The sequence below is a fragment of the Musca autumnalis genome, unplaced genomic scaffold (assembly GCF_047663935.1).
Source record: "Musca autumnalis isolate F117 unplaced genomic scaffold, ASM4766393v1 scaffold_2, whole genome shotgun sequence".
Lineage (NCBI taxonomy): Eukaryota > Metazoa > Arthropoda > Insecta > Diptera > Muscidae > Musca > Musca autumnalis.
In genome coordinates, this window is record NW_027411755.1 from 162,384,095 (window position 1) to 162,456,183 (window position 72,089).

Below are 72,089 nucleotides of genomic sequence, written 5' to 3' on the forward strand. Positions count from 1 at the left end.
TGAGGATTTACGTATATTTTTTGATCGAAATAGCTACATTTTGTCATTTGAAGTTCCCAGCGTCCATAAAATATATCCACAAACAAGTAAGCCAAGGCTATAGTCGGACGGGGCCGACCATGGGATACCCTACACCTTTACCATTGGGAAGTAGCTTTTCACAAATCAAAATTTCTTTTTGATAATAATATAATAATTGTTTCACAAACATCTCAGAAAGGGCAAGGGAGACTTCTCTCATATCAATGAGTGAGTGTACCCCGATTCATATTTGCTCAATGATATAGGACCCACAGCTTATCTCCGAGTCCGAACGGCGTGCCCTAAGACACCACTTGTAGAGAAGTTTTATATGGCTGAAATAATCAGAAAATGTGGCAAACCTTACTAAAGGATATTTTGCCACCGTTGAAAATTTGACTTTGCCTGGCTGCAATGTATGTATAAAAATCCATTTGGACAATTAAAACCTTAGGGCACCATGTAATTTGCAATAATGCAAAAACTGAGAATTGGAAAATGTGATTCTCTACACAAAACACATTACATATTAAGCAGTAGGCCCGTTATCTAGCAGACACGTGATTGCAATTTGCATCAGGGGGAAGATCAGTAGTAGTAAATATAGACCAAACATATTTTTTTGTATTTTTCATATAAAAGTAATGGTTCATTTCACCCGCTAAATAGTATCATCTTATCCTACCTAAACTTTTACCACACAAAAGTTGTGGTATATTTAACCCTCTAAATATTATCTGACCGCCAAATAAAATTGTAAGCTTCTTCTCTGTCATATACTCTTACCTTATTTAAAATTTCGAGGCGATCGGGCTATTATTGCGACATACAGAGCAGCTACAAACTCGCATAAAAACTATGTTTTTGGTCCATTTCACCCTCTAAATATTTCACGATCATCACCAATTAAAATAGCGATCTATTCTGATGTGAAACCGACCTCCGTACCAAATTTCGTGACGATCGGTCCATAATTGCGGCCTGGAGTTTGATTACAATTTATAGTGGACAGACGGACACACGGACGGACGGACACACATCTCAAAATCGCTTTATCTCGCCGAGATATGTACAGTATCGGCCAAAACTAAAGCACCCCCTCAGTAATTTTTTTTGAAATGATAATTTTTTTATGAAAACTAAATTATAAATTTATATTTTATTTTTCTTTTTATTTATTTATATCTTTATAATTGGAAAATACAAAAACAAGGAATTCAGAATTTAATAAATAAAAGTTAAAATTCAAAAAATATTTTAGGTCGCAAATATAAGCGGACAAAACTAAAGCACCCCCCAATTTGAGGTACAACAAAAATTATTGAAATCAATATTTCGTTGCCTATCCTCTATTCTGGATGACACAATCACATCTTTTAGGCATAAAGGATACTAAATTATTAATTACTGTAGGCGAAATAATTGATTTTCGGAAAATTTAGCTTAAATCCTCAAAATACTGAAAATCGGAAGGTACCGTTATATGGAGGCTATACCCAAACGTGGACCCAGGTCCACGATTTTCGGTGGATATGTTTTGTGACCACTAAGAACCCTAAATACCAAATTACAGCTAATTTAGTAGGAAAATGTGGCTTAAATATCCGAAATACCGAAGATCGGAAGGTACTGCTATAAGGGGGCTATACCAAAACATTAGCCGATATTGTGCATATTCATCCAAAAATGACGCTACAGCATCCACTATTCAAATACAATACGCTAACGTTTAAAAATTAGCAAAAGAACGAATTGCAGAAGAACGATAGACGCCGGCTTATTCAGTCGACGACCAGCAAAAAAAAAACCTTTCATATCGACTAAAAATGAAGGAGCCAGACTGGCATTCGCCAAGACCCAGTTGAACTGTTTTCCGATGAATCTATGTTTAATTTAAAGTATTCAGATGGTAAAAGGCTTGGACCAAATGGACAACCGTTAAATCCTAAATATTGCAAAGACGCTGTAAAACATGGAGGCGGAAGGTTTTTTGCTGGTCGTCGACTGAATAAGCCGGCGTCTACCGTTCTTTTGCAATTCGTTCTTTTGCTAATTTTTAAACCTAATGTATTTAGTATTTTACCAGAGAATGCTGTAGCATCATTTTTGGATGAATATGAACAATATCGGCTAATGTTTTGGTATAGCCCCCTTATAGCGGTACCTTCCGATCTTCGGTATTTCGGATATTTAAGCCACATTTTCCTACTAAATTAGCTGTAATTTGGTACTTAGGGTTTTTAGTGGTCACAAAACATATCAACCAAAAATCGTGGACCTGGGTCCACGTTTGGGTATAGCCTCCATATAACGGTACCTTCCGATTTTCAGTATTTTGAGGATTTAAGATAAATTTTCCGAAAACCGATTGTTTCGCCTGCAATAATTAATAATTTAATATCCTTTATGCCTAAAAGATGTGATTGTGTCATCCAGAATAGAGGATAAGCAACGAAATATTGATTTCAATAGTTTTTGCTGTACCTCAAATGGGGGGTGCTTTAGTTTTGTCCGCTTATATTTGCGACCTAAAATATTTTTTGAATTTTAACTTTTGTTTATTAAATTCTGAATTCCTTATTTTTGTATTTTCCAATTATAAAGATATAAATAAATAAAAAGAAAAATAAAATATAAATTTATTATTTAGTTTTCATAAAAAATTATCATTTCAAAAAAATTTAATGAGGGGGTGCTTTAGTTTTGGCCGATACTGTAGATTGGTGTACCACATTGGGGGTCTCCGACGAATATTTCGCGGTGTTACATGAATTTTTACCAAAACAAACTTATAATACCCTTTCCACATAGTGGTGTAGGGTATAAAAATGTCAACATATCAATCTTTGATATAGCCCCCATATAAAAGTGCCTCCCGATTGAAGACATTTTTAGATACATTTTCTGACTTATTTAGGTTTTTTGGTATCTTTAGTCATAAAATATCCCCATCTAAAATTGTGGACATGAAAGAAAACTGATTATTCCATTTAACTTCAAAACATTTTATATCTTAACTTTACGATTTTTACAGTGTTTTATTTAACTTGCTTTGGTGTGTGTTTAGTTCAAATCGGGTAACTCATTTTTAACACAGTTGCAGTTTACCAATCAAACTAAAACTTAGCACACTTTTCAGATGTGAATGACAATACATGAATATGAAATCAAAACCAATATTGGTCCATTTTTACACTGTTTTACAGTGTTTTATCTAATTTGCTTTTCAAATCGGGTAACTCATTTTTCACATAGTTGCAGTTGACCAATCGAACTTGAAATTTGCACACTTTTTAGATTTGGATGACAATACAGGAATATGAAATCAAAACTAATATTGGTCCATTCTTACAGAGTTTTTACGGTGTCTAACTTGACCCCCTTTTAAAATCTGGTAACTGATTTTTAGCACGGTTGCAGTTGACCAATCGAACTAAAACTTTGCACATTTTTCAGATTTAGATGACAATACATGAATATGAAACCAAAACCAATATGAGTCCATTTTTTGCTATAGCCCCCATATAACGGTACCACACGACTTCTGGTATTTTGAGGATTTTGTCTTCATTTCTAGCCCGAATTTGCTGTAACTTGGCATTTGGAGTTCTCAATAGTCCAGGAACTTCCCCACTAAAAATTGTCAAGGTTTAATATAGCCTCCATATAACGGTACCACCCAATTTCAAGCATTTTAATCTACATTTTCTGCTCAAATGGACTGTAATTCGGCATTTGGGGTTCTCAGTGGTTTATTTTATTTATTTACTAAAAAGTTAAAAATAAAAAATAATTAAAAAAAATTAAGTTTCAGTGTTTTATTTAGAAATGCACTTAAAACTAAAAAATAATTTGTCGCTTAGCCTCAATAAATATATTCTTTCTCATGATAGAATCTCTCAAATAAAACGCTTGCCGTTTAATTGTGCCACCATTCATAATTTTAATGCAAGCGTTTTATTTGAGAGATTCTATCATGAGAAAGAATATGTTTATTGAGGCTAAGCGACAAATTATTTTTTTTACTTTTAAGTGCATTTCTAAATAAAACACTGAAACTTAATTTTTTTTAAATTATTTTTTTTTATTTGGTTAAAATAGAACAGACTTGTTAGTTCCGAAAAGCACAACTTTTTATACCCTACACCATGCATTATCCGCCATGTCAAGGCTTCGACGTAAGAGAAGTAGAATATACATATTAGGGGTTATTGTGAATGAAACACTCCAGTTTTGTCTTTCGGCCCTTTTCAAGAGAGTGTGAGAAAACTCACGGGGAGTTTACTTAACATGCACCTACCCAGCAAACAAAAAACGGAAGAAACATCAGAGATCGGAAAGAATTCGGTCCGAAAGTCGGATAAAACGTCCGAGTTCGGATCCGAATTCGGTCCGAACTCTGACCGAAAGTCATATGGCGTGGTTGACGTGTTCTCTGACCGAAATTCGGATGAAAATCGAATGTTTTAGCCGACTTTCGGACCGAATTCGGTCCGAAGTCAGATGAACTATCGTATGAACTTCTGATTTATTTACCAGCATACGACCAGAATTTGTTTTTATTATTAAAATATGTTGAAAATACACAGTTAGTTCATGAAATATCCAAATTCTATAAAAGTCTACCTACTATAAACATATTAAAGGTTTTAATATCATATTATGCTGTGTTAAATGCACGACTTGGTGGAAAAATGAAATATGTGAAATATGTAAAACAATTGTTATTAATATATGAAAAAATACATGTCTTCACATGCAAAAAATTTTGATACACATAAAAGTGTTAAGAAACTGAACTTTGGCCATATACAAATACAAAAGATATGACTTTCCACGGACTAGTGTTGTAGTTTGACGAAGAAAATCTTTACTCTCATTAACTTCATAAAAATGAAGAAATATGTATCAAACCGATCGCTATGAATAACATTTAAACACTATCAGCATCAACGCATAACAAAACCAAATTTGTTCTCCAATACAGAAATTAAAACCCGAGCACTCAATTTTTACAATGTGCGAGCGAAACATGTACAATTCTTTTCTCTCTGCTTATTTATACTTAATTTTGCCAAAGCAGCACAAGAGAAAATAGAAAAATTCCCTTCAGAGAGGGAGAGAGAGGACGGGAAAAAGTTCATCAGACTAGTCGGACAGAGTTCGGACCGAAGTCGGTTAGACGCGTCGGAAAAAACTTCCGACTTTGAACAGACGTCCGACATTGTGTTTGCTGGATATATATGTATAACGATCATTCTCTGCCGGAATAGTTTATACCCCCACCTAATATTTTATACCAAATTTCAACTGTGTACTTCGGTTAGATAAATTTAAACTTCTCAAAATCGGAAGGTACCGTTCAATGGGGCTATAAGAAAACGTGTTGCTATAACGACCATTATCTGCAGGAATGTCTCCGATTAATATTTCAAACAAAGATAATGACATCCAATCCACACCTACCACAATCTTTTCAGATCCTGCAGTTATATTTACAAATAATATCTTAATAGCAGCCATACAAGAAACCGATCTCACTCCAGACTTAACATAACGGAGTAACGGTAGCTTTGGCATTGCCAGGAAGGACAGAGAAGAGAAATCACGATGGTCGGGATCTAAGTTACAGATCATTGAAACAATTGCCGTTCTGGCTGGGGGCTCAAAACTAGATATCAATGCTTATATATTGCCCGTAAACAGCCTTTGACCTGGCTATTAACCTTCAAAAGCACATCTTTTGGAATGTGAAATTCCACCGCCTCCAGACAATATAGAAATCGTAATGTATGCGAATGATTGTACGATCTTGCCGTCGTGTCCTATCGTCGATGACATATGTGATAGGTTAAATGTCTATCCGCCGCAAAATCCACTGCCATACTGCGCAAACCACTGCTATTTGTGACTAGATCAGAAATAGGAACATGGATCGCTGGCCGGCAACACTTGCGGTTATGTGGTAAACTATGCGGCGCACAATGGTTCAGAAATCGATTTTACTGCCCAAAAACGCCCATTTTTTGCAGTCACCGATTGTTAATTTCTGTATGGGATTCGATAGTAATCATATTGAAAAGGAAAACAAAAAATTAGGTCAAAATATTGAAAGTGTGGGCGTGGCAAGCTCCTATAGACGGCAATTTTCCCCAATTTTGGAAAATACGTAATTTTTGCAAATTATTGTTGAAATAAATTGATACCCAGCAAAAATTTGGATCCGGTAGTCATTACGTAACCCTTTACAAAGTAATGTAAACAAGCTTCTTTTCGCATTACAAGTAATCTGAAAAGTAATGGGATACTTCTTAAAAAAATTACAAGGCAAACCTACTTACTTTGCTCCTCACTAAGTAATGAGGACGGTGGCACAGTGAGTGTGTGTCCGACTATAAATCCTAGGGTTGTGTGTTCAACGCTCACCGTCGGCACGCGAGTTTTTTTTTAATTAAAAAATAACAGTTGCCTTCAAGAAACGTTTTAACAAATTACCGTAGCGTTTACACGTAATCGACTATTTTATTTTTTTAGGTACTAAATTTTCGTGAAATTCAAAATTTAGTGGAGTAGAATTTTTAGGGGACAATATTGAACAAGGTTTGGTATAGCCCATATATACTTTTGTACCCCACCAAGTTTTGTCCGTTAAACGCCTTTTTAAATTTATTGAAATTACAATGGTAAAAATGTGTGTTTTTCATACCGTTTCCCATATTAATTAGAGCTTTTTTACACAAATTAATAATTTTTGGAGTTTATGAGTTTTTATATGAGTTTTATGAAAATTTAAATTTTTTGAAAAATTATTTTCAAGAAATTTTGTTGTGGTCTGTTTCTCTGAGACGATTCGAATCCAAATTCGTTCGAATTACTACCAAATACCTGTTTTTGTAGAAAACGTTTGTTTGCTTGTAAATAAAAACAACTCAAATATTAAAAAAAACAGAAGTTTGGTAGTTTATCGAACGAATTTGTATTCGAGTCGTCTTAGTGAAACAGGGCATTAGTTTCTTTGTTGTATATGGTAACATGGGGCGCCTTCACCACGTTTTTGTTCAAAATGTTCTCATATCGACACCGTTAAAGTTTTTTCAAATATTATTTTTGGTAAAAATGTTAGCATATCTTGACTAAATGTTCTGATATATGAATGGTATTAATTTTGTTTTTAAAATATTATTTTTGAGAATTTACCAAATGTCTAAAAAGTGGCGAAGCCTCCCCAACCACGGGGCAGCTTCGCCATCATTATTTGACATTCACCAACGGGCTCTAAAACTACAAATACCATACTTCTTCCTTAAATATCAACATTATGCGAAAAAGGAACATGTTTTCTATTGAATAATCAAAAATAATTTTATAATTCACAAAAAGAACCAGAGTCAGTACTTAATTCAAGTAGGTACCTTGAATTTAGGTAAAAAATCATAATATTACTACAACAAGATACGTTTAGGATAATAATTGATTTTAACTTCACATTATATGTGGTATATCTATAGCATAAAGAATTTAAGTTAAACATTACAAATTTCTAACATTAATCCACCACACCCCTATCATGGCGTAGGCGCCCCACCCCTTACATATTTCATAATATTACTATATTGACATTTGTAATTGATTTTTTCATGCGAATTATTTGGATTTATAATCTTCAGTAGTTGTCTTTTAACGGCATAAAATATGTTTTTGATATCACAAAAGGTAAAGAAGATATCACATAACATACCTACCATAATTATTTTTCCCAATACCCTGAAAACAAAACCGCGTGCGTCCGCTAACATACCTATGACACAACTGCCAACTTTTGGGAGATGGTGGACCTACATTAAACTCACAAATTTTCCTTTAACGGATTTTATCTATCGTTTGTAGTTTGCGAGAAAATCGGCGATGGCGTAGCCGCCCCAGTGGCGAAGGCGCCCCATGTTACCATATCGACGCCTCCAAACAATAGTATGCTAAGTCGACTTAGCATGTTTTCAAGTTCTTTACATTTTTATGTTTAACGTCCTTTAAATTAAATTCTGTCAAATTTTGGTAATGATCGGACAATCCGAACAGAAGTTATAAACAAATATTTACTTAGCATAGTACTGAAGGTCAAAGAAATTTCCAAACTTTTAGAGATTGTCCTGCAAAACTCGCTTTTCAGAATTAGCAAACTTTTATTTGGAGGTGTCGAACGTCCTTTACCTTAAATTCTGTCTAATTTTGGTAATGATCGGTCAATCCGAACAGAAGTTATAAACAAATATTGACTTAGCATAGTACAGAAGTTCAAAAAAATTTTCAAACTTTGAGAACTTCTCCTGCAAAACTCACTTTTTAGACTTAGCATACTATTATTTGGAGGTGTCGATATATACCCTCAGCATTTATGCTAACGAGGGTATATACACTAGGGTTATGACTTTTTTACAACCTCATATCCCTGTATCATGGCGTGATGAGTTTTGCTATAAGATTACATAAAATCTTAATTATAAGGTGATTCGGTGAAAAAACCTCACGCACAAAATGATTTTAAAATTTGAATTTATCAAAATTATGGACAATTTTTTGAAGTCACTGAAAACAGATATATAATTGAAAATAAGTTTTAGATCTACATGAGATAATTAAAATGACATAAAATTTATTTCTCACTATTTTTCTTTAATTCTGAGGATCGTAAAAATGTCGTAAACGCTTTTATTCAAAAATATAATTTTTTAACAAAAAACGAAAAATTTTAAATTTTTTCAAAGTGACTTTTTTCGCGACTTTTTTAATATTTGAATGAAATAAACGTTATTATAGTTATTAGTAGGCTTATATTTATTCATTCGTGCAACAAAAAATAATTTTTTGAAAAAAAAATTTTTTTCATTTCATATATTTTTTCAAAAAATTATTTTTTTAAAATCGATTTGTGCGTGAACTTTTTTTATATTTCAATGGAATAAACGATAACGTAGTGATTAATAGGCAAAAGTTCATTCATCCCTGCTACAGGAAATCATTTTTTAGGAAAAATGTCAAAAAGTCATAACCCTAATATACACTTTCATACGTGCAAAATGTGCCTCATCGAAATAATGGTTTTAGACCACAAGTATGTTTGGACGAACTCCGTTTCAGACAATTTGAAGTTGATTTAGCCATGTCCGTCCGTCTGTCTGGATGGCTGGAGCGCACGATAACTCTCGAATGGATGAACCGATTCGGTCCAAAATTTGATGGAAGCAACCGATTTGGTCCATGCTTTGCACATCGTTAAATTTCTACCAGTCTTCGATGAGGTTCCAATATGGACTCAATCGGTCCACTCTTTCGGGTACCTCCACCACAAAATATCGGAGAAGTTCAGGGCCTGTTCTCGAATCGCTATGATTTCTGTAACAACTTGTATTTACTCTATCCGCTCAAAAACACAGAATTTTTACCAGGATAAACGAGTCTGAACCACTGTACGGCGCCAGTGTGGTATGCAAATACCAGCCAGAATGCCACCCTGAGGGCTGCAACAAAGTGTCTCCCCATAACAACAATGAATCATCTTTATGAGAAGACGAATATTTTACCGGTACGTCATCACAACAATATGTTTCCGATGCAGTATTTGTTTGGGTGTTATCGCAGTGGAGAGAAAGGTCCAAAAGTATAAACGATAACCTCTAGATGAACGAGCCTATCAGATAGGCTTGAATAGCATTCATACTGAAGCAGTTGCGCAGGCAGTACAGCACAGTGTGAATGCCGTACGCCTACTGCCAAGGCAAACACGAGTGGTTTTAGCACAGTTAAGATCCGGACGATGCAGCCGCCTCAATGCATATTCGTGGCACGGTACCAACAAATGATTTACAAAATGAATTCTCATATAAAGCGTCGAGGATATAGGCCCATTATGCAGGCAAGGACCATATGACACAGCACAATTATTTTCATGTTCGGCTAATCCCACAGACATGCTAACCATTGATCTGTACCAATCTACTTCACCTCAAATTTTCGACAAAATCGTCATATTTTATAGCAAAATGCATTCGATGGCTATTGGCTGGCCCCATTAAAGACTTAAACGATTTTATATGAATACTCGGAATCGCGATATATGAATGTCTTTTTTTTCAATTGAAATCACTTTTACTCCATAAGATATGAAGAGGATGTACAGAACATATGTTTTTATTATAGCAACAAACGGTTAAAAGCCTCATAAAACAGACTATTTCAGCTCGAAATCGGCTGTCGTTAGCCATAAAGCATTGCAAATCCTTACATGTGTATGAATAAAAAATTGAAAAATCATTGTTGATTTGCATATGTATGTGTAGCCTGATACTTGTACGAATTGGGATATTGCATTCGCAATGACTCCGTTATTCACAGCAATGTCCGGTCAAATAACAAAACAGGCTTAAGTCATGGATATTTTAATTAATGTGGGTTAAAATGGATTAGTCGAGAATTTAATTTGAAATAATATCCTGCGCACACGATAACTATTTCGATATAAATTTTATGGCAGCATAAAGCTTATTTGCATAAAAAAAAACTATACAATGATTTTTCCTTTACTTTTAGCTTATAAAATGCTACATAGGATGTATTGTAATTTAGCTGAATACACAAACAAAATACATTTACATGTGGTTAGTTATGAACGCGACACATATGAAATCTGTCGAGGGTGATTCAGTCTATAAATCACCATCATCCGTAGTACCATTTGTAATACTTGGAATTGCACTAACACTTGATCACTTGGTGACACAAAGACACAAACATATACACGCATCCTTTACTTACTGTGAACAAATTGTTTGTACATACGTTTAAAAAATCAATGTTTCACGATAAAATATACGATGCACGTTGCTACAATATTGTTCGGTTTAAGAAGTACAGAACAGGTGCAGACAGTAAAAAGAAAATAGCTTTTGTCTGACTGGCCTTCTGAGACTTTAATGCACATCATGAGTTATGGCAGTCGGTCGTAGGTAATGACCAAAAGGGATATAGCGCTGGCAGATCAGATTGATAGCTCTATGTTTTACACGGTCATACCCCTACCAGAATTAGCAAAGAGCAGAATATTTCACCAGACATAACCATCATGTCACCTGGTCTGACTAATTACGTTACCTGGCAACCCGTCGCACAGTGGTCCCACTTGTATGGGAAGGCACTACAAAATTATTTCTTATCGTTGGATAGATCTGATTTTTTTCGTAAATGCTTAAAATGAGTGAAAAATAAATTAGCCAAGAAATCATCAATATGGTTCCAGATTTTCCTACAGCCCCCATATAACGGTACCACAGGATTTCATGTATTTTGAAGCTTTTATCTATATTTTTGGCACGAATTGGCTGTAATTTGTTACTTAGGGTTCCCAGAACTCAGAAATCTTCTGCACCAAAAATTTTGGACATAGGTCCAAGTTTTGGTATAGTCCCCATATAACGGTACCTCCCGATTTCAGTTATTTTGAAGCTTCTATCTATATTTTCGGCCCGAATTGACTGTAATTTGGTATTTAGGGCTCCCAGTAGTCAGAAACCTTGTGCACCAAAAATTGTGGACATAGGTATAGATTTTGGTATAGCCTCCATATAACGGTATCTCGCGATTTTAGGTGTTTTGAAGTTTTTATCTACATTTTCAGCCCGAATTGGCTGCAATTTGGTATTTCTACTTCTCATTGATCGGAAATCTTTCCCACCAAAAAGTGTGGACATAGGTCCAGGTTTTGGTATAGCCTCCATATAACGGTACCGTCATATTTCAAGTTCTTTGAAGTTTTTATCTACATTTTCAGCCTAAATTAGCAGTAATTTTGATATGGGGTTATCAGTGGACAGAAAACGTCTCCGCCTGAAATGGAAGAAATTAATCTATTTCAGGTCAGTATCGACCTATCTTTAAAATTTTTGGTAGAAAAGTTTTATAACTGCATGGAAACTCAAAAGTCAAATTACGGGTAGTTTCAGCAAACAATGTATTTAAGACTCTAAAATACCGAAAATAGGACCTATGTTGAAGATTTTTGGTTATGAAGTTTCGTAGCCAAATTACAGATAGTTCGGTTAGAACTTTGTAGCTAAAATCCTCAAAATACCGAACATCGGGACGTACCGTTATATGGGGGCTATAACAAAACATGGACCTATGTTGACGATTTTTGGTGGAGTTTCGTGGCAATAAGAACTCTTAATATCAAATTACAGCTAGTTCGGTTAAAAATGTTAGCTAAAATACTCAAAATACCGAAAATTGGGGGGTACTATTGACCTATGTTGACGATTTTAAGAGAAGAATTTTCGTGGCTACTGAGAACCACAAATGTCAAATTATAGCTAGTTCGGTTAAAAATTGTAGCTAAAATTCTCAAAATATAGAAAATTGGGAGGTACCTGTATATGGGGATATACAAAAGCAAGTAAGCAAAGGCTATAGTCGGACGGGGCCGACCAGGTGATACCATAAAACACAACCTCTAGGAATTAGCTATGTGCAACCGCCTTGCACGCTGAATGTCCTGGTTCGATTCCCAGGCCTGGTCACATCAAATTTTCAACGGTGGCAAAATACCCCTTAGTAATGTTGGCGATACTTCCCGAGTGTTTCAGCCAAGAAAAACGTGTCTACAAGTGGCAACTTAGGACACGCCGTTCGGACTCGGCGATAAAAACTAGGTCTCATATCAATAATTTAATATGAATCCATTTATATAAGAGAAGCCTCCCTTGTGCCTACAGGGATATTTGTGGAACAATTATATAAATTATACGTTTCTAAAGATATTCGAAAATTGGAAAATTCACATTGATTAGCCCCTCCTGCTACATCTTCAAATTGTCTTTGAATATCAGGTTCCTTTTTAGAATAACCTAAAATTAATAAATATATATATATATATATACAATGCAATTTGCTATATCTCTGATTTTTGATATTTCGGAAAATTATGAGTTTGTTGAAGATTTATCGTCCAGAAATTGTGCACTTGTACCTCACATATGCTTGATTAAGAACGTAGTTTTGTGCTTTTCAAGTTATTTCGAAAATAGTTCAATGTGGGTATATATTGTGATATCAAAAATATATTTGATGCCGGTAGAAATAACTAATAATTTGCATTCAAACTAATTTATAAATCCCAAACTTATTCATATTCAAATACACACCAAAGAAGATAGTATAAATCAGCTGCGCTAACGGCTATACCAAAGCAATTTTAGTAAGCTAACTTCTGAGTTTTGAAAAAGTTTCAAAATTATTTTTCGGATTTGTAATTTTAGTTGGAGCCGGCAGGGGTTTTTGGAACTCTTGGACCATTATCACAGGAAGTATGGACGGACCAAAAAAATTTTACCGTTGCAGTAGGGACTGTGAAAAACTTCTTAAAAAATTCAAATAGATCCGATACGAGTCCTCAAACTACACTTTTCCAAAATTTTGTGTGCGAGGTACTGGAAGGACGAGACCAATATAGTCCATATTCCAACCTGATACATGACTGAATGAAATAATACGATGTGCAAAGTTTGGACCAATCAGAAAATCCGCTTTAGAGTTATCTTGCGGATTTGGCATTTTATTTAGGTTTCTAAATTATTTTTCAGGGTTTCTTGGAGCTTTTCGGCCATAATCTCAGGAAGAAGGGGACCGCAAGGACCATCTGCAGAAAAAAATCGAAACGATTTGAGAGGACTCTTAAATTTCACTGTTCCGAATTTTGTGTGGGAAGTACCCGACAATGTGGACTTATATAGTCTTACCCGATCTGTCGATCGATTGCTCACTTCGCAAGTTATCGTTCGCACAATTTTTCGAAAACATTTTGAACTTTTGTGGGGGAGGTGTGGACCTATATAGCCAATATTCGAAATTAAACTAAGTTTGGGCAAAATATTACGAAGTATAAAATTTGGTTCGAATCGGTAGATCCGTAAGAGAGACAGATGAACGACCAGGGCTAAATCGACTCCAAATTGTCTGAAACGAATTTCGTCCAAACATACTTGGGGTCTAAAATCACACACATCTTTGGTCGTATTTTATATGTATCCCCATTACTGTAAATCCTGAGGTATAAAATAGATGGGGAGGCGAACCCATGCTGCAATATTTATATAAAACAAGTAAAAAAGTATCAGTCGGCTTTGCCGACAGAGATATACCCTCAGCCTGTGTACATTGAAACAATTATTTCCCAAAATACGTATGTATTTAGGTGGTTTTAAAACTTTTGGGCGTTTGAACCGACAAAAATGTTGATTAGGATGAAAGATCAAAAGTTTTGCGGAGGATATACTAAAAGGAATGGATCGACATTGACCGTTATGGAAGTGGATCTTCAGCCACAACATATGGTGTCACAGGGTGTTGTTTGCTCAAGAAGTATGGACATGCCCCTAAAAAAACTTTAACCATCGTAATTGAGGCAGCGAATGCAAGTTGCTTCAACAAAAATCAAAGTGATTCGAGAGCAGGTCTTAAAGTGAACTTATCAGAAATTTTGTGTGGGAGGTATCGGATGGAGTTGACAAATATAGTCCATATTTGAACCTGATCTATATCTGGTATATATATTAGGATGTGTAAAGTGTAGACCAATTCGGCCACTCCTTTCAAGAGCTACCGTATGAACAATTTTTCCGAACATTTTTGAACTTTTGTGGGGGAGGTACCTGAAGGAGTGGACCGATATGGCTTATCTTCAAACTTAAACTATGTTTGGACAAAATATTACTAAGGATATATTTTGGACCGAATCGGCAGATCCGTTCAAGAGTTATCTTGCGCTCCAACCACCTCACACGGTGTCATAGGGTTTTTTTTGCAACTTTCGTGCTATTTTCTCAGAAAGTACGGACTTGCCCTTGATGAAACTTGTACCGTCGTATAGAGGGCAGTGAATACAAGTTGTTAAAACAAAAATCAAATCGATTCGAGAGATGGTCCTAAACTGAACTTCTCCGAAATTTTGTGTGGCAGGTACCCGACGGAGTGGACCTATTGAGACCATATTGGAACCTCATATTACTCTGATAGAAAGTTTACGCTATACAAAGTATGGACCAAATCGGTCACTCCATTCAAGAGTAATCGTGCGCACAAACTTTCCGAACATTTTCGAACTTTTGTGGGGGAGGTACCGGAAGGAGTGGACCGATGTAGCTCATCTTCGAACTTAAACTAAGTATGGGCAAAATATTACGAAAGCCAAAATTTGAACCGAATCGGTTCATCCGTTCGAGAGTTATCGTGCGCTCCAGCCAGCAGGACAGACAGACAGACAGACAGACGGACGGACATGGCTAGATCGACTCTAAATTGTCTGAAACACATTTCGTCCAAACATACTTGGGGTCTAAAACCATTATTTCGATGAGGCACATTTTCGTCGTATCAAAGTGTATATACCCTCCTTAGCCTAAAGGCTGAGGGTATAATTATTGTGTTGCAAATTATTGTATATTGGAGAACTGAACTGAAAATTTCTCTGTCATGATAGGAAATTTGTAGCATGATAGGAAATTGTGGTTCTCTACACAAAACCCATTATATATGTATTAGGCAGTAGGCCCGTTATCTAGCAGACACATTAATGCAATTTGCATCAAGGGAAAGGTCAGTAGTTATTTGTCCATATGTTGGCTACTTTGGCGCTATATGCCTCCAGAAATTAAAATATGGACCAAAAATAAAATTTGTATATTTTTCATACAAAAGTAATAGTCTATGTCACGCGCTAAATAATGTCAGATCATCGAGCTAAATTATAGGCATGTTCTTCAACCTAAACTCTTATATCGTGCAAAATTTCGTGACGATTGAGGTATAATTGCGACCTCTAGCGTGTTTATGATTACACTACAAACAAAAAACTGGATATATTAGGATGCAACTCTGTTATCTGATCATGGGAAGAACGTGTCTTTAAGGAACAAAGATATAAGCTGTATATTAAATTTTTTAAAATTTTCACACAAAAGTTGTGGTCCATTTAACCCTCTAAATAATATCTTATAGCCATCCAAATTGCAAGTTTCTTCTTTGTCATATACTCTTACCTTATATAAAATTTCATATTGATCGGACTATTATTGCGACCTACAGAGCCGCTACAAAATTTGATAAATATTATGTTTTTGGTCCATTTCACCCGCTAAATATTTCACGATCATCACCATTTAAAATAGCGATCTATTCTGATGTGAAACCGACCTCCATACCAAAATTTGTGACGATTGGTCCATAATTGCGGCCTGGAGTTTGATTACAATTTATAATGGACAGACGGACACACGGACGGACGGACAGACACACATCTCAAAATCGTTTTATCTCTACGACGAATATTTCGCGGTGTTACATGAATTTTTACCAAAACAAACTTATAGTACCCTTTTCACATAGTGGTGTAGGGTATAACAAAAGGAAAAACAAACTTACTATACCCTCCATACTATGGTGGAGTTTATAAAAACATTGTTGGAATATTAAAATATGTTATGTTTAGAGACAATTTGCTGAATTGTCATTGAAATTTGTTGATATCAAGTTTTCTATTTTTGTTGCAGGTTGGGACCACAGTGCGTCGTTTTTCTTATATGTTGTCCCTATCAACAGACCGCCCGACTTCATTACTGTTCTACGCTGCACTTTCATCAACATCATCATTATCGACAATTTGTAGTTTGTTTGTAGGTCTTTTTTCTGCTCAATCTGGCTCAAGTCTATCCCCAGTTCTAGGAATGTGTCTGTTTCCATAGGATGTAACCACAGATCTACTGGAATTAATGAAGTAGGTTTGGCAAAGCATTTGAAAAGGTGCAGTATGTCGTGCGGGCCTGCGCCGTATACTGGGCAGATGTTATTGATCCATGCCTTACAGTAATTCAGACAGTTGCACCATCCCGAGCGTACTGGGGCCAAAATTACTCTGGTTTGTCGTGGCTGCATAGCCTCCTCAGCTTCAGTGAACAGGGGATGTTCTCCGAGGACCGCATTCACACGATAGTAGTGAATGACGCATACGTGTAAATGATATTTAAACCTGATTGATAGGATTGTTGATCTAGGGGTTCTCTCTTTTAAAATTAGACCTCTCTTTCTACAACATGAAGATCCCACCTGACATGCCTGGGTGGACGGTCCAATCCACCATATGGTCATTAGGATGGTTCTCATGGCAACATCTAGAATCTTTATCTCCTCATGTAGATGGTCCACTTAAGTCATGAGGAGGCACCCTGATAGATTTCTCAGGGCAGCATTCTGACAGCTTTGAATATGTTTCCATCGCGTTGCATTTATATTCGCGGACCACACTTACCACAGACCGATCTAACGTTTCCACTTCTTGTTCTTGAAATCCACGTACGACTGGCGTACATGGAACTCATGTTGATATTTCTGACGATGGGGAAGACTAAAGCCACAAGGGACTTTGCTACGGGCGACAAAACCGAAATCGGTCTGTATGATTCACCTATGTTGGCATCCTTGCCTGACATCAGTAACGGGACCACCTGCCCCATTTTGCAGACTTTAAAAACGATGTGGGTGGCTAGCGACAGGTTGAGAAATTCAGAGAAATTTTAACTCCCGACTCCCGGCACATGCAGCTGTATCAGCATTAACATGAAGATTCCATCAGGGCCCAACGCTTTTCTTTGATTTAGCGTTTATGGTGACATTCGCAACATCCTTCATTCGGCAGGAAGTGGTACTCTCCTCTGCCCTGCCACTCCCGGGGTGCTTGACAAACTGTCAATTAAAATAACTTGAACACCTCTTCGGATCAGCAACCTAACGTCGCCAAACGTGACTGAGGTCCCATCGACCCGCAGGTATATGGCGAGCGGCTGCAGCAGTAATGATGCCTTGAACGTCCTTTCAGCTACCCGAACTTCAGAAAGATTGGGCAGATCTCTAAAATTTTTATTAGTTAAATCTCTGAAATTCGACCAATTAGCTTTTCCATGATTGATGAAAATGCGACGTTCAGAGGTGATGACATTGGGCGGTCTGCTGATAAAGTGCTTATGGGGAGATGGTGTTATCTGAAACGACGGGTTGCCAGTTGACACCATGGTTATGTCTGCCGAACTTTGACACTCCTGCTAATTCTGGTAGCGGAGTCCGCATTGACCGTGCAAAACGAAGAGCTATCGTTCTGCGCAGCTAGCACTATACCCCTCTGGTCGTTTCCGAGGACCGAATGCCACAGCTAATGATGAGCATTAAAGTCTCTCAAAACTAAAGTTGGCTAATATTGGGCCTATAACCGGAAATACAGCTATTTATCAGAGGGATTTATATGTTCAGCAACCCTACCTCGACAGTTCCACATCTAACTACTACCCCAATACGTTCCATGTACGGGTTATTAGAGTCAGGCATAAGAAAAGCTAAAAAAGCTCCACTTTTGGTGCCAACCTTCCTCAGTATCTTGCAACCATCACAACACTGTATGCTGCAGTTGTTGTAGTAGTCGCTGGCCAAAACACTATGGTTTCGGGCCAATCCGGTATAAAAGAACCCACTGCTGTGAGCATGGTTTCCTGCACCGCCGCGACCGTGATATTCTTGCGACTCATGAAATCCTCTGTTTCCTCAATCTTACTTCGGAGTCCATTGGAATTAAATATCAAAAGGATAAATTTTCAGGGGAAATGCGGAGGAGTCGCGTATTCTGATGAAGACGACTCACTGGGCATTGTGTTGTTGTATAGAAACCTACGTGCAAGGATAAGTTTGATGCTGGGTTGACAGCCGCTGGCCGAAACACTATGATTTCGTGTCAATCCGGTACGAAATAACCCGTGTATTGTGTCATAGGGGCTCTGTCCACAAAGCATGCAACTACATAGTCCCTGTGGTAGTTCCACGCATGAACGAGGTCAGAACAACACGACGAAAATTTGTCGATCACCCCGGACTGACAAAGCAAAAAGAAGAGTATTTCGAGGTATTAGACCTGTTGCCGTCGGGAAGGAACAACCGTAATGCAAATGACATCAGGAACGATCAATCATCCAAAGCGTTAAGCTTTGGCGGTATCTCCATGTTAATGCTGAAACAGCTGGATGAACCGGAATTTAAGTATCTCACCAATCTTCTCAGTCTGTTGCTAGCTAATGCCCGTATTTTGGAAAACGATCAGGCTAGCCCCGCTTTTGAAGTTTGACAAGTATGCCAAAACAGGTGAATCGTATAGGCAGTGGCATGATCTCGTTGCAGTACTTGCTCGGGTGTTACAGTAGAAGTCATCCTAATCACCGATGGGGGTCAAATTTATAGGACTTCTGCGGATAGTACATCCTTCTGGGTAGTGTTGGGCATTGTGTAAAGTGTGACATTACATATACGCAGTTTGTTCATACAAACGATCTTCTGGGGACGACTTTTTCCAGAATTTCTGGAGTAAGACGGCATTTTAAATGTATTCTATTATTGTTTTGTCATCCTCTGGACAGAATAAATTCTGCAGATCTACTCGACATAGAACATGTTTGCCAGGACTTCTATTGAAAAAATTTTCTACAGATTTCCTCTGGATGGAAAACCTTCTGAAGCCCAACTCTGGTGGGAATGCTTTCAATATGTCGTTTATTCATATGAATAACTAGAAGATTTTAGAAGATATTTTTGTTGATAATAATTTGTACATAGAAGATACGTTAGAATATTCTTTATCCATTAAATCCTATCGATATAATGGCTTCAATTCATAGGTCTTCTATCTTTGAATTATATGTTTTTATCTGTGGATATAGAAAGTATTTTCTACGACCTCATCCATAAGACATCTATAAAGTGTTACATGTTTCCCTAGAATTTAATAAAAACAACTTCGAATAACATCCCTCTCATGTGGCCGCTTAAACGAATCACAAAAATCTACCAACGGCCAACATGCACATTCATAATAATTTTGCATTTGAGTTTTGTGTCTCAGCCCTGAAGTTACAACTCATAAATTCTTGTTTTGCAACACCAAAGGCTACCGAAAAATTGAATTTTTATTACATCCCGCAGTGAATGTGAAGTATACACTTGACTTGCTCCCGCTGTTAAGCTTGAATTTGGTTTGGTTGAGCATATCATTTTTTTCTATTGTAGATTGCGATGACCAACAGAAAGATTTATTTACGCCATCCATGTTCGTAGTAAATTATGAAAGAACGAACAACAAGTAGAGCAACAAAGAGAAAATATTATTGCTTTACATGTCACCATTACGGAGATGTACTTGGAATGACAAGTGTTATTATACCCTCAGCCTTTAGGCTAAGGAGGGTATATACACTTTGATACGATGAAAATGTGCCTCATCGAAATAATGGTTTTAGACCCCAAGTATGTTTGGACGAAATGTGTTTCAGACAATTTGGAGTCGATCTAGCCATGTCCGTCCGTCTGTCTGTCTGTCTGTCTGTCTGTCCTGCTGGCTGGAGCGCACGATAACTCTCGAACGGATGAACCGATTCGGTTCAAATTTTGGCTTTCGTAATATTTTGCCCAAACTTAGTTTAAGTTCGAAGATGAGCTACATCGGTCCACCCCTTCTGGTACCTCCCCCACAAAAGTTCGAAAATGTTCGGAAAGTTTGTGCGCACGATAACTCTTGAAGGGAGTGACAGATTTGGTCCATACTTTGTATAGCGTAAACTTTCTACCAGAGTAATATGAGGTTCCAATATGGTCTCAATAGGTCCACTCCTTCGGGTATCTCCCACACAAAATTTCGGAAAAGTTCAGTTTAGGGCCATCTCTCGAATCGCTTATTTTTGTTTTAGCAACTTATATTCACTGCCCTCCATACGACGGTACAAGTTTCATCAGGGGCAAGTCCACACTTCCTCAGAAAATAGCCTGAAAGTTGCAAAAAACCCCTATGACACCGTGTGGAGTGCAAGATAACTCTGGAACGGATCTGCCGATTCGGTCCAAAATTTGGCCTTAGTAATATTTTGTTCAAACATAGTTTATGTTTGAAGATAAGCCATATCGGTCCACTCCTTCAGGTACCTCCCCCACAAAAGTTCACAAATGTTCGGAAAAATTGTTCGTACTGTAACTCTTGACGGGAGTGGCCGAATTGGTCTATACTTTACACATCCTAATATATCTACCAGATATAGATCAGGTTCAAATATGGAGTATATTTGTCCACTCCATCCAGTACCTCCCATACAAAATTTCGGATAAGTTCACTTTAAGACCTACAATGAAATCACTACAATGAAATCACACTTTGATTTTTGTTGAAGCAGCTTGCATTCGCTGCCTCAATTACGATGGTAAAATTTTCTTCAGGGGCAAGTCCATACTTTTTGAACGAACAGCCATATGTAGTGGCTGGAGATCCACTTCCATAATGGTCATTGTCGATCCATTCCTTTAAGTATCTCCTTCGCAAAACTTTTGATATTTAATCCTAATCAACATTTTTGTCGGTTCATACATCCAAAATTTTTAAAACCCTCATACGTTTTTTGGGAAAAATTTTTTTCAATATACACAGGCTGAGGGTATATCTCTGTCAGCAAAGTTGACTGATACATTTTTACTTGTTTTCTGTTTCTTTAGACAAAACAATCAGAGTCTTATGTAAAAGGAGACGAATTAATGACGAAGTGTCTATTGGACACACACATGGATTTTACGGCTTTACGTGAAGTGAGCTTTGATTAGCTTTGATGTAACAATGACTTGTATAATTGAATAGAGTAGAAACAGCAGTACATCCATTAAAGCTTTATTACTAGACGTTAAAGCATATTCAGTCAAAAATAACAGATCCAGATGATTAATTATATGCAACTTCAGATCACCATTAGTGAAAAGACAATCGAATAATCGAGCTCCACTCTACAGGAGACTTTCAGCTCAGCATCACATGAACTTCCAACAGTAGAAAATATATTCTCATCAAAGATGAACTATGTATATCGATCCACTCCTTCATCTACCTTTTCTTATCTATATAAAGACAAGTAAAACACGTTAAGTTCGGCGAGGCCGACCTTTTATAGCCTCTACCATGAAATACCAACTTACATCCAATTTTGCCGAAAATTTACTGAAAACTTAAAACAAACATATAAATATCAATCGACTTTGCCGACAGTGACATTACCGATTTGTAAAATGCTACATATGGTCAGTACTATTATACTCGGCAGAAACATGGACACCAAAAGCAGCAGATGAGAGAAGACTGCACTCGTTTGAGATTTGGATTACCGACGGATCTTAAAGACGAGAAAAACTGCTTATTTGGGACACATTATCCGAAGAAAGACGAGAAATAACATGGATGAAAAACATTCAGGAATGGACAGGACACCAACATGAAATAAGCCTTTTAAGCGCCGCAAGAAACAGAGAACTAGCTATAATTGAGTGAAATGTTTTAACTTTATAATATGTAATTAAATAACTCTGTAATAATTAACACTGTATGATCGCTAATATCCGAATACGGATTTGCAAATAAAGTAGAAGAAGACATTACCCCAGCCTGTGTGAACTGAAGCTTTCATCTGTTGGCCCTTTTTGGACATATGAACTTGTCTACAAAAATATACAAATTTGGATTAAAGTTCAAAAGTGCTGAGGAGGAGGTACCAGAATGAATAGATCGACTTAGTCCATTTTGGAAGTGGACTCTATTTTGGTTGTCATTTCTTTTCGATAGATATCGCGCCCACCCGTCGTTTCAGTTGGTCACCGTATAACGTAGAGCTTTTGGACACCGAAAAGCACATCGCTGTAAACGGGAACACAAGGAGAAGCAAAAGTACAAAAAACAAGGGAACTGATGAGATTCTGTGGCGAGAATCGAAACTATAGTATTCCCTGCCTTACCCCTTGGCGAACAATGCCAAATCGTTTCCACTAATAAACTAGTTGTTTTAAAATATTAAAACAACAACAATGGGATAAAGCCAGACTGTCTTGTAAAAAAAATTGCAAACGCTATCCCAAAAAAATACGCCACAATGTTTCTAACTTAAGACACTGGCACGACGTGTGTTGTTTTTGCTGTAAAGCAGACCAACCAAATTTTGATGTGTGCATTCGTCGAAATTCGACGACACATACTAGTTTAAAAGGTTTGAATTGTTTTCGCAGACATTTTCGTCGGAGTTGTGTGAGGTTGCCAAGGAAAAACTTCTCATTGAACTTTTTTCTTTGCTTACCTTTTTACTTCGAGCTGACGATTGATGTTTGGGTATAACAAGTTTTTTGTTGAAGAAGTTATTGAAAAATAACTTCGGTGGAGAATATCCACAAACAAAAAACAAGGGAACTGATGAGATTCTGTGGCGAGAATCGATACTATAGTATTCCCTGCCTTACCCCTTGGCGAACAATGCCAAATTGTTTCCACTAATAAACTAGTTGTTTTAAAATATTAAAACAACAACAATGGGATAAAGCCAGACTATTTTGTAAACACAAAATTGCAAACGCTATCCCAAAAAAATGCGCCACAATGTTTCTAACTGAAGACACTGGCACGACCGTGTTGTTTTTGCTGTAAAGCAGACCAACCAAATTTTGGTGTGTGCATTCGTCGAAATTCGACGACACATACTAGTGGAAAAGGTTTGAATTGTTTTCGCAGACACTTTCGTCGGAGTTGTGTGAGGTTTGTAGGGACACGATTTATATTTTGTAGAAACGTATTTATTTAAATAATAAGTTTTTATCGAATGACATAAAATTAATAATGAACAAATATGGAAAATTCAATATAATTATTCAAAAGCTAACTTGATGAAAATACATTAACGATTTCAAAGTAGATATTTATAAAAAAGTACAAAAACATGTATTATCTCCCTACAGGAGAATCTATGTTTAATAATTTAAATGTTACCCGTTTACGTTCTCTTTTATTCGAGCCCGTTTTCTCAGAATCAGACGCTTCCACGAATGCAGGTTTGAGCCGATCTATTGAAATAGTTCTAGCTTCTCCGTTTTTTTCAATTACGAAATATTTCTTATTCTTTTCAACAATCCTATACGGGCCTTCGTATGGGGATTGCAATGATCTTTTTTGTTCCACACGAACCAATACGTACTTGCAGCTTTTTAAATTTTTGGGAATATAAACACTATCACCTACATTCGTATGATGTGACAAATTTGAATGTGTTTCCTTAAATCTCTCTTTTAATTTAGCCATACAATCAGAAGATACTTCCTGCGAGCTCTGCACCACCATTTCACCTGGCAACCGTAAATTTTGCCCATAAACCATTTCTGCCGGAGTAGCTTTCAAATTCTCCTTAAAAGTGGACCGCAGACCAAGCAATACAATCGGTAATGTTTCGTACCAATTTTTAGAATTTTCTCTTGCCATTATGGATGCATTCAACTGTCTATGGAACCTTTCTACCATACCATTAGCTTGTGGATGGTACGCCGTAGTTTGTATTCTATGACTTCCTAATAAATGCATAAATTCTGAGAAAAGTTTAGAAGTGAATTGTGCTCCCTGATCACTAGTTATTCTTACTGGTACTCCAAAACGGCTTATATAGTTATTAAAAAATGTCTTCGCAACCGTTGCGGACATTATGTCCCTTAAAGGATAGGCTTCTGGCCAACGTGTTTACCTGTCAATAACTGTTAGTATATACTGATGCCCGTTAGATGGTGGCAAGGGACCAACAATGTCAATATGGATATGTTCAAACCTGCCTTTAGGAATTTCTATTTGTTCAATAGGTGATTTAGTATGCCGAGTAATCTTTGCCTTTTGGCAACCTAAACAAGTCTTAGCCCAAGTGTTAATTTCTTTGTTCATGTTTGGCCAAAAATACCTACTCGATATCAATTTCCTTTGTAGCTCTTATTCCAGGATGTGACAAACCGTGCATTTGATCAAAAACTTCTTTACGCATGTTAGCAAGAACATATGGCCTGGGAGTTCGCATCGAAGTTTCACACCACAAATGTATATTCAAAAAATCTATTTCGATGGGTTTCAGATTGAGATGCTTATTCCTATCAAGCAAAATGTCGTTGAGTTCGTTGTCCTATTCCTGCTCCGCATATAACCTTTTAAAATTTAAATCGCTATTTGCAATTGCTTCAACTTCAAAGAACCTGGAAAGCGTATCCGCAACCAAATTTGACTCTCCTTTCACGTATCGAATGTCACTGGTAAATTGTGATATAAACTCAAGATGTCTAGTCTGTCTTGGACTTCTTTCAGTTTTCGAATTCAGTGCAGAAACCAGCGGTTTATGATCCGTAAAGACTGTGAACTGCCTACCCTCTAACATATGTCGAAAATGTTTTATATTCATATATATTGCTAACAGCTCGCGATCAAACGCACTCTACTTGCACTCGGATGGACTCAGTTTTTTCGAAAAGAAAGCTAAAGGTTCTACTCTGTTTCCTCTAACCTGCTGTAGTACTCCACTTATTGCTACACCAGATGCATCCACTGTGAGGGTCAGCTTTGCATCTTTGTCAAAATGATGTAAAAGTACCTTTGTCGCGAAACTTTCCTTCAGTAGTCCAAAAGCCAGTGTAGCTTCTTCATTCTATTTATAGGAGAGACCATCTCAGCTAATTTTGGTATATATCTATGGTAATAATTCACCATTCCCATAAATTTATTAATTTGCTTTAATGTAGTTGGTCGCTCAAAGTCGCGAATTGCTGAAACTTTTGATTCTGATGGCTTAATTCCCGTTGCTGATATGTTGTGGCCAAGAAAATCTACATTTGAAACTCCAAACGCACATTTCCCTGGTTTAATATTCAGGCCATATTCAACTAATCTTTTGAAAACTTTATCCAAATGTATTAAATGCTCCTTCTCCGTTTCGCTAGCAATGAGTACATCGTCAATGTATACAAAACCGAAATCGAAATCACCAAGTACTTCATTTATGAATCTTTGGAAGGTTTGTGCTGAATTCCGAAGGCCAAATGGCATTCGTGTAAATTCGTACATTCCGAAAGGAGTGGTGATAGCTGTTTTATGAATATCTTCGTCTGCCATCGGAATCTGGTGGTAAGCGCGCACCAGGTCAATTTTTGAAAATACACTTTTTCCTTTCATATTCATGTTGAAGTCTTGAATATGTGGCAAGGGATACCTATCAGGTTCTGTTACACAATTCAACCGTCTGAAATCTCCACAAGGACGCCAATCATCTCCGTCTTTCTTAGGGACTAAATGTAAAGGCGAACAAACACTTGAATTTGATGGCCTGCATACGCCTGTTTTAACCATATACTCGAACTCTTTTCGCGCTAGTTTGAATTTAACTGGATCTAATCGTCTGGGTTTCGAAAATGGCAGTGGTCCATTAGTTATTAACCTATGCACAGTAGAATGCTTAACTGGATTTGAATAGTCTGGTTCAGTTATGAGTGATGGATACTTCCTTAACAGTTCTGTGTAACGATTTTCGACAGCAAATATTTTAGGTAAAGCTACATCGCATAACTGGCCGCTCGCTTTTGTCGAAGCATTCGTTAAAGGGTCAAGTAATGCCCGATTCTTAACATCTATAAGTAGGCCGTATTTGTGTAAGAAATCGGCTCCAATTATAGGTTTCTCTATATTAGCTATTGTAAAAACGAATGGAAATTCACGCCGTAATCCTATATCAACATTTAGTAGATTTTTACCGTATGTTGGAATCGAAGTACCATTTGCTGCGGTTAATTACTAAATCGACACTAAATTGTCTTACACGGATTTCGTCCAAACATTCTTGGGGTCTAAAATCATTATTTCGATGAGACACATTTTGCTCGAATAAAAGAGTATATGGGAATTTCTGGGAGAAATCGGACACTTTTTCAAAATTAAGTTGTTGATTTCCTTTATTATACTCGTGTACCAGACTGTGGTAAGGGGTATTATGTCTTCGTGCATTTGTATGTTACATGCATAAGGAAACGAGATAGATTCATAGTTCCATTTGGGAATATGTATATGTACATATAATCATTTTCTGAGTCGATTTATGCACGTCCGTCCGTTCGCAACGCACAGGTCGCATCTATTCTCCGACTCAGCTGAAAATTGGGGAATATCATTTTTTCCGTCATAGGAAGAACGCTGTTGCTTTTGGTGAAAATCGGTCTAGATTTGGATATAGCTTCCATATATGTTTTCGGCCGATTTCATTTTTATGCTGCACCAAACACGCTGTACATGTCCGATTTCCATGAAATTTGGAATCTGTAACTGAATTCGGTCTAGAAATATATGTGCCAAATATATGTGCAGCAAAATGTGTCTCCTATAAATAATGATTTTAGACCCCAAGTATATTTGGACGAAATCCGTTGCAGACATTTTGGAGTTGATTTAGCCTGTCTGTCGTACTGGCTGGAGCGCACGATTACTCTCGAACGGATCAACCGATTCGGTCCAAAATTTGGCTTTCGCAATATTTTGTCCAAACTTAGTTTATGTTCGAAGATGGGCATTACCGGTCCACTCTTTTAGGTACCTCCCCCACAAAAGTTCGAAAATGTTCGAAAAATGTGTGCGCACGATAACTCTTGAAGGTAGTAACCGATTTGGTCCATACCTTGCACATCGTGAAATTTCTACCAGACTTAGATGAGGTTTCAAAATGGACTCAATCGGTCCACTCCTTGTGGTACCTCCAATACAACATTTCGGAAAAGTTCAGTTTAGGAACTGCTCTCGAATCGCTTTGGTTTTTGTTGTGACAACTTGTATTCACTGCCCACCATACGACAGTACAAGTTTCATTAGAACCAATTTCATTTTCTTGAGAAAATAGCCGGAAAGTGCAAAAAATCCCTATGACACCGTGTGTAGTAGTTGCAGAGCAATATAACTCTCGAACGCATCTGCCGATTCGGTTTAAAATAAGCCATATCGGTTTACTCCTCAGGTACCTCACCACTAAAGTTCAAAAATGGTCGGAAAATTTGTGCGCACGATAACTCTTGAAGGGAGTGACCGATTTGGTCTATACTTTAGAAATCCTAATATATTCACCAGATATAGACCATAAGTTTGAAAATGGAGTGGACAAACAACTCGTTCGGGTACCTCCCACACAGGGACGTACGCCCGGGCCCCCTGGCCCGCCCCGTATTGGTTTTGTCCGACAACACTTTTTGACCTACTTTTAAAAATTATTACGTTTTTTCTCTAAATTATATATATTTTATTGAAAATTGCAAATGAAAGCTTAAGCTTATTCTGTACTGAAAATGTACTTTATTAACAAGTTTTCTAAGAAATATTTAACATTTTTTTGTTTGAATACTCTTTTTTAAGAGAAATTTCTGAATTAATTCTTTATGTCATGTCGGTGTTTTGGAATTCTGTAACAAAATGTACGACAAATCACGAGTGGAGTAATTTTGTAATTTATTTATTTATTGAACAACTACACAACAAGAAATTAATTCTTATAATTATAGTGCAGGATTATATAAAAATATATCTCGAAAACCAATTAGAAAAGTGTTTTACTGCCTTAATCAACATTTTGTATTAATTTTTTATATCAACATGTTGCTATATAGTAGGAGAAAATAATGGAGACAAATTTATTGTTGTGCATCACAAAGTGATAAAATTTGCTATAAACAGCATACCAATCCTAATTTTTTCCTTTCAGTAACAAATGTGTAGCTAAGAACATCCAAACAGTGTACCCTCAGCCGTTAAGCTAACGATAAAAATGTTCCCTACCGAAATAATGGTCTTGGACAATCATATGTTTTGACGGAATCCGCTTCAAACAATTTGGAGTCGATTTAGTCCAGTTCGTCCGTCTGTCTGGCTCGAGCTCATTATAACTCTCGAACAGATGAACACATTTGGTCTAAATTTTGGATCTCGCAATATTTTGCCCAAAAAGTTAAGTTATATCGGTCCACTCCTTTGTGCACTTCCCCCACAAGACTTCAAAATGTTTCCCTAAATCATGCGTACAATAACTCTCGAAAGTCCAAGTCGACTTTTTCGAGACATAGACTAGGTTCGAATATGAATTATATCTATTCATTTCTTCAAGTACTTCCCACACAAAATTTCAATTATCCGATTTGACAGGAACTTTGAATATCCTAAAGTTATTTCCAGACGTACATATATCAAATACCAAGAGGGTATATTTGGAACAACATCTTCGGACACATTACTCACAAAATCTCATGTATGTAGTTTAAGGGCTGTTCGAGGAGCCATTGCATATTTTGACCAATGGTACTCCTTGCAGTCTTGTTTACAGCGATATTATATTTTTCGTCGGTAAGTCCATGGTTAGCCCAAGAATGGTCTAAAACCTCTAAATCTTACGGGGACCAACTAAAATGACGGCTTGACACCATAACTATTAAAAGAAATTACTTCCAAAATTAGGCCCACTTCCAAAATGGACTATATCGGTCGCTTCTTTCAGGTATCTTCTGTACAAAGTGAAAAACTTTTGCGCTTTCATCGAAGTCAAATTTATGAGCACAACATAATCATTTATTCGTAATGCCCACAATCGTGAAGTTGTATACCCTACATTTTTTCGATATTTTGGTCGGAAAGTTTATACATACAAAAAGGACCACAAAGTTCTGAAACTCGCTGACTACACAATTTTTAGAAAAAAGATTTTGGTTATGTATCCAACACACAGGCTGAGGGTATATCTCCTTCGGCAAACTCGACTGATACTTTTTTACTTGTTTTTCAGAAAACAGAAGTGATTGATCTTTGAGCATAGTCCTTGGAAAGCTTTAAATGTCATCGAGTAAATAAATATCTACTCATTAACTACCACTGACGTATCAGATGGAGTTTTTCGGCTTAACCTATGTTTTTAGGACTCAGCTAAAATTTTGCCTTTTTTATAGATATTTTTCGACCATGTTTTTGCGTGGTCTCAAACAGTACTGCGAGTTAGATTCGGAGTCTATGAGTCATAGTTTGTATCACCCGTCTCCTGATAAAATATTTCCTTTTTTTCTTAATGTAATTTTCTGAATTAATAGTTGGTTTCCACGGACTCTATCACTTTTGGTAAAAATAGTAAAGTTTTGGTGTTTATGAAACATTAAAGAATATTATTTTCTTACAATAATACACAACATTTTTAATGAGACTAAAGTTAGTGTGTGAGATATCTGGATATGCACTTTAAAGAAAAAAGAAGTTATGTTCGGGCCGAACTGTTTATATCCGCCAAACACTGTATACCTCTATTCGATATATTCGCGAATGCAATCCCTGTAATCAAACGGAGATCTATTTTCACCACGTTTTGCATGGAGGTTCTCCCACCAAAAGATTTCCCAAATCCATATTACAACCGATATTTTTAAAAATTATTCTAATAGCCGCAAATTATAGAAAATCTTTCGAAATCAATTCTCTGGGGGATTTAAAACAAAAATGCCAAATAAGAGCTCATGTGGTTGAAAATTCTAGAATATACCAAAACGTAAACCTATATGCAGAATATTCACTTGAAAGATTTTTTAGTTCTTGTTTCAATTCTGTTGAAGAATTTGGTTAAAAATTTTTGTATGTCTGATATGTTCATTTTCAACTCTAAACATTCAACTCTGTTCCAAATTTCAATCTTGCATCAATATGGCATATACATAAAATCAACTAAAAACCTTTAAAATAGCTTTACGTAACGCTACACCACATTTTGAACTTTCACGGTTTTTGGTCAAGTTTTTGGTCAAAAGACCCTAAATACATTCGATCTGTCCGTAGATGAAAGTTTTAGCCGACTGATACTTTTTTAATGTTTAAAACTAAATATTATTTTTCAGATCATTTTAGTCTAACCTCCATTGATGGCCGAGGATTATTAAATTTTTTAAGGTAAAACATAAGAAAACAATGAATTATACTTTTATGTTCTTACTTAATATCAAAATTGAAATTAAAAGCTTTTGAAAAACGAATATGATTTTTACATTAATTTCAATAAATGTAAAGGTTTCATTTGAATTGAAAAGGTTTCATTTAATTTGGAAATGCTAATTAAAGAAAGTGAATAATAAATACACATCATATAGCTGTCATATTCAATAAAAGGCATGTGAATGTATGTTTGTGCATACAATATATAATTCATCCATATGTATGCACCTTAACATAATACAAGTGTCAATTTTACACTTGGTTGAACACAAATCTATAAGCAATTCATTAATACTCTATTTCATTGGGACAAGAAAACGGCAAGCAGGTGAATGAATAATATTTCTTTCTGGTGTGGAATAATAAAATTCAATTATGCTTGTTCTACTTCCTTCAAGCTAAAGCTCCATTAGAAAGCAATTCAATTAAAAGTCCATCATGCGATACATTGATTTTTCAATATCAGCATATTATTATCATCTATCAATCTTTGCAAATTCTCTTTCGTGGAATAGAAAAAAGAACACGAATAATATTTTTAGTTTAGATGCTGTACATCAGCAGCAGCAGCGATTCTCCCTTTTTCCGCGACACTATATACAAACTGATATAACGGTACAGAAATAAAACCGTGGAAAAATAACACTCCAAAAAATAAATTTGTTATGACAACAAAATACTCAAGGATTGATAACATAACCACCACCGCCATCATCATTACCGCCACTGTTGATATATCCCAAGTGTCTTCCGTTACAGCTGGGGTTCGATAAAAGCTCTTCATTTCATCACCACCACCACGAAGAGTATTAGCAGCATCATATCAATCTTGACAATTTTATTATTCCATGGAATAGAGTTATTAAGGCGAACGAAAGCAAAACGTTGTATTTTGTTGCTTGGTTTTACGTCTTCTATTCTGGTTGAGTTTGTTGTTCTTACATAATTTAATACAGGTAAGAGAAGAAAATATACTTGGAATACCTTACGCTTTGGTGTTTACGGAGGCTATGTTGCCATTATCATAAAACCGTACAGCAATAATGTGCCGCTAATCAAGTTTTTGATAGTCATTGAGGGATGTTTGCCTGACGAATTTCGTTTCATGGTTCAGGTGAATAGAAACAAGTAAAAAAGTATCAGTCGGCTTTGTCGACAGAGATATACCCTCAGCCTGTGTATATTGAAACTATTTTTTCCCAAAATACGTATGTATTTAGGCGGTTTTAAAACTTTTGGTCGTTTGAACCGACAAAAATGTTGATTAGGATTAAAGATCAAAAGTTTTGCGGAGGATATACTAAAAGGAATGGATCGACATTGACCGTTATGGAAGCCACAACATATGGTGCCATAGGGGGTTTTTACACCCTTCAGGCTGTTTTCTCCAGAAGTATGGACTTGCCCCTGAAATAACTTTTACCATCGTAATTGAGGCAGCGAATGTAAGTTGCTTCAACAAAAATCAAAGTGATTCGATAGCAGGTCTTGAAGTGAACTTATCCTAAATTTTGTGTGGGAGGTACTGGATGGAGTTGACAATTATAGTCCATATTTGAACCTGATCTATATCTGGTAGATATGGTAGATATATTAGAATGTGTAAAGTGTAGACCAATTCGCCCACTCCCTTCAAGAGTTACCGTACGAACAATTTTTCCGAACATTTTTGAACTTTTGTGGGTGAGGTACCTGAAGGAGTGGACCGATATGGCTTATCTTCAAACTTAAACTATGTTTGGACAAAATATTACTAAGGCCATATTTTGGACCGAATCGGCAGATCCGTTCAAGAGTTATCTTGCGCTCCAACCACCTCACACGGTGTCATAGGGGTTTTTTGCAACTTTCGTTCTATTTTCTCAGGAAGTACTGACTTGCCCTTTATAGAGGGCAGTGAATACAAGTTGTTAAAACAAAAATCAAAGCGATTCGAGAGATGGCCCTAAACTGAACTTCTTCGAAATTTTGTGTGGCAGGTACCCGACGGAGTGGACCTATTGAGACCATATTGGAACCTCATATTACTCTGGTAGAAAGTTTACGCTATACAAAGTATGGTCCAAATCGGTCACTCCCTTCAAGAGTAATCGTGCGCACAAACTTTACGAACATTTTCGAACTTTTGTGGGGGAAGTACCGGAAGGAGTGGACCGATGTAGCTCATCTTCGAACTTAAACTAAGTTTGGGCAAAATATTACGAAAGCCAACATTTGAACCGAATCGGTTCATCCGTTCGAGAGTTATCGTGCGCTCCAGCCAGCAGGACAGACATACAGACGGACGGACGGACATTGCTAGATCGACTCCAATTTGTCTGAAACACATTTCGTCCAAACATACTTGGTTCTAAAACCATTATTTCGATGAGGCACATTTTCGTCGTATCAAAGTGTATATACCCTCCTTAGCCTAAAGGCTGAGGGTATAAAAAATCTTAATTTTAACATAGATATTAAAGTAAATAGGTAATCCGTCATTATATGTATAAATAGTAATAATATTGAGGAATAATGAAAACAAGTAAAACAAAGTTAAGTTTCGCCCGCCAAACTTGTTACACCCTCAACCAAACTTACTTAGCTGGGCCATTACAGAACATTAGTTCCATAGACCGAACTAAGAAAATATCCCCAATTTTCTCTGTTTAGTTCTTCGCTTTCCGGAATACCGCGCCTTGTCATCTCTTCATTCACTTAATTGCGCCATTTATTCTTTGGCCTGCCAATTCTGCGTGCACCGCCATTTGGCCCGAATTTATACGCCTTTTTAGCGAGTTCATCATCGCTCATTCTTATGAAATGGCCTAGCCTATCTATACTGATGTTGTTGTATAGCTGATACAGCTTGTGGTTCATGCGACGTCGATATTCACCGTTAACGCAGATTGGTCCGTAGATCTTTCGAAGAATTTTTCTCTCAAACACACCAAACACTGCCTTATCTGCTTGCGCAAGTACCTAGGCTTCGGAAACATACACCAGCATTGGTAGTATCAGTGTTTTGAAAAGCGTAATTTTTGTTTGACGAGTGTTTTTTAACTGCTTACTTAAGCCAAAGTATAATCTGTTGGCCAAAACAATCCTTCGTCTTATTTCACAACCGATGTCGTTTGTTGTGTTTAGGCGGTGCCGAGGTATACGAAAGTCTTTCATTACCTCAAAATAATAGGAACCAACTTCAATAGTTGGTCCGAGCTCAATGGACGCATTGAGCGTCGACACCATCAACATGGTCTTCTCGCCGTTTACCGCCAGACCCACTTTAGCAGATTCTCCTTCGACCTTTATAAAGGTATCAGTTACCTTTTTTACTGATCGTCCCACGATACCTATATCATCAGCATAAGCAAGTAACATGTGGCTATTGGTGCCTCTTGCCTCTTTTATAACCATTTCTGTTGAAAAGATCACACGAAAGGCTGTATCCTTGTCTAAAACCTCTTTTGGCACAAAACTCTTCGGAGAGGTTCTTTTCTATTTTATCTGAAGATCTTGTGTCAGTTAGAGTCATTTATAACCGACAAAAATGTGGTAGGTGTCGATCTGCATCTCTTAGGTCTTCTCCTGGATTTGCCGCAGGGTAAATATCTGGTCGATGGTGGACTTGCCGGGTCTAAAGCCGCATTGGTAAGGTCCAATTATATCGTTGATCATGGGCTTTAATCGACCGCACAATATCCCTGACACCCTTCACCATCAAATAATCTAAATTACAATTGAAAATTTTGCAAAAGTTCAGTTTAGGACCTGGTCTCGAATCGCTCTGATTTCTGTTTTATCAAGTTGCATTCGCTGTCCTCTATACGACGCTGTATGTTTCATTAGGGGCAAGTTCATACTTCCTGAGAAAATGGCCTGAAAGGTACAAAGAACCCTTATGACACCGTGTGGAGTGGTTGGAGCGCAAGATAACTCTCGAACGGATCTCCCGATTCGGTCCAAAATTTGGCTTTCGTAATATTTTGCCCAAACTTAGTTCAAGTTCGAAGATGGATTATATCGGTCCACTCCTTCGGGTACCTCCCCCACAAAAGTTCGAAAATGTTCGGACAATTTGTGCGCACGATAACTCTTGAAGGGAGTAACCGATTTGGTCCATACTTTGTACATTATTAAATTTTTACCAGACATAGATGAGGTTCCAATATGGACTCAATCGGTAACCTCCTTCACCTGCTCTCGAATCGCCTTGGTTTTTGTTGTAACATCTTGTATTCAGTGCCCCTCCCCAAGGTACAAGTTTTATCAGGGACAAGTCCATACTTCCTGAGAAAATAGGCTGAAACTTAAAAAACCCTATGGCACCATGTTTATGGATGGAAGCGTAAGATAATTCTCGAAGAGATACACCGATTCTGTCAAAAATTTGGCCACGTAGTATTGTTTCCAAACTTAGTTTAACATCGTAGATAAGCCATATCGGTCAACTGCTTCAGGTACCTACCCCACAAAAGTTCAAAAATGTTCGGAAAAATTGTGCGCACCATAACTCTTGGTGAGAGTGACCGATTTGGTCCATACTTTACACATTGTCATAATATCTACCAGATATAGATCAGGTTCGAATATGGACTATATTTGTCCACTCCATCCGGTACCTCCCACACAAAATTTCGGATAAGTTCACTTCAAGACCTGCTATCGAATCACTTTGATTTTTGTTGAAGCATGTTACATGCGCTGCCCCAATTACGATGGTAAAAGTTGTTTTAGTGGCAAGTCCATTTTTCTTGAGAAAACCCAAAGAAGGCAAAAACAATTCAATCGGCTGGTAAGGTTATGGCGACGGGTTTTTGGGACTTCAAAGGTATTTTATGGATTGACTATCTGCAAAAGGGTAAAACAATAAATTCAGAGTACTATTGCAACCTTTTGGATCAATTAAATGTACAAATTCGAGAAAAACGTCCTGGCTTACAACACAAAAAAATAATTTTTCATCAAGACAACGCACCAGCGCACAAGAGTTTTTTAACATGGCTAAAATCAACGAATTAAAGTACGAGTTGCTTGACTACCCACCTTATTCTCCTGATTTAGCTCCCAGTGACTCTCACTTGTTCCCAAATCTAAAAAATCCTTGCTGGCAAGCGTTTTACCTCAAATGAATATGCAATTACAGTTGTAAACCACTATTTTGAAGACCTTGAGGAAAACTATTTTAATCAAGGGATAGAATTGCTAGAAAAGCGTTGGACTAAGTGTGTTGAAGTTTCAGGAGATTATATTGAAAAATAAAAATATTTTGAAAAAACTAACTATTCTCTTTCATTGATAGGCTAAGAAGTTTCCGAACCGCCCTCGTAGCCTCCCAATTCCAGGTATTATGAAGTTTTTAGCTATATTTGTCAACCGAATTAACTATAATTACAGAACATTTGTTCTATAAGCCGAACTAAGAAAAGATCTTCAATTATCTCTATTTGTTGCTTCTCTTCGCTCTCTGCAATACCGCTCCTTTTCATCTCTTCTTCCACTTGTTTTCTCCGTCGATTCCTTGGTTTGTCAGTTTTGCGTGTACCGCCATGTGGTCCGTATTTATACCCCCTTTTAGCAGGTTCATCAGCACGGGATGTGGCTTTGACGAGATGTGGCTTTGTTTTTAAACTACTTACTTAAGCCAAAGTAGCATCTGTTAGCCAATATAATTGTCGTTTTAATTTCAGAACTGTTGTTGTTTGTTATGCTTACGGTGGTGCCGAGTAGTGATGGGCGCGTGCCTAAAAAATTAGGCACGAACACGCACTACTCACGCACGACACGCGCCCACCTCTAGTGCCGAGGTAGACAAAGTCTTTTACTACATCAACTTTATAGAAGCCAGCTTTAAAAGTTGATCCGAGCACTATGGACGCATTGCGCATTGGTATTCTCGCCGTTTACCGTCAGACCCACTTTAGCAGATTCTCCTTCGATCTTCTTAAATGTATTAGTTACTTCTTTTACTGATCGTCCTATGATGACCATATCGTCAGCATTAGCAAATAACATGTGGCTATTGGTGTAGATTGTGCATTTCTCTTAACGTTTGCCTCTCGTACGACCTTTTTCTAGCAGTTTGTTGAAGAGATCACACGAAAGACTGTCTCCTTGCCTGAAACCTCTTTTTGGTACAAAAATCTTCTGAGAGGTTCTTTTCTATTTCAACTGAGAATCTCGTGTCAGTTAATGTTATTTTACAAAGCCGAATGAGCTTTGCGGGGATACCAAATTCAGACATGGCTTGAAATACCTTTGAACGTAGGGGGCTGTCGAAGGCTGCTTTATAATAGACAAAACGGTGGTAGGTGTCGATCTGCATCTATTGGATCTTCTCTAGGATTGCCGCAGGGTAAACATCTGGTCAATGATGGACTTGACAGGTCTAAAGCCGCATTGGTATGGTCCAATTATTTCGTTGACCATAGGCTTTAGTAGTTCGCACAATATCTCTGACACTATTTTGTAGGCAATAGGAAGAAGACTAATGTCCCTATAGTTAGAGCATACAGTCTTATCTCCTTTCTTGTGGACGGGACACAGGATGCTCAGGTTCCAATCGTCGGGTACGGCGTTCTTCTTGCCAGATGGTGGTAACTAGCTGATGCATACACCTTATCAGTGTGTCGCCTCTGGTTTTAAACAGCTCGGCTGGTACGCCATCAGCTCCTGCTGCCTTATTATTCTTCAGCCGGTTTATTGCTGTCTTTACCTCATCTTGGCCGGGTGGTATACATTCAATATCATCTTCTGGAATTGAATATGTGGTATCTTCATCGTCTTCAGTACTATTGGATACCAACAGTTGGAAAAGTGCTCTTTCCATAACCTTAGCACACTGTGGGCCATTATTACATGTGTTCTTTTACTATCTGATGGATTTGAAAATATAAAATCAACTAATTTGGAGGCATTAAAAATATAATTTTCAGACTGAAAGTTAATGACAAGAAGCTCCTCCTTGAAATTCAATCATCCCTTTTAACTTTAAGTTAACGGAAACGCTATAAATCTGTTCGGTAACTCCAAACTATAACAAAAAGAAGACTTATAATAAAGGGGGTATCTTTATCAGTTACCAAATTACCTTGCTGGTCTCTACAGGAGGATGTGTCTTTACCAAAGCCATCAGTTTGATGTTTCACTCTTTGGTAGAATTTACGGACTTCATTTTAGCTCCTTTACATCTCGATTTTTTCACACTGCTGATTTTCCATCTCTCTCTTTTTTTGCTACAGAAAAGACTTTTCTCATCTCTCCTTTTCTCCCGATACCTATCACGTGCGCTATGCGTTGCAGCTGATTGTAGAGTAGCCCTATATGCCGCATTTTTCTCTTCAGTAGCAGCACGACACTCCTGGTCATAACATGGGTTCCTTGGTGGAGGTCTGTTGAATCCAAGTATAGATTTTGCGGCTGATTGCATGGTGTGGACAATAAGTTGTCATTGTGCTGATATGTTATGGGGACGAGGAGTGCTTTCATTAAGCAATAGTTGAGTGGAATATGATGTGGCTATCTGTTGTGATTGCAGCAGCTTACCGATGTCCAATTTCGAGTCTATGTTGGCTCTTTGGAACGATCGCACATTCAACAAGCTCGATGAATGTCTTCCATCTATCACAACGTGATCAATTTGATTTCTTATTCTTTGATCTGGAGTCAGCCCATGTTTTTTACCGCTGCTTTTCTATCAGCCTCATTCAAATGTTTCATTTTTCATTATGGAGACTAAATTTCCCGACTGTTGGGCCAAAGATATTTTCCTTTCCAATTTGGCATTAAAATCGTCTAGAATAATTTTAATGTCATGGGCAGGACAACGGTCATCTGTTTCTTCTAAGCGCTCGTAGAATATATCATAGGTCTGTTCGTCCTTTTCTTCAGTGGGAGCATAAACGCAAATAAAGCTGATGTTGAAGAATTTAGCTTTTATTCGAATTGCAGCAAGTCTTTCATTCACTGGAGTGAAGTTGGATACCAGATGTTTTAGTCTCCGACTAACTGCAAATCCGCAACCAAACTCATGCTTTGTGCCATGGCAGCTATAATACAGTGAGTCACCTTTAGGTGTTGTTGTGACGCCTTTCCCGTTCCATCGTATTTCCTGTACGGCAGTAATGTCGGCCTTGTACTTTTCAAGTGCATCTGCCAATACGTAAACTGCACCTTCTCAATAAAGAATACGAGCATTCCAGGTCCAGATTCGCAGATAATGGCCCTTAAAACGTTTGCGGGGTTCGTCAACTTTAGAGGGGTTTGTTTTTCTTTTCTTTCGTTTTTTCATAGTAAGCTGCTTTTTCTAGAGAAGTGTTACTAAACCAACGCCCAATTTTCAGATATTTTGAGGATACCAGCTTAATTTTTTGATCAAACTACCCTTAGTTTAACATTTAATGTACCCAATGGTCACAAAACTTCTCTATTAAAAATTGCCAACATAGGTCTATGTTATGGTGTAGCCACCATATAACGGTACTTCTCGATTTTCGGTATTTTGAGAAAAATGACCAAAGTAATGTAATCTGACATTCGTGGTTCTTAGTGGCCACAACAATCGGGCATGTTCTGTAATTCGCCGTGTATTCATTTCACATCACACATGCACTTCACCTGTGAAAGCAATTGATGTTCTGTATTTCACGTGAAAAGAGCTTTTATATTTCACGAAAGCTTTATTACAGCTTTCAAACTTTATCATTAACAATGAAAAAAATATCAGTCTGCGTTGGCGCATCAACGAATACACATGCGTGTGTGGGTATGTACGCTTTGTTCGTTTGATTGTTTACGAAACAGACGTAAACAAAGAAACGAATTTCTACAAGAGCGCGTACATGTTGAATTTGGTACTTTAGGAAAAAATACATTTTTAATTCATATTTTGTTAAGAAAATTAAATATTATTTTAAATTCCAATAGAAAACACATTAGATTTTAGTCCTATGCTGTTTTTTGTAGGTATTTGCAATTAGTTTCTTTAAAAAATAAGTATTCACTCAGCTCTCGCCATCAAAATTACAGTGTGTGGAATACACCCCAACTAGGTGTAAAGTGTGTTGCAGAACAGCTTTAGGTGTGTTCGATACACGTGAGGTGCAGAAGTGAATGCCAGAACATGCCTGAATGCTCGACCAAAAGTTGTCAATATTTGTCCATATTTTGGTATAGCCCCATATAACAGTACTTCCCAATATAGCCCCCATGTAAAGATACCTTCCGATTTTAGGTAATTTGAACATCTTAGCTACATTTTTGACCGAAATATCGGTATTTTGACATTTAAGGTTCCAAGAGCTCAGAAAACTTCACTACGACAAATTGGCGACATTTGTCCACAGTTTGGTATTCGTATCGATTTTAGCTACTTTGTGGACTTTATCTATGTTATCTGACCAAATAAAGCTCTCATTTGCCATTTTGGGACGGCAGTGCTTAATACACGTATCCACAAAAATTGCAGACGCAGGTCCATATTTTAGTATAATCCCCAAAAAACGTTTCCATTCAACCGAAATTGCTGTTATTTGGTATTGGAAGGTACAACGATAACGCTCGATGTTAATTCTTCTAACAGATCTGCCTACTGTAAAGTCACAACATGGTATTTTGGATTCTGAATGGGTAGAAAACATCGATGTCCTTTAAAATAAAGTGATATTCTTCAGTTAGGATATTCCACTTCATCTAGGAATAAGCCTTGACATTGCGAAAGAGCTTAGTACTTTTCTAAACGGAAGAAAACTAATTTTACTTCAATACATCTCGTTGTGGAGGGTAGAATAAGTTCTGCTCTCGCGAACGCCGTTCTTAATTGTTTCGTTTTTAGGGAGCCTCAATTTAAATATAGCCAGACTATTTTGAAAAAAAAAAATAAATAAATATTTTTAGGTTGGAGCAACTTTTACCCCATATTTCCCTGTTATTATATTCGTTGAAGAGTAATTCTTGTTTACTACACTTTTTTAAATGCATATGTACATATGTAAGTGTTGAAATCGACGCGACTAGCTACACCATTTGCCACCTGATAAGAGCAACCATCTTTGTTATATCTATTTATTTTAAATTATTCAATTTCATTCCAAAATTGAACAATTCTGTTCATGTTAGAGCATAAATCACACTCCCACATAAATCTTACAGAACAATTCGCGAAGACAATTACACCGAATGAAATCTTGTCCTGTGCACTTAGTTACAGGATAACAAAAGAAATGTGAGGCCGTAAAATATGCAAAAGAAACGAAAAAAGGAAAACTCTCATTTTATTGTTAGCAGCGCATACACTCACACGGTGTGCATTGTAATCACTTGCACACACTCACACTCTTTCAACCAGACAAAGTATATTCCAATTTAGAGGTTGCAACTCTTGTTCACTCGCGTTAAAGCAATAACATTCTATTTTCCCTGATAACATTTGATGCCATGGTTTGTGTTTTCTTTTTGTTGTTTTCCGCGATAGCGCTACTATATATAAGCGGATGGAGACCCATAACAGCGAGGCATGCATTTTCATTGCCCACCAACAAATGAAACCGCCACAAATACACCATAAAGCAACAACAAAGCCGCCAAGCTAGTGGCAAATCTCAATCGCCATATCTAACAAATAAAAAATTCAAAGGATGCAAATTTAAAACCCATCGGAGTAGTGTGGTTGATAGGTAGGTAGGTAGGTAGTTTGTTTCCGACTTTTGTGCTCAAAGTTAAAAGCAAAATAATTGCACACAAAAGGCAATTCACCACATCTAGCAATATGAATGAAAAGAGAATACTACTGGTGCTACCAAACAGTGGTTATTGCAACCTAACAATTGTGATGTAGTTGTGTAGGGATCCCAATTAGCAAAGCTTTATAAAAATCTTTATGTTTATAAACAAAGAGTCCATAATAATGTCATTAGATTGTATATGTTTAGTGTCCACATGGTTCATTGAAATAAGTTATAATAACACAGTTAGTGTACGAGTAGGCGTCTAGCGTTTATTATTAATCTAATGACGAGTATCCCACTCCATTTCTTTGAGTGATATTTCCATTCACTTTACCTCAACCAACCCGAATTAATACACTTTATAGTCGTAAAAGGATATATTCAAACGGGCCTTTAGGATTCAATATACATACATACAGTCTGTCGCAAAAGTTAGTATACACCGTTGAAACCAAAATGTATTAGGGATAAATATAACTATAACTTATTGAAAACAACAAACAATTAGTTTCATTTGATAGACAAGAAGGTTGTCTTCCATAATAACAATTAAAAGTGCGCAATATTTGCTTACATTAGCAAATGTACGGTTCGAATCCCAAAATGACCAAAATTTATGTCGCAAAAGTTAGTATACAACGGAGAATCCTCGTGGAACTGTGTAAAAAATTCTTGATATTTTTGAACAAAATGAAACTAAATCTGTACTTAAGATCATAAGGAGTATATTAATTGGCTTTAATGGCAGTTATAGTACTTATAGTGACAAGTCCAACGTACTCTGGATCGTAAAATCCACAAAAATTGGTCATCTACAAATACAACAACTGTAGCGACAAAATTCCGGATGTTATGTTCTGTTTATGAATTCTAAAGCCATGAAATGCTCAGAAAAGCTCTAAAGTTTCAATATGGGGTGATCTTGATCGAGTTTCGACTTGTCCTGTTTGAAAAAAACGGGAATTTCTTGAAGGAAACCCATACTTTTGAGGCCATTGTCCTTTTGAAACATGTAATAATCCTTAATCCTTACACATAAGGACTTTCCTTTTGAGTCAATTTTCTCACAAATGCTGCCCCCTTTCATATTCCCACCAAAAGTAAATAGTAGGAGAACCTCAAGATCCGTTGTAAGCGCTACAGTTATACTGTCCTACCGGCATTTTAGCAGTATCGGACATGCTTCTCGTGTCCCTAGTGTCTAATGTACTACCAATGTCTAATGAACTACTTCTAACTGATCCATTTAGTTGTATTTTGGTCCTAAGTGAAGGGAACACAGCTTTTCAGAACGATTTTGCACAATCCATGCGTTATAACAGCAGAGAAAGCTCTGTATTAAAATTTTAAATTAGCTATCATATCCTTCTGTGGTGGTGGAGTATCTCTGCGGGGTTACACCAGAATTTGAGGTTCTCCTACTATTTATTTTTGGTGGGAATGTGAAAAGGGACTTAATTTGTGAGAAATTTAACTCAAAATGAAAGTCCTTATGTGTAAGGATTAAGGATCATTACATGTTTCAAAAGGACAATGGCCTCAAAAGTATGGGTTTCCTTCAAGAAATTCCCGGTTTTTCAAACAGGACAAGTCGAAACTCGATCAAGATCACCCCATATTGAAACTATAGAGCTTCTCTGAGCATTTCATGGCTTTAGAATTCATAAACAGGACATAACATCCGGAATTTTGTCGCTACAGTTGTTGTATTTGTAGATGACCAATTTTTGTGGATTTTACGATCCAGAGTACGTTGGACTTGTCACTATAAGTACTATAACTGCCATTAAAGCCAATTAATATACTCCTTATGATCTTAAGTACAGATTTAGTTTCATTTTGTTCAAAAATATCAAGAATTTTTTACACAGTTCCACGAGGATTCTCCGTTGTATACTAATTTTTGCGGCATAAATTTTGGTCTTTTTGGGATTCGAACCGTACATTTGCTAATGTATGCAAATATTGCGCACTTTTAATTGTTATTACGGAAGACAACCTTCTTGTCTATCAAATGAAACTAATTGTTTGTTGTTTTCAATAAGTTATAGTTATATTTATCCCTAATACATTTTGGTTTCAACGGTGTATACTAACTTTTGCGACAGACTGTACATATGTATATAATAATCCAACGTGGTCGGACCTATAGCCACATATACTTTGAAATCACATGGGAAAAAGGCTTTTTTACACAAATGGACATTTTTTAAGTACATTTATGAGTTTTTATATCGTCGGCTTTCATAAATTTTTCAGTAGAAAGAAAAAAATTCCAGCGCTTTCTGTATTACATATGTTATTGTGGTGGCAAAAACAGTATTCTTCGCTTATTTATTCCACTTCAACATATGTATTTTGTTTGATAAAATTTTATAGCGTTAGGGAGATAATTGCATCACTTTGGACTTCGGACTTTGTATAGTTTTGATTTTTTGTTGCGACTTACGACCATTTCTTTCAATTTATGGGTTTTTAAAAACCATTACAATTTTTAATATCTCGACGAGATAAATCGATCTAGATATGAGTGTCCGTCCGTCCATTAAAATGTATAATAAATACTGCAGACCACCGTTATGGAGCGATCGTCACGGAATTTTGTTGGTGATGATCGTAAGGGTGAAATGGACCAAAAACAGACATTTTCATCCCATTTTGTAGGTCATAATAAAAGTACGATAGGCGTGAAATTATAAATTAGTATTGAGTTCATGACAAAGAAAAGGCATGCAATTTAACGTGATGATCAGATATTAATTAACGGGTTTAATGGACCATAACTGTTGGGTGAAAATAAGTAATTTTTTAATATAATGGCTATAACTTTATTCCTGGAAGATGAAATAGTTTTTATTGTTAGTAGTGTAACCATAATCAGTCTAGAGGACGTATTTATAGTTCAATATTGACAACATTTTCCACGAAGGGAGATAACAATAATTGTGGATGGTGATCGAATAGTACTTGGCGGTTGGAAATAACCATATGGTGTTAGAAATAGGCAAATTTAATTTTTGGTGAACATTTTAATCTGTGCAGTACATATTTCGGTAAAGTAGATTATAACAAGTGAGCAAAGGCTATAGTCGGAACGGGGCCGACCATGTGATACCCTACACCACTATCCCTGTGCATAAGCTTTTCACTGGTAAACATTTCTTTTAGAGAATATAATTCGACTACCACCAAACATAATATGCCTCTTTCTCTCTGGGACCCCCATAAGCAACCAAAATTTCGGGACTATTCGACCAAAATTTCAACCTGTAGCGTGATTACCAAAAATTGAAAATTTGATATATTACTGACTTTTGCGCTATCTCGGTTGTTTGCCCACTAACGCCAACATACTTTGCATCAACATAAAGGAGATCTTTTCTTCTTCCATTGACGGGATTTCCTTTTGGAATACTCCTACCAAAGCGGAGATATTCGCAAAAGAAAACAAGTAAGAACGGAGTTAAGTTCGGCCGGGCCGAACTTATTATACCCTCCACCACAAGTTGTATTGAAGTAAAATGGAATATTTAGTTTCCTTTCGTGTGTGAAGAAGACTTAATACTAAATTTCAGCAATTTCGGTAAAACAATGTGGGGCACCATTGTATGGGGGCTATTTCAAAACGTCGATCTATACCGACAAATTTCTTACGGAAAGTTTTTAGGCTCAAAGAAGACTAAATACCAAATTTCCTATATTTCGGTAAGAGAATGTGGCTAAAACTTAAAAAAACTCAAAATCAAGAAGTACGCTTCTATGGGGATATGGGAAGACGTGGACCTATACTGATAATACTCTTCTTGAATATTTTATAACTCTTGCAAGACGAAATAACGAATTTCAGCCATTTCGGTTGGATATTGCCGTCACAATCTTCAGTATTACGAAAATCGGGAGGTACCGTTGTGTGGGGGCTATATCGAAACGTGGACCCATACCAACGAATTTTAGTCAGAAATGGGGCAATATGAAATCGTGGACCTGTACAGACATATTTCTGGCGAACAGTTTTATATCACATTGAAGATTAAATAGCAAATTTCAGCCATTTTGGTGGAATATTGAAGACACAACCTTCAAAATACGAAAAATCGGGAGGTACCTTTCCATGGGGGCTATATGAAGGCCTAGACCTATACCGACAAATTTAAAGGGGAAGTTTGAGTACACCCAACGAAGTCTAAATACCAAATTTCAGCCATTTCGGTGGAATATTGAGGCCACAACGTTCAAAATACCGAAAAAAGGGAGGTACCGTTCTATGGGGGCTATATGAAGGCATGGGAAAGTTTTATACCACCAACGTAGACTAAGTACCAAATTTCAGCCATTTCAGTGTGATAACGAATCTAAGACCTTCAAAATACCGAAAATCGGGAGGTACCGTTCTATGGGGGCTATATGAAGGTGTGGACCGATACCAAAAAAATTCTGGGGGAAAGTTTTATACCCCTAAAGAAGACTACGTACCAAATTTCAGCCATTTTGGTAGGATAATGAAGCTGAAACCTTAAAAATACCGAAAATCGGGAGGTACCGTTCTATGGGGGCTATATGAAGGTGTGGATCGATACCGACAAAATTCTGGGGGAAAGTTTTATACCCCTAAGGAAGACTACGTACCAAATTTCAGACATTTTGGTAGGATAATGAAGCTAAAACCTTAAAAATACCGAAAATCGGGAGGTACCGTTCTATGGGGGCTATATGAAGGTATGGACCGACACCGAAAAAATTCTGGGAGAAAGTTTTGTACCCCTAAAGAAGACTACGTACCAAATTTCAGCCATTTTGGTAGGATAATGAAGCGAAAACCTTCAAAATACCGAAAATCGGGAGATACCGTTCTATGGGGGCTATATCAAAACGTGGGCCGATATATCCCATTTTCAATACCAACCATCCTGCCAGTAATAGCAACTTCTATACCAAATTTTGACTCTCTATCTTTAAAATTGCGAGTTGTATCTTGATTTCAACAGATAGACGGACGGACTGACGGACGGACGGACGGACGGACAGACGGACATGGTCAAATCGACATAGAATTTTACGCTGATCAATAATATATACTTTTTAGGGTCTCCGATGAATATTTCGATGTGTTACAAACGGAATGACAAATTTAATTATACCCTCCATATGGTGGAGGGTATAAAAACGTTGGCTTTTCTCCACATAAGCGTTTTGCTTATTCCGACTCCTGAATATTATCCGACCATCACCAAACATAATAGGTTTCTTCCTCTGGGGGACCCGCATCAACTCCTAAAAAAATTCGTGATGATCCGATCAAAATTACGACCAATAGCGTGATTACAAAAAAAATCGGAAAATGGGATGCATTAGCGACTATAGCGATATCTCCGCTGTTTGACCACCTACGACAACCTCTTTACATCGTTTTTGCTTTTGATATAGCTCTTAAAGAAATAGATCTATTGGCTTGGAAATAAAACGTTGACCTTTTCTCCAAATACGTTTTTGCCCATTCCGACCGCTGAATACTATTCGATCATCATCAAAATCAATAGGCTTCTTCCTATTTGGGACCCCCATAAACCTCCAAAATTTCGTGACGATCCCATCAAAATTGCGACCTGTAGCGGATTTTCGAAAAAATTAAAATATGGATGTATTACCGACTATTGCTTTATCTCCGTTATTTGGCCACCTACGCCAACCTACTTTGCATCAGTGTAAAGGTGAGATATTCTACTTTCATAGTCAGGCTTTGCTTTTGGAAGCTCTCCAACCCAAGCTGTGATATTCGTCATTATAATTAAAATCGCAAAAATGAAAAGTTGGGTTGTATTAGCGACGAATGCGATATCTTCGTCGTTTGACCATCTACGACAACCTTCTTTACATCGTTAGAAAGGCGATATTTTCTACTTTCATTAACAGGTTTTGCTTTTGGTATACCCTTTATGGATGCTAAGATATTTGCTTTGGAAAAAAACGTTGACTTTTTATCCAAATAAGTTTTTTGCCCTTCCCTCCGGGACCCTCATCAACACCCAAAATTTGGTGACGATCCGATCATTATTGCGACCTGTAGCGTGATTACAAGGTTTAGATGGACAGACGGACGGACGGACGGACACACATAGCCAAATCGACTCAGCTCGTCGAGACAATCATTTTAGTATATATAAGTATGGGTCTACGACCATTATTTCGATGCGTTACAAACTTTTTTGGCAAAACCAACTTATAATACCCTCCCCAAATAGTGGTGTAGAGTATAAAAATATTGAAAAAAGAAATTTTGATCTTTCTCTTAATGGTAATTGCAATAAAATAGCGGTCAACTAACGTAACTAACAATACATAGAAGTGGGTAAGAACTCTAATGCGGTCATTAAATTATTAATTTTTTGATTCTGAGTTAAACTATACCACTGATCCGAAAAGTTCGGTTCGAACAATTGATCTTCATTTGGCGTGTACTTAAAATCACACAGATCCGTCACTTTTGCGTCATCGACAAGATCGAATAGTTTAAAAAATAAATATTTATTTTGGGAATTGCAAAGATAAAATTACTTATGAGCGCCTCATTACATAGAATACATGATTTTGTTAATAATGTTAGGTAAGACATACGAAATTCCATCGTGAACAATTATTTTCTAGTTTTAAGTGCATTTAGAAACTCATAACAAAAATATAGCCAATTTAGGCCGAAAATGTAGATAACAAATTAAAAATGTTTGAAATCGTGTGGTAGCGTTATATATGAGCTATACCAAAACCTGGACTTATGTCCATAATTTTTGGTGGGGAAGTTTCTGTACAATTGGGAACCCCAAATACAAAGTTTCAGCCAATTCATGTCGAAAATGAAGGTGGACCCCTTAAAACCCTGAAAGCTGATAGTACCGCTATATGGATGCTTTACCAAAACCTTGACCTATGTCTAACATTTTTGGTGTGGAAGTTTTTGTACCATCGGGAACTCTAAATGCCAAATTACAGCTAATTGAAGCCTAAAAATTAAGATAGAATCATTAAAATACTTTAAATCAGGTGGTACGGCTATATGAGGGCTATTAGAAAAAATGGATCCATATTGGTTATGTTTCAATATTCATGTATTGTGTGAAAAGTGTGCACAGTTTTAGTTCGATTGGTCAACTGCAACTGTGTGAAAAATGAGTTACAAAATTTGAACTAAACGGACATCAAAGCAAGTTAAATAAAACACTGTAAAACAAGTAAAAAAGTATCAGTCAGCTGAGCCGACAGAGATATTCCCTCAGCCTGTAAATATTGAAACAATGTTTTCCCAAAAAACGTAACTATTTAGGGGTTTTTATAAATTTTGGGAATTTGAACCGACAAAAATGTTCATTAGGATTAGGGATCAAAAGTTTTGCGGTGGAGATACTAAAAGGAATGGATCTACATTTACCATTATGGAAGTGGACCTTCAGCCACTACATATGGTGCCGTATGGGGTTTTTACACACTTCGGGCTGTTGGCTGTGTGGATTTGCCCCTGAAAAAACTTTTACCATCGTAATTGAGGCAGCGAATGCAAGTTGCTTCAACAAAAATCAAAGTGGTTCGATAGCAGGTCTTAAAGTGAACTTATCCGAAATCTTGTTTGGGAGGTACTGGATGAAGTGTAAAAATATAGTCCATATTTGAACCTGATCTATATCTGGTATATGTATTAGGATATGTAAAGTATGGACCAATTCAGATACTCCCTTCAAAAGTTGCCGTACGAACATTCTTGAACTTTTGTGTGGGAGGTACCTGAAGGAGTGGACCGATATGGCATATCTTCGAACTTACACTATGTTTGGATATAATATTACTAAGGCCAAATTTTGGACGCAATCGGCAGATCCCTTCGATAGTTATCTTGCGCTCCAACCACCTCACACGGTGTCGTAGGTGTTTTGCGGAACTTTCAGGGTATTTTCCCAGGAAGTATGGACTTGCCCCTGATGAAACTTGTACCGTCGTATGGGGGGCAGTGAATACAAGTTGCTAAAACAAAAATCAAAATTTTCCAACTTTTGTGGGGGAGGTAACTGAAGAAGTGGACCGATATAACCCATTTTTGAACTTAAACTAAGTTTGAACAAAATATTACGAAAGCCAAAATTTGAAACGAAGCGGTTGATCCGTTCGAGAGTTATCGTGCGCTCCAGCCAGCCAGACAGACAAACGGACGGACATTGCTCAAGCGACTCCAAATTGTCTGAAACACTTTCGTCCAAATATACTTGGGGTCTTAAATCATTATTTGTATAAGGCACATTTTGCCCCTATGAAAGTGTATATACCCTAGTTAGCATAAATGCTGAGGGTATAAAAATTATGTTTCAGAGTTTTATTTATAAGAGCACTTAAAACTAGAAAATAATTGTTCATGATGGAATACCTCAAATAAAACGCTTGCCGTTTAATTTTATCACATTTTTTTATTCAAATGCAAGCGTTTTATTTGAGAGATTCCATCATGATCAGTTATTTTCTAGTTTTAAGTGCATTTATAAATAAAACGCTATAACATAATTTTTTAAATTATTTTTATTTTTAAATGTTAAATAAAAATGTTAAATGTAAAAACACTCATAATAATATATGATAATATGTATATCTATCCATTCAAAATTATTAAATTATGGCAAAAACTGGGAATTTCCCTTAACGATAATTTAACAATTTTTCCATTTAAAAGGACTTTCTTCCGCAACCACAAAACATACAATTTTTCTGTTGTACAAACCATAATACCCTTGTAAATATAGTCCTTATTGGACATATAAAACACAATTTAACTTGGGGGATAAACTCGAAACACTTTCAAGAGATAAAGTGCAACAATACAACAACAAACAAACAAAATCCCAACAACCTCATTATTTTTTTTCTCTTTGTATATAATTTTGTTGTTCTTTTTCTCTTCTTTTGTTTTCTCCTTTGGCAATTTTTTTTTTTGCAATATAACCAAAATCATCTTGCCTCCACCAAAAAGAAAAAAACAAAAAAAAAAATAAAAATTGCTGACAATTACATTGCATCACATTGGATATAGGCCAAATAAACATATTTTTAAATTACATGTCAGTTGCTGTTTTGCATAACACCCGATACCAAACAGCTGACTTGCAAAGATAAGTTGAACTCTGGCTTGTTTCACAGCTTGTTGTTTGTCCGACAACTGCCACCATTAGCCAGCACAACATTAAACAAGCAAACGAATGAAATGCATGAAAGTTAAATTTGTTTTATCAGCAGAAAAAAACCAGTTCAAAGAACAAAAGAAATCAAAATGCTGAACAGAGTGAAAAGAGATGCAAAAATTTAACTACATCTTGTTGTTCTACATGATGAATATGTTGAGAAAAGAATACATTCTGCAATACATACATATGAAATGTAAGGAAATAAATTGGATTTGATCAATCGAAATATTGCTGTTATTTTAATTTTGTTTTAATATAACAATGCCCGCTTATAGCTCGTACAACTTGCAATTCATATGAGCGACCCTAACTCTCCATCGAAAGTGGCCTGTAGTCGATATCTTCGAGTACTGCGACGAAAACTGACCAGCATTACATGCCATATTCCTACACGCAGAAAAATATTATATATATATATATTATTTTTTATGGGTGGAGCGAGGACTTTTATGAAAGAGCGTAACACCAGGGGCCTAGCTTATTTTATAATAAAGAACTGTTTGTATGGTGCTCAGAAGAGGTAGAAGCGACGACGGGAGGGTGTTTTCTGTTTGTAGTTGCTTCCCTGCAAACCATTGGAAGATTGTTGGACGATTTTTTGATCAGATTATTTTTCTGCGTTTTTTTCCGGCGATATTTTAGCGAATTTTTATTTAAAATGCATCCACGCGAGTAATTTGCCATTCGTAGACGATTCTCAAAAAGTATTTTTTGTGATACGAAGACTTCCCTCCAGTCATAGTTGAAACGTTTTATAATCGACTATATGTGTGGACCCAGTTATTTGAAACAGAGAGTTCCCCAACGTAAAAAGCTGAATTTCTATCATTTTGAAATTGCAGACCTTACGGACGGCATATAGGTCATACGGGATCAAATCGTTGATGCCATATGTGATATATTAGACATCCGATCATTAACTACCCTAAGATATAGAGTATAACGTTCGGTAGCATGTTTAAGTCGTAAGATACAGCTCTTTGCGATAAAATCAAAAGTAGGAGCAAAGTCCACAAGTCGCTAGCCGTAGCACTTGTTTTGCAGACAAAGACATATTGTTAACCTCTTATAAAGCAATAAGGTGGTTGTTAGAAAGCTAAGCGGCGCCAATGCGGTAAACAAAAACCAATCCTACGGCAGCGGGTTCTCTCGTACCGGATTGACCCGGAACCACACAATATCCGTGTTCCGACCAAAGGCTACCACCTCAGTGTACATAACTTTGTATTTGTATCGATTTTCTGTGTTGGGAGCAACTTGTCCAGCAATGACTGCTCCGGATTCTCCCGGGTCGTGCCGGGGCGGATGATAACCCAGGTCCAATTTATATGTGCTCGGTTTGTCATGTCCGCATTCGTCGAACCCAAGGTTTGGTGAGATGTCAGGAGTGGGTACATCTCAGCGTTGTTGTGGACCCAGCGAGTCGTCGTTATCTGATCTCGCGACACCCCCGCTGTCCCATACGTATCACTTGACTCCAGCTGTTGTTCTTCCAATCCCTGAAAATGTATCCCTTTTGCAATTTAGTTGCAATGGACTTGGAAGTAAGATCGAGGAAATAGTGGATTCCTCATTAGTAGTAAGAATATAATGGTCGCGATGCTGCAGGAAACTAGCTCAGCAACAATTGCAGCTTACAACCCACTGAGGAAGAATCGCACAAGAAGTGGAGGTGGGGGACTAGCTTTTCTACTGTACCAGTCTGTTCAATACAGATCTATCAAGCTTGGGCCTGGCTCTAATGACCCGTACCGTAATGACCCGAACAGCCGATGTGGAGTTTTTGAACGTATACATCCCGCCGATAAATAACTGTACTCCAGGTTATAGGTCCAACAGAAAACATATGATTGTTTTGGAGAGTCATAACCATCTGCTCTTGGAGGACTTTAATGCTCATCTTAAGTTGTGGCATTTGGTCCTCGGAAAGGACCAGAAGTGGTTAGTGCTGTTTGAGCAGGTTGATAGCTCTATGTGTTGCTTGGTCAATCGGAAAACTCCTACCAGAACTATCGGAGAGCGTCACAGTTCGCCAGACATAACCGTCGTGTCAGCTGAACTGATAAATGACGTCACGGGGCAATCCGTCATTTCTCTTGGATCGGACCATCTCCCTATAACTTTCTTCATAAGCAGACCGCCGGATTTCATAATTTTTCGCCAATCATGGGAAACCTAATTGGCCGAGTTTCAGAGAGTTCACGAATCACCGCTTCAGAGATCTGTCCAATCCTTCTGATGTTGGGGTAGCAGAAAGGATGTTCCGAGACATCATCACTGCTGCAGCCGCGCAATATATCTGCTGGTCGAATACCCGAAGTGGAGACAAAACTTCCGAGTAGAGGCGACGGGACTAGCAGTTAATAGGTTGGTCGGTGAGCATAAAAATAACAAGTGGTTAAATCATCTGAAGGAGATGCAACTGGAGAAAAGTGGGCAACGGTTAAGTAACTGTCGAACCCTGAAAGAAGGTTGATAGTACCTCAGTCTCGTCTGGCGACGTTACGCTGACTGATCCGAAGAGGTGCGCGTTCTACTTTTGCCGACAATTTATCAAGCACCACATAGCGACCGGTCGAAGAGAAGTGTTTTACGTCGTTTGTGACTCTTCCATCTGAGGAGGAACCACAACAATTACGATGAATGATGTTGCAGATGTTATCCGAGGCGCAAAATCATTCAAAGCGCTTTGACTTGAGGGAATTCAAATGGTGATGCTCAAACAGCTGGATGACACTGGAGTCCAGCCAACCTACTAGTACCCGAAGCCTGGGAAATGTTGGTCCCGTTGCTGATTCCAGCAAAAGTAAATCGTACAGGCCCATCTCATTTCTATCACCAGTAGCAAAGTTACTTGAGGCGTTTCCCCTCTCCATCATCAGAGCGTATTATCCAGTTGCGTATCATCAACAAGGGATTTGGAAGCAGAATAGTACCAATTTCCACTCAGACCGTGCCATAGAACAGTAATGGTGACATTGGATCTGACTAAAGTTTTTGATACGGACAGTCATGTTAAGTTGTTCGAGGATGTCGAGAACTTTACCCTTCCTATCTTTCTGCAATTCCACGCCCTTGCGACGTCATTGAATTAATGACGGATTATTATTGTAATGATGGATTATCATGTCGTCAGGTCCCACGGTTGATAAATAGCATTTGTGTCAGACTAAACGCCTATCTTATAGATCTTGTTGAGTTCTTCTAAGCGAGGAATATGAAAATATCCGTCACTAAGTCAACAGCCACACTGTTCACCACATGGACGGCGGAAATGAAGTTCCCACTGAATGTACATGTCGATGGGTCAATAATTCCGACATAAACTGTCCCTGAGGGTCACATTCAATAGCTTCTATAAGACGTCCGCGCGTGCCACAGCTACCTGCGTTAAAATGAGAGGCATGAACAAGGTCTTTAAGTCTCTAGCCGGTAGCACTTGGGGAGTAGATAAAGAAACTTTGTTTGTTATCCACATACATCGCGATTGGTCGGTCTATGGTGAGCTATGCGGCGCCAGTGTGCTTTGGCAACGTAAGTGATACGCAGTGGAAAAACTTGCAAGCCAGCTAGAATGCAGCCCTGAGAAGAGCAACAGTGTGTCTTCAGTGGACCATTTACATCAACACAACATGATGTTGTCGATGCAATATTTGCTTGGTTGCTAACCTAACCATCCAAACTATGGCATGTCAGGAAAAATTTTCATGATCTATAGAGGGAGGTCCAAAGATACAAAAGATAACCTCTAGATCACTAAGCTTATCAGGCAGGATTGAGAGATATTTATACTAATACATTCGCCGAGGCTGTAAGAGCCTACCGTATGAATACTGTCCTCGGAGATCACCAACCATCCGTGGCTGCGGAAGAATAACAGCTGCCTAGATATACGAGAGTTGTTTGGCACAACTGAGATATTTTTTATTTTTTCTTTAAACTTAAATACATCATGTAACTTTCCCCACCCTTTGAAGCTTATACTACGAAGTTAACCATAAATCATTATTTAAAAGTCACTTACAATTAATTTTAAACATAATGTCACACTTCTGTTAAAACAAAAACGCCTTACAAATTCTTTTTGAATTTGTCTTTTACATGGCTTAAAGTTAACTACCATTTTGTCATTTATTAAACTATTTGAAGTGAATATGGGGGATGGGGATGAAAAAGCCAAAATGTGTACCCCTGCAAGGAAATAATATTTCTACAGACAAAAAAAACTTTTCATTCAAAAGGCCACAAGTTCAAAAAATTTCCACAAATAGAAGAAAATGTCAAGTAAATGCAAATGGAGCAAGAACCAAAAACTTACAACCAACTGGTGTCAGGATTTATTATTGTCTTTCTCTTCAAAAGTTGTAATAATTCATTTTTTTCTCGCAGCTCTTGCCCTTTTTCTTTCATAAATAGCGACTTAACTGAATGAATTTATGATGCTTTGCCGAAAAAAAGGCAAACGAACATTATTTGTTCACAAAAGAAAGGAGGAGAAAAAAAGAACGCCAAAAGAACTTGAAATGAACTCCATGAAAACATCTGCAAACAATAGAAGTCTTCAAAGGCAAACTTCAAAGAAGTTTAGCGCTAGAATAAAGTTGTTTTTTTAAGCTAAGGGACACAACTTAATGTGAATTGACATTTCCGACAAATGCATGTGTATGTATATGAGTGCATGGATATGTGATGGAATCGGCAAGGAAGTAATATTATCATTAACATACATATGTATATACATATGTATGTATGTAGATGACGGGCGTAATTGGCTATTGCGCTACTTCTTCAATTTTAAACATTAAATTTTTCGGTTCTTCATTCTATTTAACTTTTCGTTCATCATGTAGTTTTTTCATACTGTACAGGTACCTCAAATAAATACGTGTGCAGTTTCTTATATCCATCCGAAAACCACTGCTTTTTTCAAAAATATGTACGATTTTCATGAGATGTAATATCACTTTCCTACATTCCCATTATTTGCTCTCATATTTCCTCGCTGGTATGGTAAATGCTCTCAACTTTGTTCTTTTTTCTTTTGAATGTTCTCATCGTCTCAACATCGCATTGACACAGTATCAACAAACCACAACACAACAACCTGACTGAAATACATACTCGAACCCACATAGTCACCAAATTACGTTACCTGGTATCACTGGTGGTAAAGCAGATCTTCAGACGCATCGACTATGTAATGGCTTCTGTGTCCTAGAACTTTTCGTTTTTCAAATGTTTTATACATTTACGCGGATATTTGGCAGCTGAAATGTATATCCGCGTAAATGTATAAAACACATTTGCATTTGAAAACAGAAAAGTTCTAGGACAGAGAAGCCATTACATAATCGATGCCTCTGAAGATCTGCTTTACCACCAGTGAAACCAGGTAACGTAATTTGATGACTATGTAGTTTCGAGTCCTTGGCTTTCCTTTTTCACTTGCAAATAATTTCCGATCATCAAGCTTAACTCTAAACGAGAAAAATGAATAAAAAATCACAATTTTTATACCCTCAGCCTTTAGGCTAAGGAGGGTATATACACTTTGATACGATGAAAATGTGCCTCATCGAAATAATGGTTTTAGACCCCAAGTATGTTTGGACGAAATGTGTTTCAGACAATTTGGAGTCGATCTAGCCATGTCCGTCCGTCTGTCTGTCTGTCTGTCTGTCCTGCTGGCTGGAGCGCACGATAACTCTCGAACGGATAAACCGATTCGGTTAAAATTTTGGCTTTCGTAATATTTTGCCCAAACTTAGTTTAAGTTCGAAGATGAGCTACATCGGTCCACCCCTTCCGGTACCTCCCCCACAAAAGTTCGAAAATGTTCGGAAAGTTTGTGCGTACGATAACTCTTGAAGAGAGTGACCGATTTGGTCCATACTTTGTATAGTGTAAACTTTCTACCAGAGTAATATGAGGTTCCAATATGGTCTCAACAGGTCCACTCCTTCGGGTACCTCCCACACAAAATTTCGGAAAAATTCAGTTTAGGGCCATCTCTCGAATCGCTTTGATTTTTGTTTTAGCAACTTGTATTCACTGCCCTCCATACAACGGTACAAGTTTCATCAGGGGCAAGTCCATACTTCCTGAGAAAATAGCATGAAAGTTGCAAAAAAACCCCTATGACACCGTGTAAGGTGGTTGGAGCGCACGATAAATCTCGAACGGATCTGCCGATTCGGTCCAAAATATGGTCTTAGTAATATTTTGTCCAAACATAGTTTAAGTTTGAAGATAAGCCATATCGGTCCACTCCTTCAGGTGCCTCCCCCACAAAAGTTCAAAAATGTTCGGAAAAATTGTTCGTACGGTAACTCTTGAAGGGAGTGGCCGAATTGGTCTAAACTTTACACATCCTAATATATCTACCAGAAATAGATCAGGTTCAAATATGGACTATATTTGTCCACTCTATCCAGTACCTCCCATACAAAATTTCGGATAAGTTCACTTTAAGACCTGCTATCGAATCACTTTGATTTTTGTTGAAGCAACTTGCATTCGCTGCCTCATTTACGATGTTAAAAGTTTTTTTAGGGGCAAGTCCATACTTCTTGCGCAAACAGCCCGAAGAGTGTAAAAACCCCCTGTGGCACCATATGTTGCGGCTGGAGATCCACTTCCATAACGGTCAATGTCGATCCATTCCTTTTAGTATCTCCTCCGCAAAACTTTGGATCTTTAATCCTATTCAACATTTTCATCGGTTCAAACGCCCAAAATTTTTAAAACCCCCCTAAATATATATCACCAATATTTTTGAAAATTTAACATAGCTGAAGCCAAGGTTTACCCTTTCAGAACACGCGACTTGTGATTGTATATTATACAAATTAAATATTTTTGGATAAAATGAAATGTTTTTGGACGTGGCAAAAAATATTGGCCTTAAAAGATAATTTGCAAGGAAGCTGTGGCTATATTTATGTTAAAAAATTGGTGAAAATGGGTTGAAGCCACCATGTCTTTTTTTGTTATCCCTCTATTTGTGAGTAAACCACACTTCTCTCGAGTTTCCTGTCAAAGTAAAAGCAGAAGCAAACTAATTAATGATCATCTCACTAATGTATTAATTTTCAAAATTTCGTCTGCTTCTACCATTAAATGATGCTGACATTTTGAAGCCAGATTTACAGTGTTTTTTGAAATTCTCTTCTAATTTCATTCCGCAAACAGGTTTTTCAAAAAATCATAAACAGGATTGTAGTACTTGCGATTCTGAGTTATTTGATACGTATATTGTGAATGTAGTCTGCACAGCTTCATAGAAATCTGCATCCAAATGCAGAAATTTTGTGCGAACATTTTTCTAAAAATCATATTTTTCGGGTCTAATATTTGCAATTGTCTCTAGAATATCACGTACTCCATTGCACATTTTAGTTTTTTACGTTCCGGATCCAATAAATCATTTCTCGTGAAAATCCATCTACTAAAACGCGAGTTACGAGAAATTCAAAAGTAGAAAAATCACCTAAAATTGATTTTGAAAATATCGCGTAGTTTATCGCGTTTTCTGCCGATCGTTTCCACTGCAATGAAAAAACTAGTGCGGCATCTTCGTTTTAGCGGAAACAGAGATTTGAAAACTTCACTGATAAGGGAGCTACATTCATTTTATCCCAAAAAATAGTGTGTGATGCTACATCCACGGTTCTTGATTGATCGCCTTCAAATAGATATATACCGATGTAGATTTTCATGGTGGACACTGAAATCGGATGCGGACAAAAATTGTATGCACTTTGCGCAAATTAGCGATATTTTATAGGTTTTTTAATGCTAAGATGCAGCCGATGCTACATCTTAGAGTCCAACTTATATTTCGAAAAATATATACAAGTTAATAGATATGGTCTTGCTGTACATGAAAATCACATGCGGACAAAATGATTTTGATAATTACGCGATTTACACGTATTTTAAAATGCATGTAAATAAAAATGGGTTACTTGACCTCTATTTCCATTTCAAAAGCTTCGAAATATATCTTTATCAACCCAATTACCCTAATGGGAAAGCTTTAATACGAATGTCAATAAAGCAAAATCCGTCTATTTATTGGGAGATTTAAGCAGAATGAAGGAAGTATTCCTATAGATTTTTACAATATTTTCTACTACATAATGCATGTGAAAAAATATTTTTTCAAACAAAAAATTATTTTTTTGACTAAAATATGTGCTTATTTTGGTTGTAACATCGAAACTATAATACCAATCTGTATGATTGTAGTCTCATTTGATTCGCCGTGAAGTTTGGATCCACAACAATTTTTTATGTAATTATATGACCACTAAATGAGCTTTAATTTTGAAAAAAGTTGACTTATATTCAATAATTTATCAATTTTATGGACATTCCGCGAATTCTGTGTAACATTTTGCAGGTATTATGCACTTTTTTGTAACAATTGTGCTCATTAAAATAATTAGCGTTTTTATAATATTTTCTTTCTTAGAAAGCGCAATAAAAGCGCCATAACGTTTGTCCGCAACAACCAAAAATTGGCTCGCGACCAGATTCGTAGTGGGTATTTTTTCTTAACCTACATATCAAAAATCGTTGATGTAGCGCGAAAAAAATTTATTCTTTTTTTCTGAAATGGAATATGAAATGATTGACAATATTCGTGATATACGTATTTTTGGAAAAAATTGATTCAATATACACATGCTGAGTGTATATGGGCAATATTATTGAAAATTTAACATCGTTGAAGCCAAGGTTTACCCTTTTATAACTCGCGAATAGTGGTTGTATATTGTACAATTTAAATGCTTTTGGATAAAATGAAATGTTTTTAGACTTGGCAAAAAATAATGGCCTTCAAAGTAGATTTGCGTGGAAGCTTTGGCTATATTTATGTTAAAAAATGGGTAAAAATGGGTTGAAGCCAACGTGACTTTTTTTGTTTTCTCTCGATTTGTGATTAAACCACATTTTTCCCGATTTTCCTGTCAAAGTGAAAGTAGAAGCCAACTAAATAAGGATCATCCCACCAATGTACAACTTTTCAAAATTTGATCTGCGTCTACCATTAAATGATGCTGACATTTTGAAGCCAGATTTTAAGTGTTTTTTTTAAATTTTCTTATAATTTCGTTCCGCAAACAGGTTTTTCAAAAAATCATATATAGGAATGAAGAACTCACGATTCTAGTTTATTTGATATATGTGTCGTGAATGTAGCCTACACAGCTTCAAAGAAATCTGTATCCAAATACGAAAATTTTGTGCGAACAAATTTCTAAAAATCATATTTTTCGGCCCTAATTTTTACAATTGTCATTCAATTTACTCGTACTTGATTGCAAATTTTTAATTTTTACGTTGCGGATCTAATAAATCTATACTCGTGAAATTCCATCTACTAAAACGCGAGATACGAGAAATTCCAAGGTAGGAAAATCACCTAATATTGGTTTTGAAAATATCGCGCATTTTATCGCGTATTATGTCGGCCGCTTGCACTGCTATGAAAAAACTAGTGCAGCATCTTCCTTTTTGTGGAAACAGAGATTTAAAAACTTCACTGATAAGGGAACTACATTCATTTTATCCCAAAAATAGTGTGTGATGCTACATCCACTGTTCTTGACTGATTGCCTTGAAATAGGTATATATCGATGCAGATTTTCATGTTGACACTAAAACCGGATGCGGAACGAAATTGTACGAACTTTGCGCAAATTAGCGATGTTTCATAGGTTTTTTAATGCTAAGATGCAGCCGATGCTACACCTTAGCGTCCAAATTATATTTCGAAAAACATATACAAATTAAAAGATATGGTCTTGCTGTACATGAAAATCACATGCGGACAAAATAATTTTAATAATTACGCGATTTACACATATTTTAATAATGCATATAAGTTAAAGCGGTTTATTTGAACTCTATTTCCGTTTAAGAAGTCTAATGATTTATTTCAACAACCCGATAACTTTCCTCAATGGGAAACCTTCTATGTGAATGTAGATAAAGCAAAATCCGCCCATTTTCTTGGGAGTTTCAAGAAATATAAAAGAAGTACTCCTATAGAATTTTTCCAATATTTTCTACTCTAGAATGCATGTAAAAACTATTATTCCAAACCAAAATTAGTTTTTTGTAACTCAAATATGTGATTGTTTTGGCTATAATATCCTAACTACTATCCCGATGGTTGTAAGTTTGGCCTCATTTGATTCCCCGTGAAGTCTTTATTTGAAACTGTTATTTTTTTGTAATTTTTGACGGGTAAATGGACCTATTTTTTCAAAAAATTCGGATTAGATTTAAAATTTTGTCAATTTTTTGTAAATTCCGCGAATGCTGAGAAACATTTTACAAATATTATGCAATCTTCTTAATGACGTCACTTCGTGATAACTTTTTAGTGACAATTGTGCTCAATAAAATAATTAGCGTTTTTATAATAATTTTTTCTTTAAAGCAGAAGTAAAACCGCGATAACTTTTGTCCGCAACAATCAAAAATTTGCTCGCGAGCGGATTTGTACTGGGGAATTTTTTCCTTACCTATATACCAAAAATCGTTGATGTAGCGCGAAAAGAAAAAATTCAATTTTTTGGAAATGGAATATGCAATAATTGGCAGTTTTGCCCATATCTCTGTCGGCAAAGCCGACTGATACTTTGTTTTAATTTCATATTTATGTACTGTCATCCAAATATGAAAAGTGTGCAAAGTTTTATTCCGATTGGTCAACTGCAACTGTGTCAAAATTGAGTTACAGTTTTGAAATGCAATTTAAATAAAACACCGTAAAAACACTGTAAAAATGGACCAATATTGGTTTTGATTTCAGATTCATTTATTGTCATCCAAATCTGAAAAGTGTGCAAAGTTTTAGTCCGATTGGTCAACTGCAGCTGTGTCAAAATTGAGTTACCAGATTTGAAATGCAATTTAAATAAAACGCGTTAAAACACTGTGAAAGGGTGCAAAGTTTTAGTCCGATTGGTCAACTGCAACTGTGTCAAAAATGAGTTACCAGATTTGAACTAAACGGACCAAAGCAAGTTAAATAAAACACGTAGACATGTTCATTAAAACAATGCTTTGTTTAATACGCATTACCGGTTTTCTAGCTGGTTAATTTTGTATTTTCTTATGCCGCTTCATACTGCTTCGGAGAATAGCCCAACGCTCTAAACAATTTTCGGCATAAAAAGATATAAATTGACTATCCAATTTATAATTTCTTCCAAACGTACACCAGGATCCAAAGGGACTATATTTTTACTTATCCAATTTATAAATTCTTTAAAACGTACACCAAGATCCAAAGTGCCAATACTTGTACCTATGTTCAGTTAACAAAACGTAGCCCTTGTGGTCCTGTTTACCAGGATATTTTTTTTTGTGGGTAATGTTTAAATGATAATGTGAACAAGTAAAAAAGTGTCAGTCGGCTTTGCCGACAGAGGTATACCCTCAGCCAATGTGAATTGAAACTTTCATCTACGGACAGATAGAATGTATTTAGCGTATCTTCCGAATTTTGTGGCCCTTATTCAACATTTGAATTTGCCGACAAAAATGTGGATTAGGGATTAACACAAATGTTGAACTTTTGTGGGGGAGGTACCCTTAGGGAGGACCGATATGGGCCATTTAAGAAGTTAAACTAAATTTTGACAATATATTAGGAGATCCAAAGTTTGGACCAAATTGGTTGCACCATTCAAGTGATATCGTCCTAACATTTTAGTGACATTTGAAATATGACGAAGACCAAATGTTGCACCAAATCGGTAGAACAGTTCGAGAGCCACATATGGTGACATAGGGCTTTTTACACCTTTCGGGATGTTTTCCCAAGAAAAAAAACTTTTACCGTCGTAATGGAGGTAGCGAATGAAAATCGCTTCAACAAAAATCAAAGTGATTCGAGAGCAGGTCTTAAAGTGAATTTATCCGAAATTTTGTGTGGGAGGTATCCAAAGGAGTGCACAAATATAGTCCATATTCGAACCTGATCTATATCTGGTAGAGTTATCGTGTGCATATTTTTATACCCTCAGCCTTTAGGCTAAAGAGGGTATTTACACTTTGATACGACCAAAAATGTGCCTCATCGAAATAATGGTTTTAGACCCCAAGTATGTTTGTACGATATCCGTTTCAGACAATTTTGAGTCGATCTAGCAATGTCCGTCCGTCTGTCTGTCTGTCTGGTAGGCTGGTGCGCACGATAACTCTCGAACGGATCAATCGATTCGGTTCAAATTTTGGGTATCGAAATATTTTGTCTAGATTCGATTTAAGTTCGAAGATGGGACATATAGGTCCACTCCTTCAGGTACCTCCCCCACAAATGTTCAAAAATTGTCGCAAAACTTGTGCGCACGATAACTCTTGTAGGGAATAACCGATTTGGTCCATACTTCCCACATCGTGTAATTTCTACCAAACTTAGATGAGGTTCCAATATGCACTCAATCGGTCTACTCCTTCGGGTACCTCCCACACAAAATTTCGGAAAAGCTCAGTTTAGGACCTGGACTCGAATCGCTTTGATTTTTGTTTACGCAAGTTGTATTCGTTGTCCTCTATACGAAAAATAGCCTAAAAGTTACAAAAAACCCTACGACAAAGCGTGTAGTGGTTGGAGCGCAAGATAACTCTCGAACGGATCTGCCGATTCGGTCCAAAATTTGGCTTTCGTAATATTTTGTCCAAACTTAGTTCAAGTTCAAAGATGGATTATATCGGTCCACTCCTTCCGGTACCTCCCCCACAAAAGTTCGAAAATTGTCGCAAAACTTGTACGCACGATAACTCTTGTAGGGAATAACCGATTTGGTCCATACTTTCCACATCGTGTAATTTCTACCAAACTTAGATGAGGTTCCAATATGGACTCAATCGGTAAACTCCTTCGAGTACCTCCCACACAAAATTTCGGAAAAGTTCAGTTTAGGACCTGCTCTTGAATCGCCTTGGTTTTTATTGTAACATCTTGTATTCACTGTCCCCTTTACGAAGGTACAAGTTTCCTCAGGGGCAAGTCCATACTTCCTGAAAAAATAGACTGAAAGTTGAAAGACAAACCCTATGACACCATGTTTATGGGTGGAAGCGCAAGATAATTCTCGAACGGAAATGCCGATTCCGGCCAAAATTTGGCCTTCGTAATATTGTTTCCAAACTTACTTTAAATTCGTAGATAAGTCATATCGGTCCACTCCTTCAGGTACCTACCCTACAAAAGTTCAAAAATATTCGGAAAAATTGTGCGCACGATAATTCTTGATGGGAGTGACCGATTTGGTCCATACTTTACACATTCTCATAATATCTACCAGATATAGATCGGGTTCGAATATGGACCATATTTGTCCACTCCATCCCGTACCTCCCACACAAAATGTTGGATAAGTTCATTTTAAGACCTGCTATTAAATCACTTTGATTTTTGTTGAAGCAACTTACATTCGCTGCCTCAATTACGATGGTAAAAGTTGTTTCAGGGGCAAGCCCATACTTCTTGAGAAAACAGCCCGAAGGGCGTAAAAACCCCCTATGGCACCCCCATGGTCTACGTCGGTCCATTCCTTTAAGTACCTTTTCCGCAAAATTTTTGAACTTTAATCCTAATCAACACTTTTGTCGGTTCATACTACCAACATTTTGAAACCCCCAAAATACATAAGTTTTTTGTGAAAAAAGTGTTTCAATTTGCACAGGCTGAGGGTATATCTCTGTCGGCAAAGCCGACTGATACTTTTTTACTTGTTGTAGTAGGTTTTGATAATTTCTATGCGTTTTGTGATAGTTAAGCGATCCATTTTCGTAAATGTCAGACTTTCAACGGAAAATAAAAAAAAATTGGTTTAACAACTTTGTTTGACAAATGTCGAATTCCAGCCCCATACTTTTGAAACCACGAAATGGATAACCCCTTATATGCATAATTGACCTATTTTAGGTTTTTTTTTTTGGTCCTGTATAGGCTATATCGAAATCTGCTCCGATTTTCACAAATTTGTATATAATTCGGACTGTTAAAATTTTCTGAACCTAGAGAAAGCTGATTGGCAGGCTTCAGAAAATGTAGCCATGACCACTTCAGAGATCTGTCCAGTTCCTTAGATTCTCGGGTAGCTGAGAGATTTTTCTGCGACATCAACATAGCTGCAGCCACGAGCTACATAGCTCATGGTCGAATACCTGAAATCAGACCAAATTTTCCAAAGGTTAGGCGAAAATTAACGGGCAAAGTGGCTAGACTAACTAAAGCAATGCTGGATTGGGAAAGAGGGATGATAGAACGGCTGACAGGCACCAAGAGATGCACGTGTAATCTAAACGTCAGTTAATAGAACATCCCGGGAGTAACACCGAGAAGAGGAGGGTGCCGCGCTGCATAAGAGTCCTTCAGCCGAGAAGGTATCGTCATAAGACTTTGGGATCAAACGGAATTTCAATGGGAATGCTCTATGGGGTTTATATAAAAAAGTGGACCTTATAAACCTTCAAACCCGTTTTCAATACCAAACAACCCAAAAGAAATAGAAGCTTCTGCATAAAATTTCTTGATTTCAGCAGACGGATGATTGTTGTATCGATCTAGAATTTAATGCAACAAAAAAGAAGAGGTCCCGTTTAAGATCACAGAGAAAGAGCACGCTGAAGTTTAACCATATAAGGAGAATACTTAAGAAGGTCAACTCGATGGACTCCCTTGCGGAAGTCATTATGGTAGCTTCGGTGAGGGAAAATACATCAAGTGCGAGATTATTAGGAAACAAGCTTGTACTGCAATAAACCAAGCTTGTTCTAGTCAAAGCTTGCAACACGAAAATGTCGTTCCAAAGACAATGAACAGTTCTTGCCGTCTGTTTCAATGCCAAACATCCTGATTGGGCTAAAATCACTCGTGATTGTGTTGGCGACCTGTACGATTCGCCTCTGTTCAGTAGCGGACCACTCTGCCAACTTCCAGGGTTGCTAGTAATGAATTGAGGATACTTGTCAAATATTTCAGTTGTTTGTTTATTTCATTACCACTGAAATTCCGTTTGAGCCCAAAGTCTTGTGGCGATATCTCCTCGGCTGAAAGGGCTCCTATGCAGCGCGGCATCCTCCTCTTCTCGGTGTTACTCTCGGGGTGATCTATTAACTGACGGTTAAAATAACACGTGCACCTCTTGGGACTTGTCAGCCGTTCTATCATCCCTCTTTCCTAATTTTGCATTGCCTTAGTTTGTCTAGCCACTTTTTCGGCTAATTTTCATCTAATCTTTGGGTCCTCGGATCCGTAAAACGAAATGATCCTAATTCCGTCGCCTGGGAAATTTGGTCTGACTTCAGTTATTCCACCATGAGCTTTGTAGCTCGTGGCTGAAGCTATGTTGATGTCACGGACAATTCTCTCAGCTACCCTAGAACCTGAGAGATTGGACAGCTCTCTGAAGTGGTCCTGGATAAATTTTCTGAAGCCGTGCCAAATTTTCTGAAGCCAATGTTCAGCAAATTGTAACAGTCCAAATCATGTACAAGTTTGTAAAAATCGGATCAGATTTCGATATTGCCTATACCTAAAATAAAATATAGACCTAAAAAACCTAAATAGGTCAAATATGCATATTGGAGCTTTATTAAAAACGTTTAAAAATGTTGTAGGATTCGTAGGAAAGATATTAAGCAACGGACGTGGGCAGTTTTATCATGGTAATTTCAACACTGATGTGAAATGTAGTGAGTTAGATGTTCCGCGCGGACATTGTATTAGTAACCCATCCCTCCAAAAAGCAACATAAAATAAAGGAAAGGAAAGGAAAGAAAAGAAAAAGTAAAGAAAAATAACGACAAACCCATCTAAAGTTGACGACCGCATCGAACATTTTAAGGACCATTAATCTGCACTTGGAATGTTCGCACTCCTTATAGAGAGATTAACTTGAAAAATGCATAGTCGTTATTACTGCTATACAAGCAATACAACAACCTAAAGGTGACGCACTGTATTATAGCTGCATAAAATAAAGTATATGTTTGGTAGCTATGAAAAGGTAGTAATCGTTAAGTCTTACCGATATCAAGAGTGCTGCTAAATACAGTAAAACTTTTCATTCAGAATTTTGTCGTAAACATTTCTGACACGTCACAGCGATGCGGAATGGTACAATGGTATTCAGGTAGCCAACTTCTACCTCTTAGAGATTCTCCAATTCTAAAAAAAATGTGTTCCATTGCAGTCGATTCTATTTGAACGGAACCTCATTGGTTAGATATTCTCCGAAACCTTGCGTTTCTTTACCAAAGCACTGAAGCTTAATAGAATAGAATTCCTAAGGTAAAAATTATACAAAGTCCCTTTCGGGAAAACATCTGCTCTAGAGTGCACAAGAGACTTATTCTGATTTAAGCATCAGGAAATATGTCGATTCCTCCTGCCTGATTTTCAACCTAACCTAACAATCGCAATCGATCGATTTTCTATCGTTATAGACGATCATATCACAGTCATATTTGTTCGGATCGGCTGAAATTGTTAAAACATATTACAAAAATTGCTTTAAAAATATTTAATTTTTTCAAAGTCATAAGTGAAGACAGACGATTGAAGTCGATCAGGACCATTACTAGCTTTCGTTAACATCCCCTACGTCTATGGAAATGAAACTATCTGTAAATCAATATGCTCCTCATTCTAACAACTTAAGACATATTTAACAGTATTTACTGCGAACAAATTTATCTTTGCAACATTAATTGCTAAGGGGGATTATAAAGAAAACCTGTCGAACACAGCGAGTGCAAAACAACCTCTTTGGAAAATAACCACATATTAAAATGTTCAGCAAACTGTATTGACAGCTCAATTATTGGCATGGTGAGGGCTGCAACTGTATTCCCAATATTCCTTCAAGCCAACTTATTTCGTTTTCTTTTCCTTTGGTGGTTTTGCGGTTTAAGAAGTAATTTACTGTAAAATTACCGCATAAGAAAATATCATGAGATCAGATGCATGCATACATATGTACATACATATGCATGAATGTTTTAGTATGAAACAAAAGGTTGAAGTTGAGTTTAACTAATGGATGCAGATTCGCATGTGACTTACAGTGGGAGAAACTAGACTACAAGGATGTCGTATGGGAAATATTACGAATTCTCATAAAGCTGAATCATTGGCCTTAAAATCCCCATCGATCTCATGTGTGCAAAGTTATTCGGTGTCAAAAAATATTTTTTGCCGAGCTTAATGTGTTTTTAGGATTTTTCACACAAACCGTAAGACCTGTCAAGTTATTTCTGGTTTAGCAGTTTTCCACAAGTACAGACAAAGATATGGCTCGCAATATTTAAGACAGAGCTTTATAATTTGGTAGGAATGAGATTGTAGACGAAGAAATCTTTCACATCCTGAACCACCAAAAGTAGTAAGGCCCGGGACAGAAATAATAGATACGGCTACCAAAAAACTAGAAATGACTGCTCAAAATTCGTGGATAATACCCCTAGAGACATCTCTCAAGCAATATTCCGTGAGATAAGGTTGAAGCTTCGCTTCGTAAAGCACTTTGAAACGAAGTACCATCAGGTGTCTTACTATCGAACGGATCCCGCTCCTTGACCCGGAGGTAGCCACCAGTCCAAAAAGTGCGTTAACTACACGCGAGGCAATCAAGGTTGGAAAGCCAGTGGTCTCGAGCTGTCCGTATCCCTTGCGGATATCAAAGGTGTCTGCGCCAGGGCTGGTCATGTTCACTCCATCGGATTACACCAAGGCAGTCGAAGTCGAGAATCCGAATGCGCAGGCACATACTAAGCGGGCGGACAAGGCGCCAGCTAGTGTGACAGCTCCGCCTGTGAATGTTGCTAAGTCTGCTGGGGAAACAGGAGCTGGAAAGGTTCCGGAGCTCTAAATTTGCAAAAACAACAGATAGTTGGGTGCCAACGTGGTGCAATGGTATGCACACCCGCCTTGCTCGCTAAAGGTCGTGGGTTCGATTTCCCGGCCAGTCAACATCAACATTTTCAACGGTGGCAAAATACCCCTCAGTAATGTTGGCGACATTTCCTGAGTATTTCAGCCATGTAAAACTTCTCTACAAAAGTGGTGTCTTAGACACGCCGTTCGGACTCGGCGATAAACTGTAGGTCCCATATCATTGAGCTAATATGAATCGGATTGCACTCATTGATATGAGAGAAGTCTCCCTTGTCCCTATTGGATGTTTGTGGAGCAATTATATTATAACAGATAGTTGCAAACTCGGTGGAAGACCCGGGACAGAAAGAACCGACATGGCTACTAAAACCTTTAAATTACTACTCCAAATTCGTGTATAATTCCCTTAGAGACATATCTCAATCCGTATTTCGTGAGATTAGCTTCGTTTCGTAAAGCGCTTTGAAAGGAAGTACTATCAGGTTGATATGCATTCGCTTACTGTCGAACGGATCCCTGACCCGGAAGTAGTCACTAGTCCAAACAGAGCGTTGACTACACGCGAGAAAATCATGTTTATAAAGCCATTCGCTAACTATCGAACGGATCACTGACCCGGAAGTAGTCACTAGTCCAAACCGTGCGTTGACTACACGTGAGAAAATCAAGTTTATAAATCCAGTGGTCTCAAGCTGTCCGGATCCCTAGCGGATATCAAAGGTCATGTTGACTACATCGGCCACAATGACACGGTCGGAATACACCAAGGCTGTTTCCGCTCCTAAATCGGAGAAGCTGAATGCGCAGGCACCGACTAAGCAGCCGTACAAGGCCCCAGCTAGTTTGACAGCTCAGCTAAATCTGCTGGGAGAAAAAGGAGCTAGAAAGGTTCCGAAGCTCCAAATTTGCAGAAATCTGGATAACAGGTAGTTGCAAACTCGGTGGCAACGAACAAGTCCAGCTCCTAGTGAAACACTTGGTCGGGTTCAAGGAGGAAGAATGGCGTTGTGGGAAGTAAGTTGGCTGATATGACTGACGATCAGCGTGGCGTGAAGAGAGAAACAACAGCCAGGCGCTAAGATGATTGTGAAACGTCAGTTGAATAGCCAACCGGCTTCGTACGCAAAGTTGCTCGCTTGCCAGATAGTTACCGGTACAAAAACCCCCAAACACCTGGGGGATGATCCCTCCAAACGACCTTGCGGTAGCGACCATTGATAAGTCTGACCTCAAGGGCAAGATCAGTGGTGATCATTGGTTTCTGATGAAACGTCGTCTGAGGATGGTCATAACTGCTGACGAGTTTTGGCAGGGCAGATGGTTTGAAGGTCTTCAAAGTCACTAAGAATCGAAAGCTTCCCTTATCCAGAAAATGCCACAAAAAAGGCGCCATCTACAGCTTCGAAAGTGACAGAAGTGCTAAAGCTGATCCGAAAGCAGAACCGAGAGCTTTAAACTGACAATTGGAACTTCGTAAACTTGTTCCAGGATGGGGGGAGGGGTGTGCCGTCAAGAAGCTCACAATGGATAGGGAGAGGGAGAAGGTATGAATTTGTATTGCAGCTAAGAAAAGTCTAACAGCCTGTTTCTGTATGTCAAAATGAAAATGTGTGCGAATGAAATATTACCAAACAAGTGTGTTTGTTTTCAAATTTGTTTTTGCTTTAAAGCAAAAGCAAAGGTAATAATATTTCGAAAACTAAAGTTTTGGTGTGTTTCATTCGCACACATTTTTGTTGCGACAATCAGAAACAGCGATTTCTTTTGCAATCAATACTTTGCAACCCTATAAATCTCCTGCCCCAGACGGTATGGTTCCGGCGATGCGCACCGCCTGTCTTGATCACCATACTGAAGGAGATTTTTAGGGCAGTGACATAAATTCCAAAGGCTGGGAAACCAAGACACCCGAAAAAATGATATCTATGGAAAAACAAGAAAGAAAGTATCAGTCAGCTGTGCCGACAGAAATATACTCTCAGTATCAGAACTAAAAAAGAACTATATACAATATTGCTGACGTTTGTGTGGGTTATTTTAGTTTTTGGGCCAATTTTCAGGAAGTATGGACTTGACAGCGAAAACATTGAACCGTCGTAACTAGGCCCGCATACACAACATGTTACCAAAACTATAAAAACTTTTTAAATTGCACTCTTTTCTAACTTTGTGATCCGATGTAGCCAATATTCGGACATATTTCGAGTTTGTAAGAAATACTATGATATACAAAGTTTGACCACATCGGTTTCTCCCTTCGAGGGTTATCTTACGTACTACTCCGTTTAGTTGGTGCCGGTAGCCTTGCCAAAAAAAAATACGCCGTTATAACAGGGACCGCACGCCGAATTTTTGGCATGGCTGAATCAGCTCCAAATTGTCTGAAACGGATTTCTCCCAAACATACTTGCGATCAAAAACCATTATTTCGATGACGCTCAATGTTGGTCTTACTCGTATTTAAGTGTATATACCTTCTTTAGCCTTAAGGATGAGGGTATAATTAAGTTACTGTAAGTTTGGAAGACATTTTTGAAATTTTTGTTGTTTGCTGGCTGGTTTTTTTTGGAGCTTTCAGACAATTATCTCAGGAAGTATGGACTTACTACGGAAGGTCGGGGACGTACCCGAAGAAGTGGAACGATATGGCCCATCTTCGAACCTAAACTAAATTTAGGCAAACTATTGCGAAGTATTGGTTCGAATGGGTTGATCACCAGCCAGACAGACGAACGTCTAAAACATGGGGGAACGTTTTTGGTATAAAGATGCAGACGACTAGAATAACATCTTGTTCGCCTTAAAAACACTTTACGACAACTGCAGTGTTTCTTAGGCCGAAGTCTTTCCGGTGGTGAAATTTTAGAACTACTAGTAGGATTGACAGACCTTGCAGATAGGATAGTCACGGTATACGTAGATAGCCAGGTTGCTCTAATGGCGTTCGGATACTTTTCTATTAAATCTAAGACTGTTCAAATTTGTAGACCTACCTTAAAAACTTGTAACATAGCCGTTAAGTATTGTCGGGTACCAGGGAACTAGTTCCATGGGTTGCCAGTCAGCTCTAAAGGCCTTAGGATCCGCTAATATTAAATCTAAGACAGTTCAAAATTGCAGGTCTAACTAAAAACATGTTATATAGCCGTTAAGTTTTGTTGGGTACCAGGGCACTGCAATGTTTAGGGAAATGATACAATTGCTGAACTGGCAAGACGAGGCTTCCAGTCCTCCGACCTTCGGGCGGAATACTGTGTGTTTTTGCTTCATCCTCAACGAACTTAGTAAGTTCTATG